Source organism: Taudactylus pleione, unplaced genomic scaffold (genome assembly GCF_031769625.1).
Source record: "Taudactylus pleione unplaced genomic scaffold, aTauple2 ptg000229l, whole genome shotgun sequence".
Lineage (NCBI taxonomy): Eukaryota > Metazoa > Chordata > Amphibia > Anura > Myobatrachidae > Taudactylus > Taudactylus pleione.
This window is the reverse complement of record NW_028284631.1, coordinates 32,251-83,021: the sequence shown is the minus strand read 5'-3', so window position 1 is coordinate 83,021 and position 50,771 is coordinate 32,251. Positions and strand designations below refer to the sequence as shown.

At 44.7% G+C, this 50,771-nt stretch overlaps 1 protein-coding gene across 1 annotated transcript; it reads right to left on the bottom strand.

Moving 5' to 3' along the window:
• Positions 1 to 2,677: 2,677 nt before the first annotated feature.
• Positions 2,678 to 32,472, bottom strand: MOGAT1 (monoacylglycerol O-acyltransferase 1). Its single transcript, XM_088479180.1, has 7 exons — positions 32,234 to 32,472; positions 24,694 to 24,835; positions 15,030 to 15,208; positions 13,967 to 14,171; positions 9,746 to 9,920; positions 6,694 to 6,893; positions 2,678 to 4,546 (listed from the first exon to the last, which is right to left on the bottom strand). The coding sequence occupies exons 2-7, from the start codon at positions 24,785 to 24,787 to the stop codon at positions 4,392 to 4,394; spliced, it is 1,008 nt and encodes a 335-aa protein (XP_088335306.1). The 5' UTR covers positions 24,788 to 24,835; positions 32,234 to 32,472; the 3' UTR covers positions 2,678 to 4,391.
• Between the last annotated feature and the right edge of the window lie 18,299 nt (positions 32,473 to 50,771).

Sequence of the window (50,771 nt, the reverse complement as noted above, 5' to 3'; positions counted from 1 at the left end):
CTCTTAATTTCTATTGTTTCTTGTAAAAGAAAACTCAATAAAAACACGATGTTAAAAAAAAAAAAAAAAAATTTTTAAAATGTAAACTTTATTAATAAAAAAAGCCTGACCATTTCTGTGCAGTTTTCTGGGGAAAAAAAATCATCGGTTAAGTGGTTAAGAGTCTTTATTTTAATTTTCAGATCTTTTGGTAGCTGCTTAGGCAAGTCCATATCTTTTCAACCTAGACAGTATACTTTTCACTAACTTTTTTCTTTCTAACAGTGTAACAAGTTTCCACACAACCAGAGTAAAGCTGGTTACACACTGGAGCGATGTGTACACGGACGATATGGCAGCCGACGGGCCGACATATCGTAACTGCAGTACACACCAGAACAATGTAATGAAGGAAGGTACGAAACTGCGGTACACATCAGAACGATGTAATGAAGGAAGGTATGCAACTGCGGTACACATCAGAACGATGTAATGTATGGAAGGTATGTAACTGCGGTACATATCAGAACGATGTAATGAAGGAAGGTACGATCCCTCCGGTTGGCCATGCAGCAGGGGTGACCGGAAGATATCTCTAACGACCCCGGGAGTGCGCAGATTGGCCGCACACTGTACAATCCAGCTGATATGTCGTTTCCGGCCAAATCAGAAAGACATATTGGGCCGATATCACTCCAGTGTGTACCCCAGCTTAAGGGGCAAAACTTTGCTGCAAGAAAATCAATGTATTAAATTGAATCAAAACAATGAATGACCATGCTGTTAAAAAACGGTATGTAGTGAACCACAAATGGCGAACAGCATTCTGTGAAGTAATATGGTGTACAGATTGCAGAGCCATAATTTCATTTTGTTTTTTACAGTAAACATATGTATGTACACAAACACACACTATAAAAAATATTTGGCAGTCATTCTGGGGTATTCAGCTAGACGCTGGGTTTACCCTACGGCTAATTCGCGCTGTGGAGCAATTCAATTAGTGGAGATTACCCCGCGCACGAGCCCTTGCAGTCGGACTAAACCTCGCAGCTCATAGGATGTGCGAGGTAAAGTCCGTGGAAAAACCACAAAATCGGGTTGCAGCGCAGGTGAAAAAAAAACTATTGATTCCGCACTTTATGCAGAACCAGTATTTTTCTGCACCTGAATACTGATTTTTCGGCGTGGGAAAAAGGCTATTTAATTGAATAGCCTTTCCCCATGCCATGGGGATTTTTGCCAGCAATTATTCGCAGGGAAAACTCTGCGGCTAATTGAATATCCCTATTTATCCTTGCTTGTGAAAGTCTGCATGTATCTAGCACCATTATGAGGTGTTAGTTCATAGTTTCGGCAATACATTTAGGGGTCGATTTAACAAAGGGAGAAGATACCTAAATCCTGCAAAAACTGCTATTTTTCATAGATTTAGACATTATCCCTTTGTATCATGCCCCACAGAGATATTTAAGATGGACAGCGATAGCAGATGCAAATAAAAAAGTTTTTATATTACTGTATTTTAAGAGTTTTCGTAAAAATCGCTGGTTTCTGTGGCCAGCACACGGGTCTGTCGGTCGTGTGTACACTCAAGCAGATGTGAAAGATGCAACACATCCGTGAAAGATGTCTTTCACAGACATAATGTGTGTTCACACTGCCAGATACACTGAAAAATATATGGTTTGTCAGCTGTATGAAGGCCATATATCCTAGTGTGTACCCAGCATGAGTGCTGTCTGCCAATTTCACCTGGGAACTTAACATCACTGACCAGGTGATTTATTTTTTTTGTATCTAAATTTTTATATTTTTATGTAAAATAAATTGTGAAAAATGTTTATAAATATATTCTATAGGCAGAGTAAGATAAACAAGCATCATTCATTTATACCTCGAACACCTACAAGAAGGATAATTGTTACAGCTGGTGCTGACTTATAAAGAAAAAAAAAAAACCACATTATAAACTGCATAGATTTACATTCTAATGTATTATTACAAAATAGCTTTAAATAACAAATCTATATAAACCGGAGGTCAGAGTTCATATCTTCCAGTCAGCATGATCACAAGTGCAGAGTTGCTTACTCTCACAAAAGAGGAAGCTCAGGTAGGAGGTGACACAGTGGTTAGCATTGAGATCATGTGTTCGATTTTGACCAGGGCCCTATTTTTGTGGAAGTTTTATGTTCGCAACATATTTGTATTGGCTTTTCCCCTCCAAAGATATCCTGACATGTTAATAGACTTCTGACAAAATGGGGTATATTATGTGTATGGAATTTAGCCTGTAACAAACAAAATAGGCAGAAACACATCCAGCTATGCTTATACAATGTCTCTGGCCTATGTCTTCTCGCCTCTCTATAGCTCCTCCTGTATCATATCCTAACACCAGGTTCTTATCTTTAGCACCCAAAACAGGTTTTCAGGATTTCCGTCTGTAGGAAGATGTGGTATAATTACTTACCCAGCATAGCAGATTAACTCACCTGTGCATGATTAAAAAAAATCCTGAAAACATCACCTGTTGGAGGTACCTGAGGTTTAAAGTTGTAAACCCTGTCCTAGCATAACAATAAATGCAGGTGGTTAGGGGGAAGAGGTTCACAGACACTCAAAAGTTCTATTCACGCAAACATCTCCATACAGTACATACAATTCATAATAATAGGACCATACAAAATGTTACTGAACATCAGATATTCATTTTTATTATATATCAATGCTTGATAACAATATAGAACTCTTTGTATAGACACACATTACAAAATGATTTATTCGTACAAACAGGCTGCATTTTTGCGATAAACATAATTTATGTCCCACTCTGGATGTGACAGATGTAATGGAGGAGTCATGTAAGAATAGGGAGAGGTTTTCCAGAGCACAGTACAAATTCCCTATAGGGATTCCTGACTTTCCAAACAGAGAGCATTCCTTTGTCATTACAGAATGCACAAGTGCTAAAATGAGAACTACTCCCATGGAAATACTTCACTTACTGGTCTGTAGCTGTTCTTGCTACATTATAGGTGTGTGTATATAGCTGCAGTACATTATAGGTGTGTGTATATAGCTGCAGTACATTATAGGTGTGTGTATATAGCTGCAGTACATTATAGGTGTGTGTATATAGCTGCAGTACATTATAGGTGTGTGTATATAGCTGCAGTACATTATAGGTGTGTGTATATAGCTGCAGTACATTATAGGTGTGTGTATATAGCTGCAGTACATTATAGGTGTGTGTATATAGCTGCAGTACATTATAGGTGTGTGTATATAGCTGCAGTACATTATAGGTGTGTGTATATAGCTGCAGTACATTATAGGTGTGTGTATATAGCTGCAGTACATTATAGGTGTGTGTATATAGCTGCAGTACATTATAGGTGTGTGTATATAGCTGCAGTACATTATAGGTGTGTGTATATAGCTGCAGTACATTATAGGTGTGTGTATATAGCTGCAGTACATTATAGGTGTGTGTATATAGCTGCAGTACATTATAGGTGTGTGTATATAGCTGCAGTACATTATAAGACCATCAACATGATATGCGATTGTGACAATGCCCATCTCTGCGTGGAGGTTATACTGTAGTTGTGGCAGTTTCTGTTGCTCTAGAAATCGTGAATAGGCTTATGTACCATGGTTCTAATGTGCTTCTTTCTGGGCAAATATCCATATGACCTACAACTGATCCAATCTGAAAATGGCACTTTTCACAAATATATGTAACAGTGACAGAAATTAAGAGATGTACAAAACATTGGTTAGCTGCCATTTCAGACACTGAAGGTTGCCTGAAATTTCATTTGAAAGTTTAATAGACAGTTAGTTTGACAAGCATGGGAAAACAATGTGTAGAATTCTTATATGCCCCCTGAGACTTTAGGTGTACATTACAACTATTACTATTCTCTTTTAAGGCTGCAATATCACTTAAGTTGTGACATTTTCATTGGTGACTTTTAAACAGCTGCCAAAGGGTGTGAGTGGGAGGTCCAATGGTTAGGTGATAGTATCTATTGGAAAAACATATGTATGCATATATAACTTTTGTAAATAGGTGAAAATAAGTATAATGGATTTCGTATTAACATCTTTGAAAGTGGTTACTTATTGAGTGGATAGAAGGGTAAAATTTTTTTTAACTAACTAGCATACATTACAGAACAGGTAAACTTTTGGCAAATCGTATAGTTACCTACACTTCCCATGATGCTCAGTCAGTTAACATGACACGTGGGATGTGGACTCTTCCTCAGAAGCACTGGAATGTGCCTCACCCTTTCATAGAAAAATAAATGTGCCTCACATGACAGGGGGAGTGCTTGGTGATAAGGAGGTGTCACACAGATAGATGCTAGTACTTCTATGCCTACAAGTGTGTATGGACATCATGTAAAAACAAGGGATCTGTGCTCGGGGATTCCATACTTTTCCTTATTCTCCTCAAACAGCTCCTGGAGAGCATTTAAGTACTTCTGATGGAGATCTTCAATTTCCTCTTGTGTAGGGTTTGATGTCTGAACTACCAGGATGGGTTTGCCAACTGTTTAAAACAAACAAACACCACATCATACACTTAAAGGGATTATCACAACATTGTATGCATTTTACAAAGGGTAAAGCAATCTAAATATACAACTAACCAATTCTCAATTAGAACTGCTGAACATTTCTTCATAGGATTTAGAGTAATCCAAAGGAACCAACAATGTCATGGAAGACTACATGAGATCTTCTATCTGCCCTGATATTTACCAGTGTCAGAGGGTCAAGCAGGGATTCTATGAAATAATTTAGAGATGGATCTTAAATAGTCAAAATGACAAAAGGGGCCAATTATGAGACAAAACCACTGTACATGCTTATTGTAACCATTCTAGATTGCCAACAATTTCCTCTACAATTGGGATATACTTACATTTCATGAAACTAGATGCAGTTGCCATTGGGGTAAAGAGGTTTTAAAAGCATGTTTTAATGGTTTGCTAGATAATTATTTTGTTTGGAAAGGCAACGCACTGGCAAGTGAAGAGCAATCAGTATAATATAAAGATGGTAGTAACATCGGGGCTGACAAGAGTTATGGTTACCACATGGCAGCAAGACCCTAAAGGCTCTATTTCAATCCATTACCAGAAAAGGAGATAATTCAGTTGCCCATTTCCATCTACTAGAGATTAGCTTTTTTATTTATTTTAATTAGTGTCAGATGTAAACTGGCTCGTTCATCTCTGAATGTGATTAATAAATTACAATCATAATTATACAGCAAAATATATTACTATGGTACTTAATTGCAGCATCTACTATATACATACATACAACCCCCAAAAAAGTGGTTTCAGGTGCCAATGAAAAACCAGGTCATGTGAGCGACTAATCTCGTACAGCCGGATGTACCACAGTGTTGCGCAGTTGGCACTTACAGCTGTCAGGTGTTTGGTGTAACACCAGGTTATGGATGGTAAGAAGCTCCCCAAAACAAATGTTTAAAATCCCTCCCTCAGAGAGGATGCCGCCGTCAGACAAGTCGGCAGAATATGCCCATGCTGACACAGAAGCAATCATTGGCTCAGTAATACGCAGAGATGCTCCTTATAGAGTAATACGCAGAGATGCTCCTTATAGAGTAATACGCAGAGATGCTCCTTAAAGAGTTTTGAACTTGAAGAACTTTACTAAAGCATTGTCTCAGTAATACTCATTTGTAGAGGGTCTCTTCCCCTAGGGCCACACAATTTGTTCAGTTTAGCAGTTGAAAACTTACATTCATCTCAGTGAAACACATTGTAATGTAATAAGGTAAAGAAGTACTTAATATAAGAGTGTCCACATGCATTTGGCATGGACAAGATAATGCATCGTAAATAAATTCACACCAGCAAGGATATGTACAGCAGATCAGCACTTTTGCACAGCTGTAAATTAACCTCATCTTTAAACAACGTATTTCTGCTGGTGAACAAAAAATAAATAAATGTTCATCCCATGAAGCCTTCTGGCTGTGCCTATACATTTTAGTTAATAACTACGGTGTGACAGCCAGATGGCATCTCCACCTCTCCGTTCTCAAAAGTGAAAACTCTGACAATTTCCGTTACATGGATACCCTTTAAAAAGGGAATGTCAACATGGAGTAGATAAGGTCTCTGATCTTACAGCTATGAAAGATATCCATCCAGCAGCTATTCTCATTTAACTGTCCTAGTCCAAGAAGATGGACATCTGATAAGGTGCAATATTTATGGTTCCTACACACCAGCCGATTTTTGGAATGATATGTCATTCCGATGCATCAGAATCAGGCATATCGTTCAAATCGTCTAGTGTGGATTCACTAGGTCATGCGGTGTGCGCTCCCGTGTGGTCATCAGTTGCAGCGTCAGGTTGGCCTGCATGTAAGGCCGACCTGAAGATGCGGCTTACAACCCCATGCAGCGGGGCAGATATATTGGGCACTGGATTGTCTAATGTGTACTGGCCCTCCGATATGTCAGCCGGGGGGGGGGGGGGGGCGCATTGCTGGGTACACACTTGGTAGAGTGTGTAACCAGCTTATGAGGCAAGTTGTAGTAACTCTACCCGCTCTACCCACTAAACATTCAAAGTATATTTAGCTAATGCCAAGCGGTTGTATCTTTTTTGAAGCCTCTTCATTTCATCCATAACATGATTTTAGTTTTCACCTACCTACAGTGTGGATGGGCATCCTGAAAGGCATTAGTCCCAAGCTGTACTGGAAGATCCCACGTGCATGAAAGAGGGGTAGAGCAAAGCCCATCACTTTCTGTAGCTTCTCTTGGAAGGTACGCAGTAGTGACCCTTTAGGGTTAGGCACCTGAAGGAACAGCTCATTTTCACCAAAGGAGAACACTGGCACCAAATGGGCACTGTAGTGAGAGCAACAAAACTAAAATGTTAGTTAGCAGTAGCTATACCGAGTACCAGAGGAAACGTTAAAATGGGATGTCCACGTTCATTAAAATAGCGCTCTGCTCTTACCGCTATCAAACATTGCCAGTGCCAACACGGACAGCGCTGAAACAACTGTTGTGATCTCAGAAGATGGGCATCTGATAAAAGGAGAGACACTCATGGGGCATGTACTGCCACACTAGACATCCTCAAAGTTAATATTCTACCCACTAAGGGAGAGAGGTATCAAACCCTCTGGAGAGAAGTTGCCCAAATCAGCTAGCTTCTAACTATCATTTATCAAGCACGGACAGCACATAAATTGGCAGCGAGTAGCTGAATGATTGCTATGGGCAACTTCTCCACTTTTTATCATCAGAAGGTTTGATATATCGCCCCTAAGCATTCAATGTATGAGAAGAACAAGTCCTAAGATCTGAATGCCACCTACAGAAAAACTAAATTTGTAGCCCATTTACCTAAAAGCATTTTCTGCCCAGCATGTGAATGGTGTTATACAAATTGCTTCATTGAAAAAGTGGCACAAGCTTAGTAAAAGCTTTACATGTTATGCCTAGTGACATTATGCAATTTGGATTACACATTGATTTAGGGCAGCCAAGTTAATAGCCCTCTCAGACGTGACCACGTCTACAGGGGGTATATATTTGCAGATCACAACTAGGTAGGACCTTTAAAATGTTTGTGAACAATCTCTCACGAGGACTTGCCTACATTTTCTTAAAACATTAAAATCTCCAGCAAACTAACCCTAATCTCCTGTCCAGCATTTAAATTGTGATTGGTGTAATTGTTAGCATAACTGTGTGGAGTTTGTATAATCTCCCTGTGTTTGCGTAGCTTTCCTCCCACACTCCAAAAATATACTGGTAAGTTAATTAACTCTCACAACCAAAAAAATGAACCCTAGTGTGTATGTGTGTGAGCATGTGATAGGGAACATAGATTGTAAGCTCCACTGGGGCAGGGACTGATGTGAATGGCTAAATATTCTCTTTAATGCGTTGCTGAATATAGGCCATTATTTAGAGATTTACACAGTGCGGATCTTTATGCAAATTGAGCAATTGTTAGCCATTGCGCATGTGTGAATGTTGCACGCGCAGCAATTGCATTGCGATTACGCTCGCCCATAGGATTCACTCGCAAGTTGAGTGACAGGTAGTCCACGTTTGGGGGAGGCAAGAGGTGGGGGGCATGCTATTGCAATCTCCTTCGCAGCACAATAGCTGTCTGCGTGTCAGGAGAGCCGCATTGTTTGAGTCAGGTCAGACTTGACTTAAAAGTTGCATGGCTGCCCGATCTGCGTTGATATTTGCGCTGTTGTAAGTCATCGGGCAAATATGAGAAGGCAGCAGTGGGCGTCCCTATGCTCAGCTATGCTTTGGAAGGCATTATCATATTTTAGCAACTGCGATCCGTAAGGAATTACAGTTGTGATTGTATTAGCGTAAATCTCGGAATTAGGTCCCATGTGTGCGCTACATAAATAACTGGTAAAAATCATCATAATTTGTCATACCCAGCTGGGTGCAGCCAGAATCAGGGAGTATATAGGGCATAATAGCAAGAAGCGGCACCAAGTCCGGACCAACAAGGGACTCCCAAGACTGAAGCCGCAGCATTAAGGACTATAGTTCATGTGAGCATTTATATGCATACATTCTCCCTGGCCTAGTCTTCCTCACTCGTCAGGGAGGAAGTAATAGCCTGTAACTTCAGTGGATGTCAATGTGTTCATGTCTTTATCGGATACTGGTGGAGAGGGAGACATTCTGACATTCCAAACAGCTATATAGTTGACCACCCTTATGAGTTGCATGGTAATAACACAATGTTATATGAAAATCCAGCTTCACACGGCTCTGGAGAAAAACAAGGGACCGATGGCAGAAACTCATTTCAGTTTAAGAAGAATTTTCACAATTAAGCTATTTTTCTACACAACAGTTACATATAAAACAGGGACTATAGGAGAGGTACACTTATAGTTGCTCCTTTCATTCATGGACTACAGAATTATATATTATATACAGATGCGTCCAGTTACATTGTGGCTGATCAAGCCACAAACGTGTGCGCGCATCATGCCATGTGATTCCCTGCGACTCCATGCGCTACAGTACGCTATGGTACGCACTGCGATCACACCATTCATTCCTACGGAGGCGTGCTCTCATATGCGGTGCGTGGGTTGGTACAAGTAACACCTCCAATATTATCTTTAAAAGTTTTAGTAAATCTACACCTTAATAGGTTATTCAGCATGTTAAAAATATAGGCATGTGCTCGATTACTGGGAATGCTTGGTGTCTGGAAAAGGACTTTATTTGGCGCACCATGGGGTAAATTTACTAAGATGGGAGTTCTATTAAGAAGGGATGTTGCCCATAGCAACCAGATTCCAGGTATTATCTTCTAGAAGGTGCTAGATAAATGAGAAGTAGAGTCTGATTGGTTGCTATGGGCAACATCACTTCTTAAATAGAACTCCCATCTTAGTAAATTTACCCCCATGACTTAATATATTATTTAATTGAAATGTAAAATGCAAACTACTCCTACATTACCCAACTGCCACTCCCATAATGTTGTAACAATGCTCCTCAGATTGACCGGGGTGGAGGGAGGGAGGGTGTTTTTCATTTATGGGTTCATGACATTTTCACCAAGTAACAGCAAATATTTCCCTGCTGTATATTAAGGTGTTTTCTGATAACCTGTTTCCGGATAAGAGATCTCATACATGTATGAACTGTTTATAAAGGATATGTAATACAGCACTCATCACTGATATGGGACCCACCCTCGCTTCAATGCCACTTTGATGAATCCTTTCCTATTAAGGATATGGAGAATGAGATTTCCTGGGTGAGCATCCAGTGACTCCTCAGCGCCCCCTATCACTATAACTGCAGCATTTCCACCCTCCGCTCTGCTCAGCACGTGAGTCACACCTTTCTTGGAAGCAGACACCAGACCTGGAACAGAGCACAAAGAGCTAGATCACCTACAATTCCCCAAATGTTTTCACATTTAATGTTAAATATAGAATTTATAATGCTTATGTTTAGCACAGCATCGTGTGCTTGAGTGTGTTTATTGGGGAGAGGAGATTAGATTTAAACAAGAGAAAAATAAAAAGGAAACAAAATCATAAATAGTTATTGTAAAAAAAAACTTACATTTTTAAGTCTCCTGTGAGGTAGAAAAGTAAACCTGTATTATGCTTTAAAGATCCATACTTAATAGAGACAAGATTGTGAAGTTAAAGTCCTGCACCCGTACCCCCGAAGTAATTGAACGCTAAGAGATGCCCAATACTCTCACTATTAAGCCTGACCTCCTATCAAAGTCAGAAGGCAGACTGAATGCAGCCATTTACAGAATAAAGACATTACAAACTGCAATAATTCTTCTCAATAGTAAAGATTCTCATTTTGACAATGTTAAAGATTCATCTTCCCATTTGTCTTGAGAAGATCGCCAGTCCTTGCCACTGGTAAGTATCCCCACAACATGATGCTACCATATTTTAAAGTTGGCATGGTGCTACCTTGTGTTCAGTGATTTGTTCCATATTTTATGTAGTGTGGTCATAACACAACAGAGATTGGAGATACCGGCTGTGGTCCCTCTGCTATCGTTAACAAAGGCAGTCCCTAGGGGACCTGGGATAATGGCAAATTTACAAAGATCCCAAAAAGCTTGGCTTAGCAGTGTACTTTTTCCACTTAGAAGAGATGCGAGATCTCTTTCATTTCTCCTTTTGTATATATGCGTTATATGAGCCTTTGGTCCGATGATGGATGGTCTATCTTTATACATGTAAAAAATCACATAAACAAAATGGAATAGCACTGCGTGCCACAGAAAAGCAATATCAGCAAAGGATTGTCAGAACTTCACACCCCTTTAAAATGAGAAAAGCTGAGTATGTCAGAATTGGCGGCTTTATCTGGGGTCTAAAGGTAATACAAGTGCACCTGTCAGCAATATAGAAGAAGGATGAGCATTTCCCCCAGAACCAGAGAGAAAAAAGTAACTTGACTGCGCATATGTTCACGGAGTATAAAAGTCTTAAATGCTCAAATAATTTGCAGTATTGCATTCATTGTAAAACTCACATAAACATATGATACACAGAGTATTCACATTCTAAAATATACAGATAAAGGGGTCTATTTACTAAGCCATGGATTAAGATAAAGTGAGCGGAGATAAATTACCAGCCAATCAGCTTATAACTGCCATATGACAGGCTGTGTTTGAAAAATGACAGGAGATAACGTACCAACCAATCAGCTTCTAACTGTCATTTTTCAAACACAGCCTGTGACATGGCAGTTAGGAGCTGATTGGCTGGTAATTTATCTCCTTTCACTTTATCTCCATCCAAGGCTTAGTAAATAGACCCCAAAGTTTTACAAATAGTCACAGTAGCCACTGGCTTAAGTTTTCCTAAAATGTATCCTATAAATTGCTTAAATATTCGAATAATAGTTTGGTGTTTGTTTGCTTACATGTGTTCATCAAATAATTACAGCAAACAATGTATCTTTGCGCTAGTTAAAGTGAATACATTGTGTGAGATGGCAGACATAAACATACAAAAAGTTACTTTTAAATTATTCAGGACTTGATCAAAAATACAAATATAAAAATTGTTTAATTACACATTAATACATATATAATAATTACTATAGTACCATTAAATCATCCTGATGCCTCTAACTGCCATTCATCAATAAGCTGAATTAAATGAATAAATGCAGTAATATAGTGGATCCTAAATGTCACTGTATCAAATGCAATGAAGATCTCTCCACTCCAAGTACTAGTATCACATCCGGTTAGAATAATTAGATAAACTCCAAGAGTATTACTGTAGAAGTCTCACGTGTAGTTTCTACTACATACATTGGAGCTATTAAGCAAATTGTTATTGTTTGGCCAAAGGATCAATGTCCCATAGGATGAAGTATAATGATAATCTGGGGTATGATATAGTTTGTAGTGATGCTCACCCCACAAGATTGCTTTAAATCCTGACAGTGTTTAGCCGTGGTCCGACTATGGAAGCCTTGGATAAATGCACCAGCATCCGCCTTCACTCCGCTGTCAGGATTTAAAGCAATCTTTTGGGGTGAGCATCACTACAAACTATATCATACCCCAGATTGTCATTATACTTCATCCTACGGGACATTGATCCTTTGTTATTCTGAGGAGAGTAACTGGCCAATTTGCTTAATAGCTCCAATATATGTAGTAGAAACTACATGTGAGACTTTTACAGTAATACTCTTGGAGTTTATCTAATTATTCTAACCGGATGTGATACTAGTACTTGGAGTGGAGAGATCTTCATTGCATTTGATACAGTGACATTTAGGATCCGCTATATTATTGCGTTTATTCATTTAATTCAGCTGATTGATGTATGCCAGTTAGAGGCATCAGGATGATTTAATGGTACTATATTATTATATATGTTCTAGTGTGTAATTAAACAATTTTTATATTTGTATTTTTGATCGAGTCCTGAATAATTTATAAGTAACTCTTTTTGTATGTTTATATCTGCCATCTCACACAATGTGTTCACTTTAACTAGCGCAAAGATACATTGTTTTTTCTTCTAGTGTTTAATTTTGAAGTGAGTAATCACAGGCCCATTTAAATCTTTTGCAGCTCTGCTTATTCCTCAAATATATTTGGACTTGTCTCATATATTCAACATAATTGATAAGCGCTGGAGTTTTTTAATTATAATTTTCATCACATAATTGCCTTCAAAAATTGCTGCAGACCAATGAAATATAGCCGTCATGTAATAAGAATGAGATGAGAGAGAGGCAGAAGCTTGATATAGGATTCAGTGTTGTGCTGGGTAAATGTGAGCGTGTAGCTGGTCTCATTAAAGAGATGGCTGTTAGTAGGTACAAAGGGCCTAATTCAGAGATATTATGTAAATATCGATTTTTACGTACATCTCCAATGTTTGCAGATGTGCGTATGCGCAGGATTCACACTGCGCATTTGCAGATTTGTTTCTTCGATGCCGTTCGCAGTACCCAAAAAGTTGTGGCATGATTGACATGCCACTGGCATTTGGAGGAGACGATGGACAGCAATTCCAGAAAACGGAGGCGTATTGGCCCCGTTTTTTGGGCCTGCCAAAGACAGTGGCTGCTTCCTTGGAGACAGCATCACAGGCTCCAGCAGCGCGATTTCACCAGACATACTGAGTAACTTGAGGGTTGTTCAGACCTCTGATGGTGACGCAGCTGCCTGAAGCTGCACCTTCGGATGAAGCAGAGGATGACAGAAGCAAGCAGTGGGTGTGTCTTAAGCGCCCATCACTGAATGAGGCCCAGATTGTTCCCAATTAGTTCAGCAGTAGGTTTCTAGATGTCTAGAAACATGGAAAAATTACCTTGGAGGGAAATTGATGTGTCCCATATGTGCAGTCAAGTTCCTTTTTTCTATATCCTTCAAAAGGTCTGCAGCAAAATTCCACTGTATTTCCTCCTCATTTATTTGAGTGATTACCAGCGGGATAGACAGACAGGGAGCAGACATGAGATGTAAGGTAGCGAGGGACAGGCTTGTGAGAGCTTGCAATCTAGAAGCAGCACTGCATTCGTGGGGGTGACAACAAAATGCCGGCTCCTCCAGTGACCAGGAGACGGGTGCTGCACTGTGACATTGTCATGCAGTACCCGGCTCCTGTCACCGGGGAGGAGCCGGCAGTGCAGGCAGTCTCCAGGGGCAACCCAGCATTTCCGGGAATGCAAGGCACGCCCCCGGAGTGATGTAAACAGGGGCCACTCCCCCGCATTGAAGCATAAGCTGCTTACCCATGAGGCTATGTCCCCTTCCTGCTCGGCCATGCCTCTTTTTTGGAGGCATGCACCTCCGGCACACATGGGGGCCTTGTACCGCACCGGGTGCCACTTACCACAATGCTGCCTCTGAATATAAGGTCTACACATATGCATTAAATCAACTTCCTTTTACTCACCCACAGACATGATGTACTCTCGAAAGAAAGGACAGCGGAACCAGAACGGAAGAATATGCAGGAAAGGAGTCAAGCCTGGAAAAAGCTCCTTAAACCCTGTGTAGTTAGTGCAAAAATTTCCAAAAGCCCCAGCAACAAGAACACCATGAGGGTGGAATCCCATGAGGTAATTGTGCCGAGGATCTAAATCAACCGTCTTGATGAGCTGGAAAAATAGCAGAAAAATGGAACAATTACTAAAAGACAGAAAATCCCAGGCTGCTTCCACACAATGGATTTTTTTTTTTTTTTTCCAACAAACTGCATCAATGTTAAAATATATGACTGCTAGTTTTTAAATACATTTGTATTTGTTTTGAATGACAGTACCTATCCTGTTATGCTGAGTACATCCCATGGATCGGAGTGACATATCAGGTATATCGTTTAGTCTGAACCCATGATATGTGCGCTCCCGTGGGTCGCTAGTGACATCGCCTATCGGCCCTGCTGCAGAGTAGACGGGGGATGTCGCTAACGAGGCCATGCTACATGGCAAGTACCCCTCCTCCCGCCCGTCAGAGCCAGTATTAGCAGGTGTGTATGCACTTGCCGCATGCTGGGTACATATCGTAAGTGTGTACCAATCACTAAGTGTGTACCCAGCATAAAAAAAACAACCTGCATTATCTTGTATTACACCTTTAGGCAAGTTTTATTAGTGTTTTAATGCAAAAAAAAAAAAAAAAAAAAGAAAAACAGGGTTTTTGTAATCAAAGTCTAGAAAAATGACAATTAGAAGCTGATTGGTTGGTACTTTATCTCTCTCCACTTCTTCCTCTCATCTTTCGGGTTAGTTAAATGTGGCTGGCCAATTGGGCTAGCTAAAAGAATCGGCAGGTCATCAGTCTATACAGGCTACAAGAATATACCATAGGGTGCAAGATAAAACAAATCACTTCCCACAAAAACCAACAAAATATGAGGCATTTTAATCCATAATTATTAGTTATTTTTAGAACCAAACATTAATAGAAACTATTGTTTTAAACGGTTACTTCTACATTCCCTGTGATGAACTTACCTTGATTGGAAAATAATCCTTGAAATGCTTCCACACTGTCCAATTCCGTACCCATTCCCGCCTGCGGCCTCCAGTCTGTGGAGTCTCCCAGTCAAGGTACAGCCACAGCACATAGAGGGCAATCACTAGCCAGAATCTGGCTAGGACCAACATGAGGAATATTCCCACACAGCATTGTGCTACAGAGAGGGGAGAAGGAGAACGGGACAGGAGTCATTACACGGCATAAGCTAAGGGAAGGGATCACTAGAAAACTTTGATATTGTTTACATTGGCCAAATAATTTAGTGTTATTCTAACATTTTATATTATTTTATTAGCTCCTCCATTTCGAATGTGTTACATTAATTGAAAAGTGTATCAGCACTGACTATTTGGTATTGGGTATACATTGACATTCATAATCCTGACAGTCACCATGCTGACAGTGCTTAGAATGTCGACAGATCGCTCCTGGTGGTCCAGCGGTGAGTTACCTTCTTCTACTGGCTCCGGCAGTGACATGATTACGACTTCAGGCTGTGATGGAGAGGTTCTGGCGGTGAGTAACGCTCCTAACCTTAATACTAGCCCTCACCCCCACAGGTTAATCCTAATCCTCCAATCCCAGCAAAGTGTCAACATTGTGGTGCTGACATTACTATTGTCGACATGGTGACTACATCCCGACTATCTGTCCAATACACAAATGTTTGTCATTGTGAAGGCATGCTATATTTGAAACCATAGATGAATACACTATAACCATTGATTATCCAGGATCACACTACCCGTTGTGTGGATTACCAGTATACAAATACATTACAGTAGTAAAAATTGAGGACAGAATACCTCTGGTCTGGGGCACTAAACAATAAACACATTCAATAATTAATTAAGCACTCTAATAAAGCAATGGAAATAGAGTCCATTAGTAACCAGTGAGACTTGAACTATTTTTTTTCTTCTTCCTTTATCTGCTCCTCCAAGCAAATCACATGAAACAAAGAGAAAACACAATAATATAGTGTAACATTTTGAATTATATGGAAAATAAGAGTTATGGTAAGAACTTACCTTTGTTAACTCTCTTTCTTCGAAGTCCATAGGGTCCACAGGAAGACCTTGGGGTGTAGGTGTTGAAACTGAATCCGAGCACCACGCAGTTAAAACTTTCAGCTCCCAGGATGCTCTGGGTCCACTCTCCTTATACCCCGCCCCCGAGCCAGAGGCACCCCAGTTTGTAATAAGCCAAAGGCCGGAGAAGAAGGAGAGAGAGAAGGAAGACTGGTACACTCAATCACATTCTCACACAGATGGAGATGGAAAACCGGTGACCGGCAACATAGCCCAGGTGAGTCAGGGCGGGTACCCTGTGGACTTCGAATAAAGAGTTGACAAAGGTAAGTTCTTACCATAACTCATTTTCTTCTTCAGGGTCCATAGGCTCCAGAGGGAGACCTTGTGGGATGTCCCAAAGCAGTCCTTTTAAGGGTGGGGACGCTCCTGCGCTGAGAGGAGAATCCGGCGCCGAAAGGAAGCATCCTGAGAGGCAAAGGTATCAAAGGCATAAAACCTTAGAAAGGCCTGGACAGAAGACAACGTGGCCATCTTACAAAGCTGAACAGCCGAGGCACCACGGCGAGCTGCCCATGAGGGACCCACAGACCGAGAAGAATGAGCATTAACAGAAGCCGGAACAGGCTGGCCAGCCTGCATGTAAGCCTCTGAGATAGTCATACGAAGCCATCAAGCCAATATTTGCTTATTGGCTGGCCATCCTGTCTTGTGAAATCCATAGAGCACAAATAAGGAGTCTGATTTCCTAAGGGAACTGGTACGGTCCACATAAATCCCGAGGGAGCGGACCACATCCAAGGAGGCCTCACCTGCCGAGAGGTCTGGTGAATAAATGACCGGGACTAGAATTTCCTCATTAATGTGGAAACTAGAAACAACTTTTTTAGAAAGGAACTCAGGGCGAGTGCGAAGCACAGCCCTGTCCCAGTGAAATATCAGGAAGGGGGAGCGACAGGAGAGCGCCCCAATTCAGACACTCTCCTGGCAGATGCAAATCGCCAGAATAAAGAGTCTTAGCTGTTAACCACTTAAGTTCTATCGAATCTAGTGGTTCAAATGGAGGACCCTGGAGGGCCCGAAGAACTACTGCCAAATCCCAAGGAGCCACTGGGGGGGTCAAAGGGAGGTTGAATCCGGAGGACAACCTGGAGGAAGGTGTGGATATCCGGAAGTGCAGCAATTCTACGTTGGAACCATACTGACAGGGCAGAGATATGCACTTTCAGTGAGGTCAGGCGGAGTCCGAGGTCCAATCCAGCTTGAAGGAAAGCCAGGACTCTGTAGATCCGAAACACCCGGGGGTCGTACTTCCTAGGACGACACCACTGGAGATACGTATGCCACACACTGTGGTAGATCCTAGCCGAAGCCGGCTTACGCGCTCCAAGCATCGTGTTGATGACAGAGCTAGAGAATCCTTTGGACCTCAGGAGGGATGTCTCAAGAGCCACGCCGTCAAAGACAGATGATCCAGGTCCGGGTAAAGGCAAGGACCATGATACAACAGGTCTGGACATTGAGGCAGCAGGAACAGTGTGTCAATGGAGAGACTCCAAAGATCTGAGTACCAATGACGTCTGGGCCAAGCTGGAGCCACCAGCAGGACCGTGCCTCCATCTTGTTTGAACTTCTGAAGAACTCGAGGAAGGGAGACTGGTGGAAACAGGAACGCGAACTGCAAGGTCCACTTCACTGACAGAGCATCCACCAAGGATGCCTCGGCATCTCTTGTTCTGGACCTGTACACTGGTAATTTGTGATTGTCGGGAGGCCATGAGGTCCACCTCTAGGAGGCCCCATTTGTCCACTAGGAGTTAAATTACCTCTTGGTGAAGACATCATTCCCCTGGATGCACGTCGTGATGGCTGAGGAAGGCCGCTTCCCAATTGAGAACTCCCGGAATGAACACTGCCATGACGACCGGGAGGTGACATTCTGCCCATGTCAGAATGCATGACACTTCTGTCATTGCTGCCCGACTTAGAGTGCCTCTTTGATGGTTGATGTAAGCGTGGAGGTGGCGTTGTCGGACTGAACCTGCACGGGTTTTCCGTGAAGTATGTGCTTGGTCAGCTTGAGGGCCCTGTACACAGCACGAAGTTCCAATATGTTGATTGGAAGGGTTGCTTCGACTGCTGTCCAACGGCCCTGAAAAGAGTGCGGACTGGTCACTGTGCCCCAGCCCCGAAGACTGGTGTCTGTTGTTAGGAGTACCCAGTTCGGAGTACCAAAGGGGCGACCCTTGGTTAGATTAGAAGTCAGATGCCACCAAGACAAACACACTTCCGGAGAGAGCACCATTGATCTGGTGGGGTAATACTTCCACATGGAGAGGATCAGCCCCAGCAGAGGCCTGGAATGAAACTGAGCATATTCCACCATGTCGAAGGTGGACACCATAGATCCCAGAACTTGCATCGCTGAGTGTACGGAGACCAGGCAACTGTGGAGGCATCTGCAAATCTGTAGTTGTAATGTGGAGATCTTTTCTGAAGTCATAAAGATTCTCTGCTGTCAAGAATCCAGAAGGGCTCCCAGATGAACTACCGTCTGTGAGGGAATTAGGGAGGACTTTTTCCAATTGATTAACCACCCGTGTGCCAGCGGAGAAAAGCAATAGTCAGTTGCAAGTGATGGCGAAGCACTTCTGGAGAACTCACCAACAAGAAGAGGTCGTCCAGATATGGTAGTAGCCAGATATCCTGACTCCGCAGATGAGCCGCCATGACAGCCATAATTTTAGTAAATATCCTTTGAGCCGTGGATAGGCCAAAGGGCAGTGCCCGAAACTGGAAGTGTTACTGCAGTATAACAAACCGTAGATAACACTGGTGAGAAGGCGTTATAGGAACATGTAGGTATGCGTCCTGAATGTCCAGTGAGACCAAATAATCCCCCGGTTCCATAGCCAGTATGCTGGAGCTTAAGATTTCCATCCTGAACCTGGGCACCCTGAGGAACTTGTTCAGAGATTTGAGGTTGAGGATAGGCAGATGAGACCAATTCGGTTTCTGAACCAGAAAGAGTAGAATAAGAACCAGTCCCACGGTGAGATAGCGGAACTGGTACAGTTACCTGTGCAGAAAAACAGTGGGTAGGTCTTCGAAGAAATGAGAGAGCGTACCCCTGAGAGACCACTTCACTTACCCAAGCGTCCTTGGTGGTTTGACAACCAGCACTGGGCGAACAGAAGAAGTTGGTCTCCCACTCTGGAGTTCCCCAGAGGGAGGCCCGGCCCGTCAGGCTGAGGGTTTATCCTCTGGTTTGGAGGCAGAATGTCTTATGCTCCAGGCCGGTTTCTTAGGCTTGGCGGCCTTCTTGGCAGAGGACTCTCTAGGAATGGACTGCCCTTTGAATTTTCCTTGGGGATGAAAGGCTTAAAAAGGAAGAGGTTTGAGACTTTGAAGGAGCAGATGCTGAAGGCAGAAACGCAGATTTTGATTTTGCAAACTTGTCAATCATCTTGTCCATATCTGGACCAAACAAAATCTCCCCATTATAGGGTAAGGCCTCCAGGCCTTTCTTAGAATTGTCATCCACGCTCCAAGAGTGCAGCCACAGGGAATGGCGAGCAGACACGGCCGAGACCCTGGAAGTCAGTAGACTAGCATCCATAGCGGCCTCACCGATATATGCAGCTGCATCCCAGATGTGGCCAACCAGTGACACCTGATTCTCCGGAGCTTCTGAGGGGAAGGAGTCTTCAAGTGCATCTGCCAACTCTATAGCAGCGTTTTTCAACTAGTGTGCCGCGAGCGGTTGTCAAGTGTGCCTCAGTGGTCCGCTCAGCGCATTTGTACTGTAGTGTGTTTTATTCCTGTGGAGGCCAATGTAGTGTGTTTTATTCCTGTGGAGGCCATTATGTGTATATATTTTTATGTGGGAGCCAATGTTTGTTTTTTCATTGGTCACGCACACCGCATCGCCGGATAGTGTGCCTTGGCAATTTTAAAGTCTTGTGTAGTGTGCCTCGAGTTGAAAATCACTGCTCTATAGCCTTAGATACCAGGAGATAGCCATGGGTGGGCAACAGCTCCTGAAAGAGTATATTCATTTCAGGCAAATTTCCACTTTCCTATCTGTAGGATCTTTCAAGGAAGAAATGGAAGGCATAGGTAACGTTGCACTTCTAATCAATCATGTAACGTGAGGATCCACCGCAGGGGGTGATTCCCACGGTTTACAATGAGCCTCAGTAAATGGGTAACATGAGGCCAAACGTTTTTGATGTCGATACCCCTTACCGGGCGATTGCCAGGCAGCAGACATGTGCTGATCTGACAGAGGGAATACTGCCAAAGTCATCTTTATCTGTTTAAACAGAGGGTGTTTGGGTTTAGGGGCTGGCTCGTCATCCTCTATAACCAATACGGATCTGACCACACGTACCAAGGCAGGAATATTAATCCTTGATATAGTCTCCACCTCTTGCAAAGGGGAGTCTGACTTAGAGGCATCAGCCACTTCTCCATTATCAGATGACATCTCAGACTCTGATAGCTGTGTGGATTGAGAGGACAACACAGGACACTTAGCTGGCCGTACAAGTTTCTCACTCTGCAACATGGTCTGAATGGCCATAGAGGAAGGTGCCAGACTCTGAAGTGAAGTAGAGAAGACATCCAACCATGTTAAAAGGCACCCTGAGCTCCAAAACGTGTCTGATCCCAAATCAGAGAGACAAGGAATTGATTCAGTCCTGAAAATACATGCGTTACCGTGCAGGGTTAATACGGCAGAAGTTGGCTGCTCCGTAGGAATAAGTCCCCTACGTTTCACGTATAGTAGCATGCAGGGATAATCCGGGGTTGATGTGGCGATTGTTTACCTCTTGGTAATTATGTTCCCCTCATTGCACATATCGATACAGGTTTTAATATAATCCAATTTATATTCAATAGCTATACTGCGTAAGGATGTTACTGCAAGAAGTCACCTATTTCTTAAACTGTCAGTTCGGCTCCACAGGGGTCTTAGCAACTTCCTTCAGGAAAGTTAGTATAGCCCACCCATCTATCTTTGGCTAGACTAGTGCTTCCCAAACTTTTCTGAATCACGGCGCCCTAGAATGTCAGCATTGTTTTCACGTCACCCTTAAGCCGAAAGTTTGTTATTGAGAAAATCAGAAAAATGTTAGTAAAGTGAAGTAAATTATGCTTATCTGTCGTCCTTAGGTTCAGTTATTTGGTGGGGGACAGGTTTGCGCTTCTGTTTTTACATTACATTGACCATACATAATTTTATTTGGTGATGGACCACCAACCTGAGGCACCACTACAAATGTCCCAAGGCAGCCCAGGGCGCCTAGGCACACAGTTTGGGAACTACTGGGCTAGACTGTTCTCTGGGAGGCGTACATTTACTGACAAATGACAATTAGAGAGTAAAGTACTCTATCTGCAGTATGGAAGGAGAGACTTGCAGGTAGAGGTTGGAGGTCAGTTACTAACATAAAAATAGGAGATGGTCTTAACTGCAAAACAGGAACTCTGGTGAATGCACAGACAAAGGAAATTATACATATCTAGATAATCATGTAGGCGAGCTTAAGAAAAATACAAAACAGACAAAAAAGAAAAAAGGGGTATAATGCATTTAATGAATGAACAATTGTATTTCTGTACGATTACAATTGAAGAATACCTGCTACAATGTCACAGGTTCCGCACTTCCTAAACCTGTCTAATCCAGGAGCTCTTCCCCCAAAAAGTCTAGCACTGTTTTCAAGACCCCTCAATATACAAGTTCCTCATTCAGAGAACTGGGGAGCTTGCAGGGGAGACACCTAGACAAGGAGATCTCCTGTGCCGACCATATGGCATTGCTGGAGCCGCTGGTCTGAGACATGTTTTTATTCAACTGATCTCACTGTTCTCACACAAGAACTTTGTTTTGGAGATGTGATCCTTAATCCGCCACAATCATAAATAAATTAACTTCTCCATACTGCAAATGTTTGCAGAGGTATTGGCAAAGGTGACCCTTGATGTACAGTACAAAGAAAATCATACCCAGTGAAAACACCTGTTTTTGACAGCTATACACACTGATGAATTGGTGCTTAAAAAAAAAAAAGCCTACTAAAATCACTGCAAGATAGCAGATAGAACTTGTTTGTCAGTTTCCATGCTGAGGATAGAGTTTGAATGCAGTGACACAAGACGATTGACACACTGGTGAAACTGGTTATGTCTTCACCATTCTCTGGTACTTCACATACTTGATCCTAGCAATCTAAATATACTTTCAAGTGGAATGCATTCAAAACATCCTCGGGTTAGATCTAAACAAACAGTCACAGGGAGGACTTTTCATTAGGTTACTGCAGATACACATGAAATACTAAGACCCAGGTAACGAATTGATAAGTTGTTAGTGTAATATGATTAACAGCATCAAAGAGCAACTTGTGGCCCCTATTAATAACTTCAGCTAGAGTCATTGTGAATGTGGGAGAAAGGTGAGGATGGAAGTGACCTTTTGCTGTATAGTCACATGCACACAAGTCTTATAATAAATGGCATGGTGCCTGACCTCTAGATGCAGGGCCGTAACTAGCGTAGTGCGACATGTGCCGTGGCACAGAAGGGTAGGGGGCGCTGTTTGGGCATGTAAATTTTTGTGTTTGTTATCATTCTCACTTGTAGCTTCCTCTTCTTTTATCCCCAGCATCTCCTGGCCTCCCCTATCTCTTCCCTGGCCCTTCCCCATGAGGCCATGGCCCTATATGAAAAATTATGTGGGGGGGGTGCCAATGCTCTTTCTGGCACAGGGCACCAAAAAGTCTAGTTACGGCTCTGTCTGGATGAATGTGGTAGATATGGTATATACGGCCATTAACGTATGTTCTTGACTCCATAGTTAAAACGTTACTTAACCCCTTATTGCCCAGAGACAGTTTGCATCCTAATGAAACGACAAGGTTTCCATGTTTGTGCTGTGTTGCTAACTAACCAACATGAATAGATAAAGTTTTATTTGGCAACATACTGGATGAAGTAGGTCTTTGTTTTAGATCAATTGTATAAGGGAAAAAAAAAAAAACTTACAAAAAAAAATATACATGTTGAGTCTCCCATATCCAAATATTCCAAAATACGGAATATTCCATTTAGCATGACTGAGATAGTGACACCTTTGCTTTTTGATGTAAGGCCCAAAATGATAAAAAAATATTGTATAAAATTACATTCAGGCTGTGTGTATAAGGTGTATATGCAACATAAATGAATTTCATGTATGTACACAAACTTTGTTTGAGCCACAAAATTATTGTATAAAATGACCTGCAGGCTGTGTGTATAAGGTGTATATAGAACATAAATGCATTCTGTGTTTAGATTTGGGTCCCATTCCCAAGATATCTCATTATGGTATGCAAATATACCAAAATACATAATATTCCGATATCCAAAATACCCCTGGTCCAAGCATTTTGGATATGGAAGACAACCTGTACTACGCCACAGTTTCTCAAACTCGGCCCTCAGGACCCCAAACAGTGCATGTTTTCCAGGTCTCCTCACAGAATCACAAGTGAATAATTAGCTACACAAGTGGAATTTTTTAAATATGTCAGTGAGTAATGAATACTCCTGTGCACCTGCTGGGTGACCTGGAAAACGTGACCTGTGTGGAGTCCTGAGGACAGAGTTTGAGAACCTCTGAACTACGCTATATATGACTTAATGCAGCCCCAGGAAATTACCTTAATATATTATATCATAGTTCTCCCTAGTATTTGTATAACATATATATGTTCTTTCCTCATTAGAGACTCCAATAGCTATTCCCTAGTTTCAGAAACATTAGCTCTAATGCAGATTGGAGTGAATGGTAATGAATACAGTAGTTACTCTTAGATCCATTTAGCACTAACCTATTAGTAATGCTTTGCATGAGAGGGTTAGTTTGGGCTCCGATGCATATTCAGAGCCTTTCTGCACAGATAACCCCATGACATCACATGATGAGGTCATGAAGATTCCCTTTTACAGGCCTTTCTGCACAGATAACCCCATGACATCACGTGATGAGGTCATGAAGATTCCCTTTTACAGGAACCACACAATGGATCCTGACCACTAGACCTCAGGGCTACCATTTACAAAGCAACAAGAAAAAGGGTTGGGTATGGGATGCCAGCGCTCAGGATCCCTTTGGTCAGAATCCCAATGCCGGCATCCTGACAGGGTTAGGATACCGACACCTGTCGGCAAGTATCCTAACCCTACCCATATACCTAACCCTCCCTGATGCCTAAACCTAACCCTTCCCCAACTACTGCCTAAACCTACCCCCCCCCATACAGCCTAAACCTAACCCTACCCCCCTAGTGCCTAACCCTACCCCTAACCCCAGTACTTACTGTCGGGGTGCCGACGCCAGGATTCCGGCTGGCGTTGGGATTCCGGCGCCGGCATTCCGAGCACCAGCTTCCAGACAGCCAGTATTTAAAACTACATCCCAAGAAAAAAAAATGGTTTTGCAAATAGCAGCCAATCAAATACTGTGTTTCGTTTTATAAACTACACCGGAAATATGTACAGATTATTTTTTTTGCCTTTTGTACAAGAGGTGATAAATGTCCATCAAAGGTCTTACCTAGTAATAAAAAAGAGAAAACCCACTGAGACACAGCCGCAGTCTGCAGCCTCCGATCCAGAGGAATATTGAGAGGCGCAAATTCCACCTTCATTCTTATATCTGTGTGTTCCTTGTAGAGGAAGCTCTAGTTCACTAGACCCTGGGGATAAAGTACAATCAGATGACCATGTAATGCAGCAACAGTCAACTCATCATCATATGTCACTGTGTCCACTTGTAGTCACATGATGCCAGCATGCAAGAACTAAACCTGGCCACACACAAGCAGATACTGTCGTCTGGATAGAGAGACAATCTACGGAAATTGCTTCCATGTGTCCGTGGCTATAATGCACAGAATGTTCATTGTGCAGCCTGTGCAAATAGATAACGTAGGATCCTCTCAAGGTGGTCGGTAGATGACCGGATATACAGGAAGATAGTAGTCATTGACCTGTTATAAGATGTGCCCAAGAATTAACTGATTTTAGATAGAGACTTTATTCCAGCACATGCAGATTGTTTTAGGTCCACACAAGCAGTAATATATAGAGAGAATTTGCTATAGGAATATAATTTCTTGAAGCCAGCATTAGCCCAATGTTTTATACAGATCAAAAGGGGGTTTATTATTGGGAAAGGGATACACCAGTGTTATGTGTACATGTATGACAAAGCTAATAAGGACATACTGTGTGGGATGATGACAAATAGAGATTCTTAGTTATAAACAAACTAATACAGTGCCCTTTGGAACCAATTGTTCTTCATATTAAAAGGTTTCATTAAATGATCAAATGCAGTCTTGACACCCACTTTGTACAGTATGATTACATGGACAGATTATTGGAATGCAAACCAGAAGGAAAATACTCCAAAAGGAAGGGATCCATTTATACACGGACCCAATGCAATGTATGCCATGAAAAGACATATGGGAAAACAACATACACTATTTTCTTGTCTCCCTGGCAGTGCTGCATATTTCAAAGCCTGTGGTATGGTACACAGAGCAATAGATTTCTACAATACCCCTTTTACACCAGAGCTAAAACCCGGGTATTGCAGGGTTAAACCGGGTAGCTCCTTGGTGTAAAAGGGGACAGGGTTGGATTCCCAGGTCGAGTGACCCTGCAATCCAACCCAGGTAACTTGCAGAGTTTAACACGGGATTGACCCAGGAAACCCTGCAGTGTAAACGACACAAAACGAGCCACAATGACCTGGAGCGCGCCGCACGGCGGCTTCATTGGCGCTTGGAAATGACGTCATCTCCAAGCGTCCACTTCCACGCCGAAAGATCCGCATCACTGCAGACCCGGCTCCGGTGTGAAGGCCGCTGACTTGGGAATTGCCGGGTCTGATCCAGTTTGGAACCCTGGGCCTGATTCAGAGCCGCTCGTAAGCGGCCGCTCGTTCGCTCCGAGTGATGTTCGCACATCTGCGTATGTGTATGGGTCGTAATGCGCATGCGCCAACCAGTCATTGCGGTCAGAAATCGTGCGCTCGCAAAACAGCGAGGGGCTGCTAATTTGAGTGACAGAATGAGGCGTTTGTGGATGGTAAGAGGGAAGGTGCTTGAAAACGGGGAGTGGAGATCCGAACATAGGCGTGCCAAACGGTCAAAACGAGCGCTCAATTTAAATAGCCGGCCCCTTTTTCTGAACGACCGTTCGCAAATAGCGTCCGGCTCTGAATCAGGCTCCCTGTTCCAACCTCCGGGTCAAAACCGGAATTTAGGTATAAAAACAGTATTATACTGACAGTTGACTGGGAACTCAACATGAGAAACCGCTCAGGTATTGTCCTTAAAGCTGCAAGATTTCGAAAGCACAAATTTCATGACATTTTACTCTCGTTTCCAGACAGTATCTTAAAGTCCATGATTTATTGACCGTACAACAGCACTTCCGATCATTCGGACATGGTAACTGTACCAACTATGTAACAGTCATAAAACAAACAAACAACAAAAAAAAAGTATTGCGTTCCATTACATACGCTGCATTGTGTGAACGAAGACTCATGGCAAAGGTTCTTTCATTTCTTATATTTGTTTTCCACAAAATGAAAATTATATTCATTCAATTAAAATATTTAAAAGAAAGAAAAACAAACAAAAAACACTTTTTTTTGTTCAGATTAATTATAATGTAAAAACAACATAACATCAGGCTGCAAGGAGAGAAAAAAAAACATTTAAATTCTGAGATATTTGGATAAATATTATTACATAAAATATAGACATTTTGTTTGAAAGTAAAATACCATATTGTGCAATGTAAAAAAAAGAGATAGACTGCGCTACTGTGACTGGATCCTGACATGTGCTTGATTGATAAGGTCAGGTGACACAGTTTGTTCCAGATATTGTGTAATGTAGGCAGCATATGGCTCTGTAATGGTTATGAGATTAAACGCTGGCAGGTCATACTGGTATTAGCATCTGAAGAGCCGCAGGTTAATCAAAAATGCCCTAAACAATGGGATTCTTACTGCATCGCTTCACAGGGATAACCTATACTGCACAATGGTAACCCTTACTGCACCGCTGCACAATGGTAACCCTTACTGCACCGCTGCACAATGGTAACCCTTACTGCACCGCTGCACAATGGTAACCCTTACTGCACCGCTGCACAATGGTAACCCTTACTGCACCGCTGCACAATGGTAACCCTTACTGCACCGCTGCACAATGGTAACCCTTACTGCACCGCTGCACAATGGTAACCCTTACTGCACCGCTGCACAAATGGTAACCCTTACTGCACCGCTGCACAAATGGTAACCCTTACTGCACCGCTGCACAAATGGTAACCCTTACTGCACCGCTGCACAAATGGTAACCCTTACTGCACCGCTGCACAAATGGTAACCCTCACTGCACCGCTGTACAATGGCAACCCTCACTGCACCGCTGTACAATGGTAACCCTCACTGCATCGCTGTACAATGGTAACCCTCACTGCACCGCTGCACAATGGTAACTCTCACTGCACCGCTGCACAATGGTGACCCTCACTGCACCGCTGCACAATGGTGACCCTCACTGCACCGCTGCACAATGGTGACCCTCACTGCACCGCTGCACAATGGTGACCCTCACTGCACCGCTGCACAATGGTGACCCTCACTGCACCGCTGCACAATGGTGACCCTCGCTGCACCGCTGCACAATGGTGACCCTCGCTGCACAATCGGAACCCTTAAGCAGCGTACACACTAGACCAGGGGTTCCCAACCACGGTCCTCAAGGCACACTAACAGTCCAGGTTTTAGGACTACGACTTAATTAGTACCTCAGTTATTTTGATTTAACCATCTGTGCACAATCATGGATATCACGAAAACCAGGACTGTTAGTGTGCCTAGAGGACCGAGGTTGGGAATCACTGCACTAGACGATATGCTCCATGAGCTGTATCGTCTGTTTCCCCTGCAGTGCCGGGCTCAATGTCGTTAACGATATAGTACAGTGACGGCACCCTCCCTCATACCTGAACATGCACGACCTGCGGGAGCGTGCATCGTTGGTTGCTCACACTGGACGATATTAGATGCGATGAACGATATCGTTAAAATCGTCCAACTTATCATCTAGTGTGTACGCGGCATTACTCATATTTGCCAACTCTCCCCGATTGCTACTATTTCAGGGAATCTCCCTGAAAAGTCTATAGGGGGGGTATATTTACTAAAGTGAGAGTTTTTTTTTTTTTTTAAGAAGTGGAGATGTTGCCCATAGCAAACCAATCAGATTCTACTTAACAGTTAACTAGCGCCTTCTAGAATATAATAGCTAGAATCTGATTGGTTGCTATGGGCAACATCACTTCTAAAAACTCGCACTTTAGTAAATTTACCCCTAGCAATCTCCCTGATTGCACATTACCTCCATTATGAAGCTGTTATATTTATAAATAAATAAAAAAAACAGATAAACTGTATACATTCAAATGGGATCATGAGTATAATTTCCCTGCATTAAATATAATGCACAATGATCCCTATGGCTACAGGCATTTTCTGAAAAGTATCAGTGTGTTTTCATCAATAAGTAAATCTTACTAAAGGTGGGTAGCCACTAGACCACAGGTTCTCAAACCCAGGGCCTGATTCAGACCCGCTCGCGAGCGCTGGCAAGCGGGTCGATGTTGCCAAAGTGATCATGCGCACGACGGAGGCGGCTCCGTCGGGCGCGAGACCCAAATAACGACGGCCAAGCCGTCGTTATTGGTCTCGCACCAAAGGGGGCGTGCTGTCGATGGTGATTGACAGCACGCCCCCTTTGGTGGGCGTGCTGGGGGTGTGGCTGCCCAGACGGAGGCGTTCCCATGGGAACGCCTACCGTCTGCGGCCAGCCCCACTGACATCACTAGTGATGTCAGTGGGAGTGCTTTGGGCTCTGATAGAGCCAAAAGCACTCCAGGGCTTGCGGCAGGGAGACCCTACCGCAGGGTCTTGTCGCAAGCCCGATGGTCGCGATGGTCTTGGCCATCGCGACCATCATTTTGGCCGCTCGCTATAGCTGTGGGTGGTCACCCACAGCTATTCGAGCGGCCAGGAGGCCGCTCCAAAAGGTAGGAGGGACGGCCCTGATTCAGAGCGAGCGCTCTGTCAGAGCGTCCGGCTCTGAATCAGGGCCTCAGTCCTCAGGAGCCCAAACAGTGCATGTTTCCCAGGTCTCCTGACAAAATCACAGGTGAAATAATTGTCTCCACATGTGGATCTTTTAAAATGTGTCAGTTAAGGTGCGTACACACAACGATTTTTTGAACGATTTAACTATAACGTTATCGTTAAATCGTTTATAAAATCGTTCATTAATTTAGTAACCAGCGATTTTTGTAAACAATTTTCGTTCACTTTTTCAAGGGAAAATAGGAACGAAAATCGTTGGTTACTAACATCGTTACGTGTGTACGCAGCTTAAGTAATGACTACACCTGTTCACCTGTTGGGTGACCTGCAAAACGTGAACTGTGTGGGGGTCCTAGACCAGCGATTCCCAACCTCAGTCCTCAAGGCACACTGACAGTCCTGGTTTTAGTGATATCCATGCTAAAGCACAGATGGTTAAATCATAATAACTTAGGTACTAATTAAGTCACCCTGGTTAGGAACCCCTGCACTAGACGATTCGAAAAATAACGATATCGTTATCGTATTTCGTCCAGTGGGTATGCCGTCAACGACCAGCGATGCGTACTCCCGTTGGTCATTGACAATATCTTTCATCACCCTTACTTGCAGGGCAACCTGACGATATCATCAAGTTCTTCAAGTACAGGGATGAGGGAGGGTGCCGGCACTGAACGATATCGTTCAGTGTGGATGCTCAATTTCGTTGACGACATTGAGCCCTGCACTGCAGGGCAAAAACTAGAGCAGTGGTTCTCAAACTCGGTCCTCAGGACCCCACACAGTTCACGTTTTGCAGGTCACCCAGCAGGTGCACAGGTGTACTCATTACTCACTGACACAGAGTAAAAGATCCACAGCTGGAGCTAATTAATTCACTTGAGATTCTGTGAGGAGACCTGGAAAACATGCACTGTTGGGGGTCCTGAGGACCGAGTTTGAGAACCTGTGCACTAGAGTATATCGCTCATGCAGCATATCGTCTAGTGAATACCCGTCTTAACTGCTTAGGGGCTGGTTTACATTTGGATGTAAGTCAGTTTATGGCACGTCTCTCAGATGTAGCAGTACACGCCCACTTGACTGCCGCGCTCAAAGGTGTTGCTTTCACAATATCCCTGAAATGTTTTTTCAAAATGTAGACAAGTATGGTCTTACTCCACCGCTGCACAGGGCTAACCCATACTCCACCGCTGCACAGGGCTAACCCATACTGCACCGCTGCACAGGGCTAACCCATACTGCACCGCTGCACAGGGCTAACCCATACTGCACCGCTGCACAGGGCTAACCCATACTGCACCGCTGCACAGGGCTAACCCATACTGCACCGCTGCACAGGGCTAACCCATACTGCACAAATGGTAATGCTTATTGCACCGCTGCACAATAGTAACCCATACAGCACAATGGTAACATGCCTGATACTACTGCCACGCTGCACAATGGTAACCCATACTGCACAATGGTAACCCTTACTGCACCGCTGCACAATGGTAACCCTTACTGCACCGCTGCACAATGGTAACCCTTACTACACAATGGTAACCTTTACTGCACCGCTGCACAATGGTAACCCTTACTGCACCGCTGCACAATGGTAACCCTTACTACACAATGGTAACCCTTACTGCACCGCTGCACAATGGTAACCCTTACTGCACCGCTGCGCAATGGTAACCCATACTGCACAATGGTAACCCTTACTGCACCGCTGCACAATGGTAACCCTTACTGCACCGCTGCACAATGGTAACCCTTACTGCACTGCTGCACAATGGTAACCTCACTGCACCGCTGCACAATGGTAACCCTTACTGCACCACTGCACAATGGTAACCCTTACTGCACCTCTGCTCTGCACCATGGTAACCCTTACTGCACCGCTGCACAATGGTAACCCTTACCGCACCGCTGCACAATGGTAACCCATACTGCACAATGGTAACCCTTACTGCACCGCTGCACAATGGTAACCCTTGCTGCACAATGGTAACCCTTACTGCACCGCTGCACAATGGTAACCCATACCGCACCGCTGCACAAATGGTAACCCATACCGCACCGCTGCACAAATGGTAACCCATACCGCACCGCTGCACAAATGGTAACCCTTACTGCACCGCTGCACAAATGGTAACCCTTACTGCACAATGGTAACCCATACCGCACCGCTGCACAAATGGTAACCCATACCGCACCGCTGCACAAATGGTAACCTGTACCGCACCGCTGCACAATGGTAACCCGCACTGCACCGCTGCACAATGGTAACCCGTACCGCACCGCTGCACAATGGTAACCCGTACCGCACCGCTGCACAATGGTAACCCGTACCGCACCGCTGCACAATGGTAACCCGTATTGCACTGCTGCACAATGGTAACCCGTATTGCACCGCTGCACAATGGTAACCCATATTGCACCGCTGCACAATGGTAACCCGTATTGCACCGCTGCACAATGGTAACCCGTACTGCACCGCTGCACAATGGTAACCTGTACCGCACCGCTGCACAATGGTAACCCGTACTGCACCGCTGCACAAATCACCAAAAGGTACTTTTCATCCACATGAAAACTTAGCCACTAGATGAGGACAGCAGAGTAAGTTTAAGTATTAGATCCAAAATAGGGACAGCAGGATTTGGGAGATATAATATAACTGATTGATACATTAATTATCAATGATTATTGCATATATATCGTGCAGTTTAACACGCTAGTATCAGGCATGTAGACCATTGCAGTTTGCCAGCCAAACAGTATCACACACAGAGGGGAAATACAAGACTACAACGGCTGGAAGTTTTGCTAAGAAATTACTCTACTATACAGGTAGATAGTGACCGACCAGTAACAGCCCCCAGTAGTGGGCGGCAGGGTCACACAACCACTGCTATCACCCACTCACCTCCTCAGTGGAAGGGCGATCCCTGGGCTTGTGAGCTGGGTCACCCTGTGCCCCTCTGACAGCCCCCGTCCTGCTCCCTATCTCGGGTGGGTAACTCTTCCTCCTTGGTTAGGCTGTACTACTGCTGGCCGGTCTCAGGGCTGACATTAGACAGCGGGGGAGGTGCCCGGAGACAGACACCCAGCTGATGCAAATCTTAACCCTTCCTGTACCGCTGGCTCAGGGCATTGCTTGCACCACTTCCACTGTTGCTCAATGTTATGGGCGCAACACAGTATTTGTCTTTATAATGTAAAAGAAGCTGGTCTCAGGGAACTTAGTAATTTGTCACATGGGCTCAGCCGCCAGCGTATCCTGTTACATAAGTTTCAGAAGTAACTGAGGCGATATCATCTAGTGGTGTCTGAGTCTGCAACTACTAAATGTAAGCAGAATTGCCAATTCTGTAAATGCCTCCTCCGGAGAGCTCATAGTGGGAGATGTACTAAGCATTGGAGAGAGATAAAGTACCAACCGATCAGCTCCTGTCATTTTTCAAACACCTGTAAAGTGGCAGTTAGGAGCTGATTGGTTGGTACTTTTTCTTTATCCATAGCTCTTAGTACATCTATCTACCCCATCCACATAGTAAGGATGGCCATCGGCCATCGATAGTTATAAAATATCGATGGTTTACTATCTTTTGTAGATTTGCCATCGATGTCAGAGAGCCAATGGTTTTCTGCCATCGATGGGAAAGTGGAACCCGCTGTTTTTTGTTTCTTCTGCCCCCTCCACAGAGCTTAGCCCGGTCCCCGTTTTTTATTATCCCGCGGCTTTCCAGGCACTGTTTGCCATTGAGTGTTGCAAACCGTCTATTGTTCAATATAGATGGTTATTGTACCTTTGATGGTTATCACCGTTTGCAACATCAATGGTGACTATTAATGGAAAACCACTGATGGCCAGCCCTAGCCATCGGTAGGTTAACAATCAATTATTGGCATCGATAGTATCATATATGGATGACATTGATGGTATGAAACCATTGACTGTGAACCATCGATGGTTTCATCCACTGATGGTCATCCTCATTTTAATACTGGCAGGGTAGCAGGCCAATCAGAGTGGGGGTGGGGTTTTGTGGGTCAGGAGCGGTGCTAATCTCTGTGTCCCACATGCTATCGATTGTGGTGAACCATTGGATCTCTGCCTTTGATGGCAAAACCATCAACCTTTGGTGGATAACCATCGATGGTTGATGGCAGTACCTACCCCATAAGGGTTCCACAGCGCCTTACAAATGAGCAAAACAAGAAAACAGTGACCTGGGGCTCTATTAATTATCACTTAATTTCTACAAAAGTAGGTGAAAGTTTGTAGAAATTAAGTTTTCCGGCCATTCATCAAAAGGGTAAAGCAGGAGATATCACAGATACCTCCTGCTTACCTTTCTGTCCCGATGTGGCCCGCTATCCCCATACACTAGTATGGGGACCTAAAATCCGAAAAATATAATCTGTTCGGAGCTCGACTGCGGGAACATTCTCCATCTTCAGATGGTGTTTGCTCCCGCAACCAGTTCCTTCCCTATGGGAAGGAGTTCCGGGTTGCGAAGAGGGATCCTTTTGGAACCCTCTGCCCCTGTTTGGCTCCTTCTGCCGGACCCAGGGGCTTTTGTGCACCTGCGTAAACTCTAGGTCACGTAGGCATACTAGCATTGCATAGTCAGACTCGGTAGTGTTGTTTTCATTGCTGCCTCGGGAGAGTCAGTGCACGTTAGTCTGCCCAATACTCAATTGCCCAAGCTGAGGCCGTCGGTTCACACTCTGGGAGGCAGCAGTGTGAAGGTGCTGCTCACAGTGCTCAGGGCTGCTGCTCAGTGTAGTCCCCTCATCAGCGTCACTAACATGTCACGTGACGGTGATTATTATTATTATTATTTATTTATTTGGCGCCACAAGTTTTCTGCAGTGTCTTACAAAGTACATAAACAAATAGGTGACCAGTGACTTACAGTACAATACAATACAATGCAGGACAAGGACATGGATAATATACATTGCGATCATAACACCCACATAAGCAGCAGAGCATAAACAACCAAGTGTGTGGACCTCATTCAGAGGCGGTCGTAGCGGCCGCACGGTCGTACTCATCCGATGTTTTTCTTTCTGCGCCTGCGCACGGCTAGCTGTGCGCATGTGCGTACGAGCTCTACCGATGCAAAATACTGTCGTCGTAGGGCTTCCGAACCGGAAGTGGCTTGCGAAAGTTGATTGACAGGAAAGTCCGTTTGTGGGTGTATACGGGGATGGTGGTCTGCAAATGGAGGCGTGCTTCAGCGTTCCCAGGCGTTTTAGGGGAGTCCATAAATTATCTGCTTCGTACGACCATGAATTTCGGAAGCATGACAATGTCACTCTACGAACAGGCTGATCGTCCAGGCTAAGGTAGGCAAGAAGCGTCCGTAAGCCACAACAGTACAATCGTTAATCTGATGTTACTTGTGATGTTTCTAATTGGAACCACACAAACCAAGCAGCTAAGAATCGTGCATTGTAACGATTAACACTGCTAATTACCTTGTAAATGATTTCACTTGCGTGTGCATTAGGGAATTCTTTACACAACTCTTTATTTGTTGTTTTTTAACTTATTTCTTTCTGTCCTTTTTTAAAACATATAGCATTGTGTTTTGCGTAGCAGCCTTTTCAGATACCATACTTTTTAAACCATGTATACATTGATATAGTCAAATATGGACATTTTGAAAATAACATTTAGTTTATTTTTTGTAATTAGCCATAAATCATAATCATTTTTCAAATTGTTATGGCAACATTTGCACAAAATAAAAACAATAAAAAATAAAACAAATTAAAATAATAAATAAAAAAAGGCAAATTATAAAAGAGCTTGAGATAGTGGTGACAAGAAATATGGGGACTGGACAAGAGGTGAGGGAGGAGATATCCAGGGCTACTTGCGTCGTTTTGGCCGGCTCGCAGGAAGAGGTAAGCTACGGACAGCCGACTGGCGTGTAACACGCTGACTGGCCTGGCCAGAGGTAGATGGGATTTCCTCTGGCCTAGGCATAGGGCTCTCCAAACTTGCGGGGGTGGCTGTTGGGCTGCCAGAGGTGGTGGTCTTGAGAGGAAGGGAGTCTCGCTCCATCATGGCAGGTGGGTTTGCCTGCTCCTGGGTATTGGCCCAACGATCCATAGCCCCAGCAATGGTCTCCAGGGCCACCGCCACCCTCACCAGAGTGGTCTCCATCCTCAGGAGAACACATCTGTTCTCCTGAGTTTGGGAGATCAACTTGGTGAGGAGAGGCACTGCTCGCTCTGATGGTTGCCCTGGAGTAGACTCCACAGGGTCCCCAGATGGAGTACTTGGATCCTCCCCTGCAGAGTCTCCATCTGTGCTGGACCCAGACCTGACCTCAGGAGCAGGCACTACCTCCTCTGAGTCTGGAAATTTTTTTTCAAAAATTAGTTGTTGTTTTTTTTTTAAACGCATACACGTCTTAGCTTTATACGCTTTCTAAACAAATATTTACATTCTTGAACATGTCGAGCGTTGAAGTCGGCCATGTCAGTGTCTATAGTGGACACGCCGACTATCTCCTCTTCCGTCACACATCCCTGAGCCAACGTCTCCAACCTCGTCAAGGTCAGCTCCTCAGGGATGGGACCACCACCTGTCCCCGCAGCATGGTCCACCCTACTCCGTAGCTTCCTCTTGAGCTGGTATTTAAAATCAGTCCATCTGACAATGTGAATTGTAATTTTTTCAGGGTTAGTTAATTATATTAATATCTAGCTTTTGACTTCAGTACACTCACAATATAATTTCCTTACCTTTTTTTAACGACTTTCATGGTTCTGTGGGTTGTCCCCACAGCATTAACAGGCCTGGATATCTCCTACCAAATCCTCTCTTTGGCTCCAGACCCCATATTTCTTGGGGCATGTACAAGGTTATCCATTGTCATGGTCACCAATGTCTCAAGCTCTAGCCTCGAAAATGGAGGATTTCTGGGCCTTGGCCTGCTGGGCCCCGCCTCCTCCTCCTCGCGTGGTGGTACTGGATTCACAGCACCTACAATAAGTTGTTGTTATTTATTTCCAAATATAGCATTTTTGGAACATATGAACTGTTATTGACAATTATTAAAAATGTGTTTCAAACTTACCTGCCTCATTTGGCCTCTGCCCACCATGCTCCTCGCTTGCCATTTTAAAAACTTGTGAGAGAGCATGAAGACTACTGCTTGTGAAGACTATTTGATAGATGTGATCGCATCTCTGGATTGGTTACCTGTGCATCCCTATTTGCCTACGTACAATGCACACCTTGCCTGCATTATTCAATCACTGCGTGGGTTGGGCGAGATGTGATCGCATCTCTGAATTGGTTAACCGTGCATCCCTATTTGCCTACGTACAATGCACACCTTGCCTGCATTATTCAATCAATGTGTTATTTGTGCTCTTATTTAAGGCAAAGCCAAATGGTCCCTTACTTGTGGGTTGTAGTTGGAGTTATTTTTGCGGCTGGAACGGATTTGTAGTGTTTACAGTGTTTGGAGTTGTTTGAGTGGTGCTTGTGTGTGTTTTTTGAGTGGGGCTTGTGTGTGTTGTTTGAGTGGTGCTTGTGTGTGTTGTTTGAGTGGTGCTTGTGTGTGTTTTTTGAGTGGTGCTTGTGTGTGTTGTTTGAGTGGTGTTTTTTGTATTTATTTATTTTTAATTTTGGTGTTTTTGTTTGTTTGTGTTTTAATTTTGGTGTTTTTTTGGGGGGTTTTGGTGTGTGTTTTTTGTTTAGGTTTTTTTTGGGGTGTGTTTGTTTATTTATTTTTGGAAAAAAAACAAAAAAAATGGTTACTTCGTGTGCTTTGGTGGCCGTGTATTTTGTTGTGGAAAATAACAACGTTGTTTGCAGACTCCAGTAAGTGTTTCAGCCTACTGCAAGCATATTTAATTAAAAAACAAACAAACATTATTTCAACAATTATAGTCATGTTTTATATTTTTGTTTTAGGCGTTTAACAGGCCAGTTTGTACTGGATCCAGGTAAGTGTCTATTTCTTTAATCCTAAAAGTTTGTCGTATTTAAATTTAAAGGGTTTTATGCTGATTTTTTTGATTTTACAAATGTTTTAGGCAGTTTTTTATTTAATTAAACAGTGATTTTGTAATTTATTTATATTGCACAATTTCAAAGTTAAGGATTGTTTTACTTAATAGTAGTAATATACTTGGGTATGACTTATTCTTTTTTTTACTTTTCCAATAAAAACAATTATTCGGAACACAAACAACACCTGTAGGGGTTCCAGAAGATGGCACAGGCCGACCCTGTAAGAATATGCACCATTATTACTAAGCTAAGTAATTTTTTTTAAATTTTGATAAAACATTCTCACTACAACTAATTTTTTTAAATTCAAACTTTACAGAGCGATGTTGGCCAGCTAATAGTGGCCATGTTGCCCCCCACCAACCTTCCTCAGCCTCCTCCTGGGCGTAGGCATAGGAGGCATGCAAGGGCCAAGATATATAGAACACGTGTCACCCTTTTTGGAATGCCTGATGATGTGGTTTTAACCACTTATCGCCTGCCTCCAAATATTATCCTAGACACTCTTTCAATAATAACGAATGATCCAGAAAGTCAGATTAACATTCCTACAGCAATCACACCACTTACACAGTTGTTGGCGGTGTTACATTTCTGTGCCTCAGGGTCCTTCCAAACCACTGTGGGGCTGGTGGGTGGCCTCTCCCAGCCCTCATTTTCACGGATCCTGAGGCATGTGCTAGATGCATTCTCCAATCATATAGCACATTTTATTAGTATGCCTTTGGATATGGAAGCCCTTGATGTGGCAAAGCAGAAGTTTTTTGAGATTGCAGGCTTTCCACACATCATAGGGGTAGTGGATGGCACTCACATAGCACTTCAGTCCCCTGCATGCAGGGAACAAATCTATAGGAACCAAAAACATTTCCATTCGCTAAATGTAATGGTGCTATGTGATGCCTCCCTCCAGATCCTCTCCCTGAATGCCAAATTTCCGGGCTGCAGCCATGATGCGTACGTGATCCAGCATTCAGGGATTTGGCCAAAATTAACCACACTGCAAGCTGGTGACGCATGGCTTCTTGGTAAGTATAAATCCATTATGTAGCTATAGTAATAGTGTAAACATGGTTTCCTTAAAAATGTTGAGAACTTATGGTGTCCCATTTCCAACAGGTGACAGTAGATATCCTTGCACGCCCTAGCTGCTGACTCCTTATTTGAATCCCACACCAGGGCCACAAACTCAATATAATGCCACGTTTACTGCCACCAGGCAGGTGGTGGAGCGCTGTATCGGCCTTTTAAAGGGCCGGTTCCGGTGTCTCCATCACTCTGGTGGTGCACTCATGTACTCGCCGGATATGGTTTCTCGCATTGTGGTCCTGTGTGGGATTTTACACAACATCGCAATAAGGAGTCGAGTACCCATGCAGCCAGAGGATGCCTTGCCAGAGGATGGCCCCCCAGAGGAAGGTGTTGTGATGCTGTCAGGGGGGGGGCAGACGTGAATATGTGGTTTCCAGATTTTTTAGGTATTCATTTTTATGTTAAGTTTGTATTTTACACTTAGAGCAAATGTATTTTAAGGTGGAACCCATTGGCAATACCCTGTACTGTTTTTGGACAACTCAAATAATTTATCCGGATATACCACCACATGTTTAGTTAATTTTGTTGAAATTTGTGTTATTTTTCATAAAAAAATTAAATATTATGTTGGAGTTTACCTTTTGTTGTTTATGTCTGACTAAGCAAGATATTTACTGTAAAAAACACCTGAGGCTATTTTTTTTTTGTTATTCTGTTATGAAATGCTTTTTACAATGAAAAGCATGTTGGCAACATGTTTGTTATTGAATACATTTTTACAAAAAAAAAAGGTTTGGTGCACATTGTTTTGGAATACCATTTTGAGGTGGATAATGTAGGGCAACCCAAAAAAAAACACAGCAAAACATTACTGCAAATGTTCTTAAGGTTAAAAAAGACATTTTAGAATTAGTTACACTATGGGAAGGCACCCAGCTTTGTTAGCAAACTATTTGAAATGCAGAATTACACCATTTAATTTTTTGAAAAAAGAGGACAAATGTTTTTTTAACTCAAACTTTACTTGAAATTAAAACATTTAGAAATGTGCAAATGTAAAAAAAAACTAAAAATGCTGCAGACTCCCCACAATCCGCTGTAGGCAGCAGTAGGCCTCCAGAAGATGCCCACTTGCTCGAGTGAGCTCCTCTCTTATGCCTCCAAGTATGCTTGTTAGATCTGTGGACATAAAAATGTATTTGTAGGTTAAAAACATCTAAAAACTGACCCACATTTTAACAGTAAACATTATTCAATGTCCCAAACAGTGGGTGGACACAATGATGTTAGGGTGTGTTATAAAGTTTACTCCACACAACATTATTAATATGTTGAAACATTTAATGTCTGAAAACACTGGGAAACCCTAACTATGTGGCATAATAAAAAAAACCTAGGATGATTTGAAATCAACTGGGAGGTGTATTCCTAAGTCATGATGGCCATAGCATTAAAACACACTGCACGTATTCACTTCTAGAATGTTCTTGATAATCCAAAAGTACAATGTGTTTGTTTGCTGTGGCTAACATCACTTTTCCAAATAAAGTTACATCTTAGTACTTTTTAAACACAGTGTACACAACATTAACAAGGTTAGTCTGGTTCCTATCACCTTCCCAAGTCCTGTGACATGTTTTTTTTATTTTAAAATACAAATCAAAATGTAAAAAAATTTAACACAAATTAATAAGCATTTAGAAAACCCCAAAAGGCAAAAATTTTTGGCCACCCAATAAAAATATAGTGCACAGCCACAAAACATAACCACAAAATATTGAGTAACATGATTACTGTGCACTGATTATGACACCCATACTGTGATAATGAAAACAAACACACACCCAAAAAAGCCTAACGGCTAAAAACACAACATGGATAACAACACCACAAAAAAAAAAAAGATGGTTAAAAATTTCAAAATACAAAAACATATCATCAGAGCCTGCCGGGGCAGCAACCGCTGGAGATGGTGGAAGGGTGGGAGGGGAAAATGGCTGGAAATTTTCAGAGGGATGGGTTATTTGGGATGAGGACTCGGGTTCGGGAGGGGTGAGTTGGGATGAGTGGGCAGGGGAGGGAGGATTACTAGGGGAGTATTGGAAGAGGGAGGGAGGGTTACTGGGGGAGTATGGTGGTGGGGAGGGAGGGCTGGGTTGAGCGGATGGGGAAGGTGAGGGTGAGGGCTGCAGGTTGGGCCCTGCATTGCGGGCAATTCTGAGGGGCCTTCTCCGTCTCCGCTGTTGGCCTAAAATTAAAAAAAAAAAAGGATAACATCTTAGTTTAGTTTGCACTTTCTGCTACACAATACAAGTACACTTTACACATTCTGGACAATAGGGACAACATACATGAGTGTTTGTTTACATTTAGGAAAAGAATTGGAAAAGGTACAGACATTTTTAAGGGTCCTCTAATTTAATCAGTTATACAAACGCATACTTACGTCGGCATATTAGCACCCGCAAATTGGCCAAAAGGACTGGCGACCGGCGGCACAAATCGGACCACCGCCTCGCTAGTTGTGCAATATTGCGGCGAAAACCCGCACGCCAAAGGGCACTCCTCACCTCCGCATAGGCCGCACGCTTTAAGCGGTTGGTAAAGGGAGGCGGTGCGTTGGTTAGGCGCCTGTCCAGGATATTAACCAGGATGCTCAATTCCCGACGGCTAAAGGCCGCGGCTCTCATGATGGCAATGGAAGTTTTTACAGAAAACATGAAATATACATGGGGTAAAAGAAAGATGATTGGCTAAAATATTTACTCAGTTTCATAAAATAAAAAACTATTGGACAATCCATTAATCATGTGACACCAAAAAAAAGGACAGATTTGATTGGTTAAAACACGCACTGTGGAATTGCAAACCTAAGAGTGCAAATGATCCTAACGCAAAATGCAAATGCATTTTTAAAGTTAACACAAATATCAACAGTACATTCAAAGATAATAAACATTACTTTGTATTCGAAACAAACTAAATACATGAAAACGGGGAAACCCCCCAAAAAAGGGATCAATAAAGTTTATTGACAAACTAAAAAAAGCTGGTTAAAAAGAACAGCAAGAGTTAAACACTCTTAAATAATTGACAACAAGCTAATAACAAGCTGTTCGATAGTCCATGTAAACATGACATGTGACCATCAATACAACACGTACGGCCGCAACCATCACAACATAATTAGCATACAGCGACTGACAGCGCCTGACTACGATTGTCTCGTTCGTACGATCATATCAGTCGGTAGCTAGAGGAGGTGCAGTACTAACGAATTGACGTCACTTTGTTTACGATCAACCAGCCGTACGATCGCTTCCATTTTGGATTTTGTGGTCGTAGCCCGTGCGACCGGGCGCCCGCTACGACCGCCTCTGAATGAGGTCCTGTGTCTCTGTGACACAGCTGCACCGCGCGTGTAGCGCTGACCGTTTGGTCAGCACTACACAATGACAAACACACAGCCGCTGGCGCCAGCAGCTGTGTGTTTGTTTTGATTAGCAGCCAATGAGAGTCAGTCAGACTCTCATTGGCTACTGCGCCCACTGCCGGAGCCGGGCTGGAGCTTTCTGGCTCCCGCAGTAGGTAATGGGAGACTACTATTAGGGGCACATCAAGGGTGGACCACTACAAGGGGGGAACTACCACTGGGGGCACTGCATCGAGAGACCACTACTGGGGGCACTATATAAAGGGCAATACTGGGGCACTGCATAGGGGGGACCTCCACTGGGGGCACAACAAGGGGGGGACTACTACAAGGGGGTGGCTACTACTGGGGCACTGCATGGGGGGGAGCATCCACTGGGGGCACAACAAGGGGGGGACTACTACTAGGGGCACTATAAGGGGGGACCACTACAAGGGGGGGACTACCAATGAGGGCACTACAAGGGGCGGAGTAGCACTAAGGGCACTGCATCGAGGAACCACTACTGGGGGCACTATATAAAGGGCAATACTGGGGGTACTGCATAGGGGGGAACTACAACTGGGGCCACTGTTTAAAGGGCCATGCATAAGGGGTACCACTATTGAGGGACTGCAATGGGGGGACTACTACTGGGGGCACTATATAAGGGGCTCTGCATAGGGGGTACCACTACTGTGGGCACTGCATAGGGGGACTACTACTGGGGGCACTATATAAGGGGCTTACTACTGGGGGCACAAGGGTCACTGCATAGGGGGTACCACTACAGGGGACACTGCATAGGAGGACTACTACTGGGGGGCACTATATAAGGGGCTTACTACTTGGGGCACAAGGGGCACTGCACAGGGTGGACCACTACTGGGGGCACTGTAAAGGGGGCACTGCATAGGGGGGCGCCAAAAAATATACTTGCTTACCAAAAAATTTGGTCTAGGGCCGGCCCTGGGTAGAGGGCCCTGCTCGTAAGAGATTACATTCTAAAAGGGGGGGTAGACAAACAGGTGTGACACAGATGGGGCAGACGGGGAAGAATGAACATGTATTAGCAAGTTATGTTGGCCATACACTAGTACGACCAGCATAAGATCAGATTCATCTTACGATTTCCCTTGAACTCCCCGGCAGCCCCGAACGCACTTTGGACACATGCAGTACATACGATCTCACTTTACGATCGATCGTGTGCCTGCTGAAAAACTGATCATCATTCTTCAAAATGTCACTGAAATGACAGCGGTCGGAAACACACGATGCATTGCATGGTGAAAAACACGGCACAATCAGCATGCGAATACGGTGGATCATATGGGCTGCACATCTGATCATACGATATGGTTTAGGAGCTGCGGGAGCGCGCATCGGATCGTATCCTACTTAAAAAATTCACGATTTCTACACGATTCATCTTACGACGCATCGAAAATCGGGCAAACGGCCCGAAATCGTGCTACTGTATGGCCAGCATTAGGATGAGAGCTGGAAGGCTTTAATGAAGTAGTGGGTCTTGAGAGCCCGTTTGAATGATTGTAGAGGTGGAGAGTCTGATGGGGAGAGGCAAAGGAGGGGAGCAGCATGGGCAAAATCTTGGAGGCAGGAGTGGGAGGAAGTAATCAGTTGGCATGAGAGGCGGCATGCGCAAGTTGAGCGAAGAGGGCAGACAGGAGAGTGAAGGGAGATGAGATCAGAGATGTAAAGGGCAGCACAGACGGTGTAATGGTTAGTGTTACTGCCTCACAGTACTGAGGTCGTGGATTCAATTCCCACCACAGCCCTAACTGTGTGGAGCTTGTATATTCTCCCTGTGCTTGCGTTTCCTCCGGGTACTCCGGTTTCCTCCCACATTCCAAAAATATACTGGTAGGTTAATTTGCTCCCAACAAAAATTAACTTTAGTGTGTATGTGTGTGAGCATGTGGTAGGGAATATAGGCCCTCATTCAGAGCCGTTCGCTATTTGCGGTCGTTCGTTTAAAAACAAGGGGTGGCTATTCAAATGATCCGTACGCACATTGCAGTCTGTTCACACCTCTAAGTCTGAACGAACGAGCAAAACATACGCTCGTTTATTTGTTAAAAACGCCCCCTGGCCGCACGCATCCTACGTCATGTCCGCTATTTATTAGATTAATCGAGTACATCGACCAGCGTATGAACTGCTCGCTATTCTTGTGGTTGGTGTTTGCTACCACAAATTTGCGAGCAGTTCTGGCTATAAAATAACCCAGTGACGTGGTCAATGACGCTGCTGTTTTAAATATACACACCCATAAAACGCCCGTTTTGACCTTTAAGCACGCCTGCGTTCGGATCTCCACTCCCCATTTTCAAGCACCTTCCCCTGTTACCACCCACATACGCCTCATTCTGTCACTCAAAATAGCAGGCACTCGCTATATAGCGTACAAAGGATTTTCGGCCGCACTGACTGGTTCGCGCATGCGTACTAAAAAGCGTACGCATGCGCAGATGTGCAAACATCGCTCGGAACGAGCGTACTGCCGCTAACGAGCGGCTCTGAATCAGGCCCATAGATTGTAAGCTCCACTGGGGCAGGGACTGATGTGAATGGCCAACAATTCTCTGTAAAGCGCTGCGGAATATGTGTGCGCTATACAGGGCCGTAGCTAGGGTAGTGCGGCCGGTGCCATCGCACAGGGCACCGCAGGGCAGGGGGCGCTGTTTGGGCCTGTCAAATTTCTGTTTATTATCATTCTTGCTTGTAGCTTCCTCTTATTTCATCCCCAGCATCTCCTGGCCTCTCCTATCCCTTCCCCATGAAGCCATTCCCCTTTTTTGGGTGCATTATGTCCCTTTGAAAAGTGAGGGGGGCGCCAATGTGCTTTCTGGCACAGGGCACCAAAAACTCTAGTTACGGCTCTGGCGCTATATAAATAACTGGTAATAATAATAATAAATGGGAGAAGATTGGGTGAGGGCGTTGGAAAGTGAGGGTGAGAACCTTGAATTGGGTTCTGAAAGGGAAGGGGAAGGGGAGCCAATGGAGGGCATGTAGGGCATGCGCGAGCCCCAGCAAGCGATGTTGATTGACAGCTCGCCCCGTTTTGTAGGCGGCGAGGGGGGTGGCTGCACAAATGCAGGCGTTCCCTTAGGAACACCTGCCGTTTGTGGGCGGCCCTACTGACATCACTCGTGATGTCAGTGGTGGACTTCCTGCTCTATTAGAGCAGGAAGTCCACTCGGGCATGCGGAAGCCGAGACCCTCCCACAGGGTCTCGACGCAAGCCCGATGGTCGCGATAATCGTCAACTCACAGCTTTGCGAGAGGCCTGGAGGCTGAAACAAACAAATAAAAAAAACGCCCTGATTCAGAGCGAGCAAACAGCGAGCGCCTCTGAATCAGGCCCACAGAGCGTGTGCGCAAACCAGTCCATGCGATCACGAAGCGTTCACACCCTGTACATAGAGGGTGTTGACGGGGTGGTTGATGGAAACAGGGCTGTGGTGGTGCGAACACAGGCATGTTTGTGTGTCTGAACGCCGTTTCAGGGGTGTGCATAATTAAAACGCAGTGTCAGCATACACATCACATGTCTGAATTACACACTGCAGCACTCGCAGTGCTTGCGGTAGGGTATGGTCAGCCACAAGTGCTGCGTATGGGTCCGATGTTACCAATTGTTTAATACATTTCCTGAAGATGACGTGTGTTACTAAGATCAAGTGGGTGTCTTGTGACAGGCTGGTGGGCGTCTAAATACATACCGCGATTGCACGGCAAGACATAGTGAGCATGCTAATGTCTTGCTAGCGATCGCAGGATTTGTATACTTTGGCTGCTGATAGCTGCGTGGGAACGCATCCTAGCAAGCGGGTCTGAATCAGGCCCAATGACCAAACATTGGTTTGCAGAAGTAAGGGTTTGGTCCTGTCCTCCAATTACACCTGCATTTGGCCTCTGATACTACATCAGGGGAAGGTTCATGATGATACCCTTTAGTAGGCTGCTATATGGCAAACTGGAAAAAGGGAAACATCGCACAATGGGCCTGATTCAGAGGCGCTCGCAAAAAGCGAGCGCTCGCTCTGAATCAGGGCGGGCGCAAGTTTTTTAGTTATAGTGAGTGGCCATGATGATGGTCGCGATGGTCAAGACCATCACGACCATCGGGCTTGCGTCGAGACCCTTGTGGTAGGATCTCGTGGCCGCAAGCCCCAGAGAGCTTCTGGCTTCTGAGAGCTTCTGGCATGGGAACGCCTCCGTTTTGTGAAGCCACCCCCAGCCACGCCTACAAAATGGGGCGAGCTGTCGATCAACATCGACAGCCGCCCCTTTCGTAGGAAGTCCCGGAGCAAGCGCTTTTTGCGTTCGCTCCGGGGCTCGTGCACGCGCAGTGCACACGCCGCGCATGCACACTGGGCCACCATCGACCCGCTTGCGAGCGGGTCTGAATCAGGCCCAATGTCCAGGCAAACCGAGGAAATAAAGGTTCAGTTAGGGAAAAACGTTCCCTACTCACTATTGGAAATACATAGGTGCTGAATCTGCAGCCTAATTACTAGTATATATATTTATATGATATGGTGCATAAAACTGTGCCATCTGACCAACGTTCTAACGATATGACGTGCATCGTTAACGATATGCAAATCGTTAGATCGTGCACTTTATATTGTTTGCTAGCCAAACATCTCACGACCTTCTTAAAAATTTCAGGCCAAATTTAAATAAGGGGCTGTACTATGATACACAGCTGCATGCACAGATCAGTGAGTTCCGTGCATGCATCTGTGTTAAAAAAAATGGATGTCAGCCCCAGCCCCGGACTTTTTAGAGACAGTCCTGATTGTCAAAACATAGGGGACAAAAGACGTATGGGTCCACTGTATTTAGCACAACCAGCACTGTAATTCTGCAAGCCTGTCCTGGTTTTGGAAATACAGGGGACAAAGGGCCTGATTCAGAGCGGAACGCACCAGAGCGCTCGCTCTGAATCAGGGCCGTCCTATTTAAATGTGGAGCGGCCTTTTGGACGCTCGCATAGCTGTGGGTTACCACCCACAGCTTATGCGAGCGTCCATGATGATGGTTGCGATGGTCAAAGACCATCGCGACCATCGGGCTTGCGACGAGACCGTGCAGTAGGGTCTCGCTGCCGCAAGCCCAGGAGTGATTTTGGCTCTATCAGAGCCAAAATCACTCCCACTGACATCATTACTGATGTCAGTGGGTCAGTGGAGCTCCCTCCGTCGTGCGCATGCGCATTCGCCCAACATCGACCCGCTTGCGAGCGAACTTCCCTCGCGAGCGGGTCTGAATGACCCCCAAAAGGCGTAGGGGTCCCCTGTATTTTCCATAACCAGCACCGGACTCTTTCTAGTGGGGGGAAATGCCACAGCCAGGGGAACCCTTTCACCCGGCCCCTCGGCCAAAGCATTACGCCTGACCGATAGTAAGCCCCTCTCCAGGGCACCCCAGGCCTGGGCTGATAGTACAGGGCTATCCCTGGCACCCATGGGCGGTGGGTACCGTGTTGATTGTGTAAAAGTGTGTAAAGGTGTGTGTAAAAATAGATTAAGTTACATTGTCTTTTACAGGGGAACTAGAGGTCCTAGCAAGCCTCCCCCACATGCTGGTACTTGGAGAACTACAAGTACCAGCATGCAGGGCATTAAGGGCCCGCTAGTACCTGTAGTTCACCTGCAGAAGAAAAGTTAAAATACAGACAGTACACACACACCATGCCAGTAGTTTTATTACACATATGCACACTCACACATACTCACCTTCAATACCTGGATAGGTCCTCTTGTCCAAGTAGGCATCCACGGTCTTTTGAAAACACAAAAAAGAAATGTCCCGAGCCACAAACTTAGTACCGTCTGCTAAGGACAGCACTACCCGAATGAGCATTCATTGGCTGAGAGAGGCAAGCCTCCGCCTCTCAACCAATGAGCGGTTCCCACCATTGACTTCAATGGTGAGAAGCGCTAAGGTTACTAAAGGTTACCTAGCGGTTCTCACCATTGAAGTCAATAGTGGGAACCGCTCATTGGCTGAGAGGTGGAGTTTCGCTGCTCACACCAATGAAAGCTCAGCACCTGGATTTCTATAGTGAAATGCCGCAGCTGAGCAGTCATTCGGGTAGTACTGTCCTTAGAGGGGAAGCAGTGCCGACTGCCGGCTTTCCGACTGTCTAATCTCGGCAAGGTACAAATGACAGGCGTTGAAATCTCGACGCCTGTCATTAGACCTATGCCGGGAGCCCGACACCCGGCTTACCGATCGAAGGTAACCCGGGCGCGGACAGTCGTGGGGGGGGAGGGTTAGTTTAGGGGCTAGCGAGGGGGGACTTAGGGTTAGGCACGTCCCCGCAAGGTTAGAGTTAGGCTAGGGGAAGGGGGGGGTTAGGCACCCCCCGGGGGAGGTTAGGGTTAGGCACCCCCCCGGGGGTTAGGGTTAGGCTGCGGGGAAGGGGAGGTTAGGTTTAGGCACTTAGAGGGGGGTTAGGCACTTGGGGGGAGGTTAGGGTTAGGCACCCCTAAAGGAGGGTTAGGGGGGGAATTAGGTTAGCTATACTTACCTTAATGGACAATCGGGATTTCCACCTCTGCCGGGCTGCCACTGTCAGGATAAGAACCACCGGCCATGCGGCCGATGGTAAGTTATACTGATTCCCCTTAGAGGACGGTACTAAGGGCCTGATCCAGCAAGGATCGCAACTGGTAAAGCGTACGCAGACGGTCAATTGTTGCATACTGCATGAATGCCTCACTGCGTTCGGGACTGCGATTGCAGTGAGTATGCAAACCCATCGCAGAGTGATTGACAGGAAGTACTATTTGGGCGGAGCGATCAGAAAAAAGCAGATGTGCAAGTGCGTTTGAACGCCGTTGCAGGGGCGTGTATAAATTAGCCACTGCGATGGCATACGCAGCATGAGCTTTAACTGCGTGTAGGAAAGTTAGCAATTTAGTGGTAGGGTCAGACCTGCCTTAAATGTGTCAGTGGCTCCGATGTACTTCGATGTTACCAATGTTTTGGCTGGATTACAAGGTATTACCGATGTGCGAGAGGGAAAGTGGGCATTTGCGATTGCAATTATTACTTTTGCAGAAGAACTGGGTACGCGATTGCAGCCATGATCGCATCAGCAAACATTGCTGAATCAGGCCCTAAGTTCGTGGCTCGGGACATTGCTTTTTTCTGTTTTAAGAAGACCCTGGATGCCTACATGGAAAGAAGAATTCCATACTCACCTATTCCTACAGTAGATCACCTAGAGTAGGAATAGGTGAGTATGGGATTTATTTACAGGTGTCATGAATTTCTACTGGAGAAGGAGACGTGATTGGCTACAGGGATTCTAGGTGAGTATGTGTGATTGTGAGAGTTAGTGTGCATGTGAGTGTGCATGTATGTGTTAATAAAACTTTACTTTCACGGTCTGTGTGTACTATCTTTTTTTAATATTTATTTTGCAGGTGAACCATACATGCTTACCCTCCCAGAAGTCGTGGGAGGCTCCCGATTTTCCGGTAACCCCCCGCACCCCCGGAGGCGTAGGCACTTCTCCCGTATTCTGGGTCTGATTCAGACCCACTCGCGAGCGCTCGTAAGCGGGTTGATGGTGCCCTAGTGCGCATGCGCACGACGGAGGGAGCTCCGTCGTGCGCATGCGCGAGACCCGCATAGCGACAGCCAAGTCGTCGCTATGGGTCTCGCACCAAAGGGGGCGTGCTGTCGATGGTGAGTGACAGCAAGCCCCCTTTGGTGGGCGTGCCGGGGGCGTTGCTGCCCAGACGGAGGCGTTCCCATGGGAATGCCTACCGTCTGGGGCCAGCCCCACTGTCATCACTAGTCTGAACCTTTATTTCCTCGGTTTGCCTGGACATTGGGCCTGATTCAGACCTGCTCGCAAGCGGGTCGATGGTGGCCCAGTGTGCATGCGCGGCGTGTGCACTGCGCGTGCACGAGCCCCGGAGCGAACGCAAAAAGCGCTTGCTCCGGGACTTACTACAAAAGGGGCGGCTGTCGATGTTGATCGACAGCTCGCCCCATTTTGTAGGCGTGGCGGGGGGTGGCTTCACAAAACGGAGGCGTTCCCATGCCAGAAGCTCTCAGAAGCCAAAAGCACTCCTGGGCTTGCGGCAGCGAGACCCTACCGCAGGGTCTCGTCGCAAGCCCGATGGTCGCGATGGTCTTGCCCATCGTGACCATCTTTTTGGCCGCTCGCATAAGCTGTGGGTGGTCACAGCTATGTCAGAGCATCCGGCTCTGAATCAGGACCTCTGTCCACTTCCTAGTGAAGTGGTCAGAATAAGGAGAATTTTCTTGCGGACCAACGGGTCCGCGAGTAAGGGTCGTGACGTAATGACTCTCAGAATCGCGTCATTTTGTCCTTGCCCATTATTTAAATATGCACCGTTCGCAGCAAAATGCAGTGAAGGGGCGGGGCTTAATAATGCTACCCATCTGTCCCCGCCCCCAACACCTCCCACTCGAAGCCCGGGGAGGAAAACTCCAATGTCGTCAAGAATGAGGTGAACTAGAGGTACCGGCGGGCCCGTAATGCCCCACATGCTGGTACGGGACCCACGGGTTCCCCTGGCTGTGGCATTACCCCCCCCCCCACTAGAAAGAGTCCCGTGCTGGTTATGGAAAATACAGGGGACCCCTACTCTTTTTGTCCCCTGTATTTACCAAAACCAGGACTGACTCACTGAGTCCAGTTCTGGTTGTGCTAAATAAAGGGGACCCCTACGTCTTTTGCACCCTGTATTCTGACAACCAGGACTGGCTCTGAAAAGCCCGGGGCTGGTTGTGCTTTAGGAGGGGGGCCACGTGGTTTTTTATTTTTATTTTACACTTGACATGCATTTTTTACTACACAGATGCATGCACGGATCTCACTGATATGTGCATGCATCTGTGTCATTAGGGAAATGCCTGTCAAGTGACGTCAGTATTGTTTGGGTCGCAACA

Excerpts from the sequence above, each read along its gene's own strand:
- MOGAT1 (XM_088479180.1), bottom strand. The coding sequence starts at position 24,787 with ATGAAGGTGGAATTTGCGCCTCTCAATATTCCTCTGGATCGGAGGCTG. Across the intron at positions 15,209-24,693 it reads TTTCTCTTTTTTATTACTAG|CACAATGCTGTGTGGGAATA; the intron begins GTAAGACCTTTG and ends CCCTCTCTGTAG. Across the intron at positions 9,921-13,966 it reads AGAGTACATCATGTCTGTGG|GTCTGGTGTCTGCTTCCAAG; the intron begins GTGAGTAAAAGG and ends GCTCTGTTCCAG.